The sequence below is a fragment of the Cibotium barometz genome, chromosome 43, assembly GCF_041138505.1.
Source record: "Cibotium barometz isolate CiBa-2024 chromosome 43, ASM4113850v1, whole genome shotgun sequence".
Lineage (NCBI taxonomy): Eukaryota > Viridiplantae > Streptophyta > Polypodiopsida > Cyatheales > Cibotiaceae > Cibotium > Cibotium barometz.
The window spans coordinates 25,053,481-25,125,569 of record NC_141088.1 but is presented as its reverse complement, the minus strand read 5'-3'; the positions used below and the strand labels follow the sequence as shown (position 1 = coordinate 25,125,569).

Here is a 72,089-nt window from a genome sequence, read left to right as displayed (position 1 = left end):
GTGAGTGGAACCAACCTTGATCTATTTTTTCATGAGTACACTCTCGATTATCACCTTCGATGCATCAATGAGCACATGAAACGGTCGGAGAATTGGAGCCAGAGAGAACATGAGCTACAAATAATGGAAAGCCTTATGGAACCTTTCTGACCAATCATACTAGGCATACTTCCATGTGAAAAAATACATGGGATAAGCAATATCAGCCAAGAATCTAATGAATTACTTATGCCACCCTTTACAACCACAAATCATTGGTTATTGAAATCTTCTACATAACATCCATGAGGATTAAACCTCACTTTCAAACCTTGCTCAATCAATAAAAATCATGTTCTTTGTTGTGTTTGGAATATGAAACAAGTACGTCTCCTGCATAGGTAATGGCACCCTACCAGTGTGTGACGTGATAGGATACACAGTATTATAACCTATTTCCACACATACCCTATTTTTTTTTCATTTTTGCATATCTCTAAACCACTCTCCATGATTGTTCATGCGGTTAGAAGCACCATCTTCAGGATTTTATGCATTTGCAGTCATACAACTAAACATATGTTGCATCACAAAAAGCTTCTTACTTTTATCTGCAGCTTGCTTACTTAAAGATGCATAGTTCCCTTGTTGTAACTTCCGACTTTTAATTTACTCCTTTTCTATATGACCTGGTTTGCCACAATAATCACACTATATAATATTTCCACTCTAATTTCTTTTCCATCAACCTCGGTCTCTCTGGCTCTCCCTTCCTCTTAAGGAGCATATTTCACTTGTTGTGCATTATATTCATGTTGTTGCTGCTAATCACGATAATGGCATGCACCTTGGCTTCTAGATGATGATCTACCTCTACCTCTACCTATATTCATGTAGCATGCATGCTCCTTCATAATTTGTGAAGATGATTTACTCTGGACATTCATCACCTTAATGATAAGAAGGACTAAAAGGTCATCAAAGCTTAAGAATTTTTCTTGAGTTTAGATAGATGTCCAAAAGTGATCATGCTCTCTTTGCCAAGCCTACTCAAAGTGATTGACACCAAGTCATCGTCATCAACATGAGCTTCAACAATGGAGCTAAGGGCATTTGCAACCCTTTAATTTCAATAGTAATCAATAATACTCATCTTATTCCTCTCTACATTATGCATATCTTACTATAACTGCATATTTTTTACCTTAGTACTTGTAGTATAGAGCTTAACCAAGGTATCCCATGCATCCTTAGGTGTCACTAAATCCTGTACATGACTAATCATAGCATCTTGCATGTTAACAGAAAACCAATACATCACTTTGCTGGCTCTCTCACGCCATAACTTAAAAGCTTGCGCCTATTGAGGAGTGGCATTTCTTTGGCTCCTTCTCATCACCTAAAATAAACTCCCAGTATCCTTTTCCCATGAGAAAGTTTCTCATCCTAAACTTCCAGGCTTGGGAGTTGTTCTAATCCAGCTTCTTGATCACAATAATCTGGGATAGACTATTAGACATGAGTAGCTGCACAACTTACCAAGCATTGCTTGTAGGAACTTCTACACTCACAACAATATATAATCTCCATCACAATCACCTCCTATGGTACTAATGTAAACCTGTGAATACTGTAACTATAAATGGGACACTCACATAAACATACATCGACTAACAACATGTAAATCTTATATTCTCTCCACAAACTAACATGTTGCCCATGCAGCTTTGCACCAAACGCGAAATTGGGCATACACTATCAAAATCAGCACTTTTACAAAGTGTTTATAGAAAACTTACAAATCGAAATGGCCACGAATCCAAATTTTGAAATCATTTCGAAAGGTGACTCAAGATGTGACATTGCACCTTACTATTATGCATGCCTAGCACATACTTTACAGAGATTTACATCCAAATCAAAGGAAAAGAGATGGAGTCACCCTTACCCATGAACCACTAGAAACCTTTGCTTGCCTCTTGAGCTCTTCACATAAACTAGTGCTCTAATTCCATTAGAAGAATGTGGGGGAGAGGGTGAGCGTGAGCTCCTTGCAAGCAAACACTCACATACAAGAGTAGACAAGCACACAAGAGAGATGGATGGCTGAATATTTTTCCACAAACCCTCGTTTTTCCATTTTAAGTATATCTCTAAACCACTCTCCATGACTTGTCATGTGGTTAGAAGAACTTAAATCGACATACCATACATCTCCATGATTTTTATGCATCTACAGTCATATAACTAATAATAATTGTGCCATCACCCTCAGGCTATAACAAGGAGAGCACGATGAATGTTGGAAGGGCAAAAGGCTGCCATTTTCCTTTTCAAGTCAACAACTTATCAATTTCTTTTGGTAAAATTATCTCAAAATAGTTTGTGAGATTTTAGTCCTTGGTAAAATATTTACTTTTGAAGGAATTAGCATGGTTTGGTAACCCTTCCTTTTTGAAAGAATTAATATGGTTTGGTAAAGGTAGCCTAAAAATGAAGAGGACCCTTCTTTGGCCAAATTTCTCACCCTTTACTACCCTTCGTGGGACTGAGCTCTTAGCAAATTCCAAAACAACCCTTTCGTGATGATGAGGGAAAAAAAACAATAATTGATGCAAGAGTCTTTGAAAAATCCAAAAATAATAATTTATGAAATATATTTTCTATTGAACAAACTAGCTACCCTAAAATAGTGACGCTTTGGTGGAAGCTTCACTTGAGTTGCTGCACACAAATTAGACCTACCCCTAAGATACCTCAACAATTTCCACATACCTTGGTTTTTCCATTTTTTGTATATCTCTAAACCACTCTTCGTGAGACTACTCATGTGATTAGAAGCACTTGAATCAACATACCATACATCTCCAAGATTTTATGCATCTATAGTCATATAACTAAACATATGTTGCATCACAAAAAGCTACTTACTTTTATATACAGCTTGCTTTGTCTCGCGCAGCTTTCCATGCTATTTCCACTCTAATTTCTCTGCTATCCACCTCAACCTCTTTGGCTCCCCCTGCCCCTAGAGTAGCCTCTTCCACTTTTTTGTGCATTAGATTCTTGTTGTTACTACTGTGACCACGATTTATGTTTCCAAATTGGCCTACACCTCGGTCTCTAGATGGTGATCTGCCTCTACCTCTACCTATTTTCGTGTAAAAGGTCTGCTCCTACATAATTTGTAAAAGTTTTGCTCCTACATAATTTATGAAATCGATTTGCTCGCAACATCCACTTTAAGGACTAAAAGGTCCTCAAAGTTCAAGAAGTTTTCTTGAGTTTAGACCAAAAGTGATCATACTCTCTTTGCCAAGGCCATTCAAAGTGATCATACTCTCTTTGCCAAGGCCATTCAAAAGTGATTGACGCCAAGTCATCAACATGAGCTCCAATGGATCCAGGGGCATCTTCAAGCCCTTTAACTTTGAATGAGTAATCACTGATACTCATCTTATTTTGAATGTGGGTGAGCGGTGTTGAGATATTGAGCTCGCGGTGGACACTGATGACCCGCCTGGGGGATAGGCCCCACACTTACACCACTGGCATGGTTGGTGAGATCATGGGTGATATGCGACCAGTGGGATGACAGGCTGTGTGACAGCCATTCTAGAGACTGGCATAGTTATAGCGCCAGCTCATTTAGTTGGGTTCACACTATAGAGAACCCTAATATGTATTTGGTTGAGTACCTTTTCATTTGTGTGTACTCTTATCTTTGCATATGGTGTGTTGAGTGTTGAGTGAAGAAGAAGATTTTCAACCTCTCACCTTGTGTGTTCTCTATTAGGGTTTTGTGAGTGTGTGTGTGTGCTTGCAAGAGCTCAAGCTCTCTTCTCCCCTGCATCTTTTCATGGTATCAGAGCAGCCTGGTTCATGCTAAGGGCTGAGCTGGAAGCAAGAGAAGCACAGGAAGCGGTACAAGGGTAAGAGCTTCAACTACTCTTCCCTATTTGTGTTGGTGTGACTACACCCTTGTTGCAGGAGCCCTTGTCGGGAGCTCTACGAGAGGCACCGGCAAACGATCTCTGATTGAGGAGCTTTCTTCGCGGGAGTAAAGCTGTAGGGCAACTATATTGTCCTATCAGACTACATTTTTTGGGCCGAAAATGCGTTTCACGCGCGTCTCATCCTCCGTTTTTCAGAAAGCAGGCGATTTCGAGCAGGGTAAGTCATCGATTCTTTGCAGAACTCTGTTTTAAGAACCGCAGGAAGACAGATTGGCTGTGCAGACACTGTGTGTGCTGCAAGGAGGTCAACAGTTGCCATTGGGTGTATGTATACACATTGAGGTCACTGTGGTTGTGACATTTGAGCAGAAAAGACAGCAGTTTGTGCAGGACAAACCAGAGTGCTATTTTTGGTAAATTTGTGTGTTTGGCAAGATGTCAAATGATGGCATAACCCAGATTGTTGCTGAGAAGCTTGATAAAGAACAACTTCCATGCTTGGAGATTCAGGCTGACAAATTTCCTGATGGGAAAGGGCTATTGGGACTATATAGAAGGTGAGCATGAAGAGGCACCGGAGATACCGGACATCAATTCGACTATTGCAGATGTGAAAGAGTTCAAGGACTGGAACCAAGGAGCCAGAAAAGTTATGTATTGGCTCTCTATCAGTATACAGGACACCATGATTGGGCACATACAGGATGCCCATGATTGGGCACACCATGATTGGGCACATACAGGATGCCAAGTCCCCCAAGGAGGCGTGGGACACCTTTTGGTAAAACTCTATGAAACGAATACCAAGGCACGCAAGATACAGTTGAAGAATGAACTTCATACTGTGGAGAAAAAGAGTATGTATGTGAATGACTATGCATTGAAGATAAAGGGTATTGTGAAATCCCTTGCATCTATTGGTGTTTCAGTAGATGATGATGACAAGGTGGAAGTCTGTCTACATGGTCTCGGGCCACAATACAAGGCATTCAAGACGTCTATTCAGACTCGGGAAAACATTCCCAATTTTACAGTTAATAGAAGAGAAGAGCTTGGGTGAAGACCAACAGTCTTCACAAAACAAAAACAGTTCAGAGCAACATGCCTTCTACACAAGTTTAGGAAGAGGATGAGGTAGAGGAGGCTGTGGACGCGGTCAAGGAGGTGGCCGAACAGGTAATCAGAATTATGGCCAGCAGTAGCAACAACAACAGTCCTAGAATTCACAACAGCAGCAACAACAACACGCAGCTGAAAGAGGCCAATTCAGAGGGGCAGGGGGAGTCAAAGAGGTCATGGAAATTGGCAAAGGTAGTATAATGATACACGTTGATGCTTTTATTGTAGTAAGCCTGGACATGTGCAGGCAGATTGTTATAAGAAGCAGGCTAACATGCAAAATGGAAAATTGTAGCAAAACAACTATGCATCCTTGAGCAGAAACAATGAGGATAATGAAAGGTTGTTTGTTATGCAGCATGTTGTTAATGCCATGTCTGAAAATGTAGAAGTAGCACATAAAGATGATGTATGGTACGTTGATTCAGGTGCTTCGAACCACATGACAAGTCATGGGGAGTGGTTCAAGGAGATGAAAAACCTTGAAAGACCAGGTTTTGTGGAAACAGGGGATGACACTGCTCATCCAATTGCCCATGTTGGAGATGTGCCATTGTCTATGCAGAATGGCAAAGTGAAGTACCTTGCAGATGTACTTCTTCCAAACATAACAAAGAATCTGGTTTCAGTTGGCCAGATGATTGAGCAAGGTTTGCAAGTTTGGTTTAATCCTGATGGTTGTTATGTTGAAGACTTTAAAGACAAGTGCAAGTTGGTTGCAAAAGGCAACAGAGTGGGCAGAATGTTTACGTTGAATGTAAACATGCCTGAAGTGAGTGTTGCAATGTTTGCAAATGGTTCAGGAATTGTTGCAGACACAGACATTTGGCATAAAAGAATTGGACATGTGAATGTGCAGAGAATGAAGTCTATGCAGACTAAAGGAATTGTGACAGGGCTGCCAAAGTTTAAAGTTGAAGGTATGCAGAGAATATGTGAAGTATGCCAATTTGGAAAGCAAACAAAGCATGTATTTCCATGTAACAAAAATGTAAGCAAAAATGCACTAGATGTTGTGCATTCAGATGTATGGGGTCCTACGAAGACCATGTCTATGGGAGGCTGTAGGTATTATGTGACATTTATTGATGACCACACAAGGAAAGTGTGGGTATACTTCATGAAGGAGAAGGGTGAGGTGTTCACTCACTTTCAAAATTTCAGAGTTATGGTTGAAAAGCAAACAGGGAAATATATAAAGTGTCTAAGGTCAGATGGAGGGGAAGAGTACTTCTCCAATGAGTTCTCTGAATTTTTGAAGAAAAATGGTATTCGGAGACAGTTTACATGCAGATACACTCTGCAGCAAAATGGAGTTGCTGAGCGGAAAAACAGGCACATTCCTGAGATTGCGCAAGCATTGATGGAAGAGAAGTATATACCGCATAGCTATTGGGCTGAGGCTGTTTCTACAGCAGTTTACATCATGAACAGGACTCCAACTGCAGCCATACATGATGTAACTCCAGAGGAGAGGTTTACTTGGCAGAAAACCTGATTTGTCTCATCTGAAAGTTTTTGGATCCATTGCATATGTGCATGTGCCAGATGAGCTGAGAACTAAGCTGGATCCAAAAGCTGAAAAATGTGTGTTTATTGTATATTCCCTTGAGCAAAAGGGATACAGGTGTTATAACCCTGCTACACGTGAGTTGAGGGTAAGCAGGGATGTTGTCTTTGATGAGATGAGCAGCTGGTATGCTACTGAAAAAGAAGCTGTTGGGACTGATGTGAGTGGAAATGTGGTAGCACAAAATGCAAGTCAGCAATCACAGTCTTTGAGTGGACTAGGAGAGTCCTCATCTAGTGGTTTAGACGATAGACCATGGAGTGGCAGGCTGCGTCATAATACCAGTCCTGCAAATGTGATTAGTACATCACGTAAAGGAAAAGAAAAAGTGGTTGAGCCCCTTAGTATGCCTGACATTTCTGTAGGGCATTCTCATGTTGATGGAGAGTCTAGTGGCTTAGAGATGAGCCTTGATGAGGAGCTTGGGATCCCAACTATGAGAACACCTGGTGTAAAGAAGGCAATGGAAGCCATGAATGAACAGCTGCGAAGATCTGGGAGAGTGAAGAACCCTGTGCAGAGATTTACCTATGATGGTTATGTGGCACATCACTATGCATACATGGCAAAGGTTGTGCAGATTGTAGAGCCCTCATGCATCGATGAGGCTGTTGGAAATGTGTGTTGGGAGAAAGCTATGGATGCACTATATGGAAATGAGACTTGGGATTTAGTGAAATTGCCTGAAGACAAGAAAGCCATTGGATGCAAGTGGGTGTACAAAGTAAAACATAACAGTGATGGAAGCATAAGCAGGTACAAGGCTAGATTGGTAGCCAAAGGATATGCGCAGACATATGGCATTGATTATGAGGAAACTTTCAGCCCAGTTGCTAAGATGGCAACAGTGAGAGTTGTGATAGCAGTGGCTGCGTCAAAGCAATGGTCTTTACATCAGATGGATGTAAAGAATGCATTCTTGCATGGGGATTTGCAAGAAGAGGTGTATATGTTGTAGCCACCTGGTTATGAGGATGTGAGTCACCTCGAGCATGTTTACAGGTTGAAGAAAGCCTTGTATGGCTTAAAACAAGCACCAAGAGCACGGTCTGACAAGATTTCTGAATATCTTGTCACTATTGGCTTTCATGTAGCCAATGCAGATTTCTCGCTGTATGTGAGACACAGTCATAGAGGGGTTGTGCTTGTTGTCATCTATGTAGATGACTTGATCATTACGGGGGACCATGATGCAGAGATCTTTGATGTAAAGATCTTGCTTAGACAGAAGTTTGAGATTAAGGATCTGGGGGAGCTCAGATATTTCTTGGGCATTGAGGTGATTAGGTCACCACATGGTATTGGATTACTGCAGAGACAGTATGGCTTGGACATGTTGTCCAAGTATGGTATGACAGGCTGTAAGCCTATTTCAGTGCCATTGGATCAGAATGGCAAGTTGAGTGCAGATTCAGGAGAGATTTTGGAGGATCCTACTATGTATAAGCGCATAGTAGGAAGCTTGATCTACATGACGATCACCAGGCCAGATTTGAGCTATGCTGTTGGGTTGGTGAGTCAGTTTATGCCGGTTCCTCGAAAGCTGCACTTGGATGCATTGAGACGCATACTGAGGTATGTGAGGTCTACTTTGCATTGTGGATTATTTTATGAAACTGGGACAGAGATATGTGTACATGGGTACACAGATGCTGATTGGGCTAGTAGTATCTCAGATAGAAGATCTACTAGTTGTTTCATGTTTTCTTTGGGGAGTGCTGCTGTGACTTGGAGCAGCAAGAAGCAGCCTACGGTTGCTCTATCTAGTACACAGAGGCCGAGTACAGAGGTGCTGCTATGGCACCATGTGAGGTAGCTTGGTTGAAAAAGCTACTTGCAGATTTGGGTCTATCAGTGGATAGACAAGTGGTCATTTTCTGTGACAACATTAGCAGTATACAGTTGGCCAGGAACCCAGTTTTTCATGCTCGTACGAAGCATATAGAGGTCCACTACCATTTTGTCAGAGAGAAGCTCTTGGCAGGAGACCTTGACCTTGTTTATGTCAGCACACAAGATCAAAAGTAGCTGACATCTTCACCAAAGCATTGGGTACAGAAAAGCTCCGCAGATTCAGGGCTTCGCTTAGTGTACATGATATGGAGTTGAGCTCGAGGGGGAGTGTTAAATATCGAGCTCATCTAGTGAGGCGGTGGACACTGATGACCCGCCTGGGGGATAGGTCCCACACTTACACCACTGGCATGGTTGGTGAGATCATGGGTGATATGCGGCCAGTGGGATGACAGGCTATGTGAGCCATTCTAGAGACTGGCATAGTTATAGCGCCAACTCATTTAGTTGGTTCACACTATAGAGAACCCTAATATGTAGTTGGTTGAGTACCTTTTCATTTGTGTGTACTCTTATCTTTGTATATGGTGTGTTGAGTGTTGAGTGAAGAAGAAGAAGATTTTCAGCCTCTCACCTTGTGTGTTCTCTATTAGGGTTTTGTGAGTGTGTGTGTGCTTGCAAGAGCTCAAGCTCTCTTCTCCCCTGCATCTTTTCAAGCGGGTGAGCTTGAGCTCCTTACAAGCAAACACACACACACAAGAGTAGACAAGCACACAAGAGAGATGGATGGCTGAATTTTTTTTAATATTCTCTAGTATAAAGATAAGAGTACATACTATAAGGAAAAGTACTTTCCTACTGATATACACAAAGTTCAATCCATAGTGTGAACCTGACTACATGAGCTAGCTCTATAACTATGTCATAACTCTAGTAAACTAAAATGGTTATCATATAGGCTATAAATCACTGGGGTGACATATCACCCATAATCTCACCAACCATGCCAGGGGCATAAGTGTGGAGCTGTCATTTTGGCATGTCACCCATATTTGCACTAATTGGGCTTGATATCTCAACAAAGTGCACATACCTTCTCTATGATCTTCTTTCATTATCACAAAGTGAATAATCATGCTAAGGAAAAGTTAGAGAAGATGCAAGCAATATTATAGTAGTGCAAGGAGAGTGTCTTTAAGGCTTAGTTCAAGATGAAAGAAATGGTGACAAGTCCATAAGACATGTGGAATTCAAAGAGGTGATTATGTGTTTTAAAAATACCTAACTCTAGGTATGATTCACTCAAGGAAAACACCAACACTGAATTGGCACATAGTTATAGACCCTACAAAGTGATAAGAATGGTGGTTGGTGAAGGTCTATCAATTCCAACTACCTACATTTTTTATGAGGAGATGGATGTTGTTATGTATGAGTCTCACACTCTTAGTGTTAGCTAAGAATATGGACTAGGGTGGGCATACTCCAAGGGTAAATTTGTGACATGTACTAAGGTTCCCTTGTGAAGTGTACTAAGGTTGTAAGCGAAATTGTTCATAAGGTGCCTCAGAAATTGTTTAGGAACCCTTAGAAGGTGAAATTAGAAGGTGGTAGAATGTAGGTGGTATTAAGGGTATTGAAGGAGGAGGTTGCCGACTATAATATCACACATGTAAATTTTTTTAAATCATTTTTTACTTACAACTCTTTTAATGAACTGGTCAATTTGGAACTATTCCCATGCCTATTATGTGGACATGTATGACCAAGAATGATTTGTGATTGTCACCATTCTTTGGCTTATTATTGCTCTGTGTGGTTCTCTAGCTTGTTGCATGAAAGGTCTTTGTTAGGGTTTCTTGCATGTTAAGCTTCTATAGACGGGATTCATCGTTGTGTCACCATGAATTATAAAACATAATTTCTAATAGTGGCATTTTTTGAAAAAGTTCTAATTTGTCAAATTTCTTTAAAAAATAATTGAAATAAATACAAAACAAAAAATCTTTTATATGTATTTTAATCATTGATATATACCTTCCATCAATTGAAAGACCTTTTTTTTTCGTACTTCTTGTAGAAGGCAAGGCTATTACAACATTTTTATACTTTTTTCGTATTATTAATTCCCCCCCCCCCCCAAAAAAAACTTTCACAAGTGTAGTTACATGCCAACTAGGGATAATCAAGTAGTTTTTTTAAAAAGGAATTTTGACCTTATTTATCTTTTCATTTTTTACTTCAGAACTTGCCTTTAGCCACTTTTCTAGTTAAAGCCTATTTTATAGCTCAGTTGGCAAGATTCGTAAAGACTAAAAGGTATCATTCATTCATTCACACTCTCTCTCTCTCTCTCTCTCTCTCTCTCTCTCTCTTTGTTTTACATGGACCACTTAGTGAGTTTTTTTTTGGTTGGCTTGGCTAGAAATTTGAATACACTACTCATACACACTAGATTCCATTGCTTGCACAGGGAGAGATTTGAACCCGTCACCCAAGGACTATCATACAACTTCCTTTCCACTTCTTGTGAGAGTTTCAAGGGATGGATTTATCATACATATACATGTGTCACATGCCATGGGTATTGTGTAGTATCAAGTACCAACAAAGGCCTTCATGCATATGGCCCTTCAAATCCACCAAGCTAAAAAAAGGTTGATAAGTTGATATCTATTTTCTATTGAACAAACTGGCTGCCCTAAAATCTTTGGTGGGAGCTTCACTCGAATTGCTGCACTCAAATTTGACCTACCCCTAAGACACCTCAAACATTTCTATTCTTTTTTTTAAATGGGCAAGATGGGCACTGATGTAAGCCTTTCTACTGGGAATGTAGAAGTTGATTGAAGATGAACAATGACAGATGGTGCATGTTAATATGAGAGATACTGCTATATCTACCGAGAATGTAGAAGCTGAGAAGCTGATTGAAGATAAACCAAGAGAGATGGTAGTACATGGTAATATGAAAGATACTGAACTGATGCATTACATTCTAGGTTTTGTCTCATGTTTAAAGTTAAGCTTCTTGACAAAAAGCTTTATGTAATTCCCACTTACTTTTCAACAAATTTGTTCTGTTATTGGACCGTTACTTGCACAAATATCAAGCAAAGTGAAGGTAATCTTAGGGGTTGGCGAGTATTGCTTTTGGGGGCAATGGTCCCTCTTGCTTGGGGGATAATTAAGAAACTTTTGAAGGTCGTCCATACCCCAATGAAAGAATTTGAGACTACTACATAACGACAATTTCCCCCCTCAAGAGGAACCATAATGAAGAAGATGTGTGTAACACCAGACGAAGGTTGTATAATGCCTTGATAGTGGAGGGCATTTTGCATCTTTACACCTACTTCCCAAGCATACATTATAGTGAGGATTTCCTGAATCTTGTCCCTTAAATTGAAAGTGACCACAAGATATGATGATGATGAGCTCTACATATCTTAACCAATCAAGTTCATCCCTCCTCCATACTTTGGGAGCATTGACATTCTCCCAAGCAACATTTCCCCCAAAAAGCACAAGTGCTAGCAAGTCTTGACTAGGGTAGTTTTATGACCTAGGGAAACATCAACAAGAAGAAAAGCAATGACTACAAGGAACACCCAACTCCCGGCCACAACCTTGGAAGCCAACAAACATATCAAACTCTTGAAATCCTTTATAAACACGAGCATAAGTCCAATGTTCTGCATCTCTTGGCATCCCAAACATTCTGGAGGTATTTGATCTAAGAACAAGCTACTGAACTCCTTTGCACACCCACAACTTATCCTAACTAGTTTCCCATGACCTTTGCCATCATGATGATGAGATACTTAACCTCTTATTTTCCTCTCTCTCTCTCTCTCTCTCTCTCTCTCTCTCTCTCTCTCCACATGAGGCTAAAGGAGGCCCTAGCTTCTGCACCACTCACCCTCCAAAAGAAGACACGTTATTTTCCTTAATGTGTTACACTTGTGAATTAATGTCCCCTATATTGGCAGCTACACAGCAGCCTTGAAAAGGTTTGTTTTGTGGTGCCATTTCTCCTCCTCCTTGCATCTACGCTTTGCTGTGCACTATCCTTTGATCCTCTCTAAAGACCTTGGGGCACCCTTCGAACAGTCACAAAGAAAAACCATTCACAAGTCCATACAAAAAGAAATGAAGTGACTTTATAAACAAAAACAAATTCTAAATGAAAAGACAAATTTATCACCATCACTGAACAGCCCCCAATGTATATACAGTTTGGGCATTCCAGATATTATCATTTATGGTGCCATAATTTTTACTACAGCCTTAGCATCCACGAAAAGAGATGAAACACAAAAAAGTTATCAACCCCTCAAATCGATAGACAATCCCACCTACACAAATCCACACAGTCCACAACACATCAAGGATCTGAGGATTCTCCCATCTCATCACTCAACTCATACTCGTCCTCACTAAGTTCACCATCACTGCTCTCTTCTGGTCTGCTGCCAACATCCTCCACTTTTGCATATCGTTCACAATGTTCTATAATAACATCCAATAAATAAATAAAAATGTATCACTAAAGACAATCCTAGTACAAGGCTCAATCTAATGAATGTAATAAAGAAACAGCAACTTATTTAGGATAAAAGATGCAATGGAAACCAAAAGAAATAGAAGTTAAATTTACAAAAACAGACCAATCAAAATTTCCTTTTTACAAAGCCCTAGGGAAGTTCTACCCAGTTTTGACCTGCTCGAGCATGTACACGCGATCCTTCCTTGAGCCCCTATTCTTCTTTTAGTATTTCCACTTTCAGGTCTAGACTGAATCCCTTCTTGCCCAATGGCTGCAATCTTAAACCATAATGGGCATTTCACCTTTAAGGCTTGTCCCTTAGCATTCCTGAATCCTCTCACTGAGGATCCTAACCATTCCTCTAGATTTCCTAATTCATGCGTTCTCTCCTAGGGATCAAATCACACCATAACATAACAGGTTGGGGCGTTTAGACCTCTCTCAGAAGATAGGACTGGAACTTGGAAGGAGATCCTCTTCACCATCTGGACAAATTTTGACAAGCCCTCTCTTCTCTTGCTTAGACCTTGCCAAACACCATGGAGGGATGGTCCACATACTAGCAAGCTTGTCATGTGCACCTTGCACTGGGGTGCACAGTGACACACTAGCATGATCATCAGTGCAGCATTTATACAGAAGTAGACCCTTTTTTAGGATTATTTGTCATACGCCGTGACCCCATTGTGAGCCCCCAGTCTAGGGACAGTCAAGCACGAGCTACGTAGGTAAGTCTCTAAGCTTTAGAGGTTAGTCAGATGTCAGTCCTCTTAACCCACTTGGAAATAGCATCATACAAAAGCATTTAGGTGTTTGCCCTACCATTAGATGCATGTGTAGGCATGTCGAGGACCACTGCATTAGAAGGGGGGAAGCCCTAAGGCCAGCCCCAAGGCAGCCCACTTGGGCTAGCCTTGCAAAGGGCATCTATGCCTTTGCCATGCAGTCGGCCAGTCCATGTGGCTTAGGGGGCCAGTCGGCCAGTACCCAACCAGCCCCACAGCAGCCAACTGGGCATTATGCCAATCGTGGGCTTTTATAACAGCTGACAGGGAATTTACAGCAGCCGACATGTTCTCTAGCAGCCGACTGAGCATTTATGCAGTCGTGGGAATAATACAACAGGCCAACAGCCTTCTCAGGCAGCTGACCTGAAACCGGCTTTTAGAATTCTGACGGGCGGTGGAACAAACACTCGCACACAAAACACTTCATCACCTATGGGAACTTGGAAAAGGAAAACAAAAAGGGAAGCTAGAGTGCTCCTACAAATAGTACAAGGACACCGATTGGCCCCAAAACGGAGTGGCACCCCTTGCGGTATTTCTTTACTTGAACAAAATTTGAGTACAAAGTACAACTTGTCGAATCCTCTACCAATAGGATCCCTTATAGCTTTTCACCCAGGACTTCCAAATAAAAACTCTCGTTATCACAGCAAAGCATTCCCGAGAGAAGGCACACCTGTACGACACCCCCGTGCTTGAAAAGGTCTTCTCCATCTCTATCATGGATCCCACAACCCTTTCCCAAACAACAGTAGGGCTGTACCAATCCACATGTCCTTCCTATAGTCCCAGCTTGCATGTAACCTCGAGAAAACTAGAACCTGTCCACATGAATCCAAAGACATGCTTTCTACATGAAACCAAAGACTTGTATCCGATAAACCAAAGACCTGTATCCATAAACCATAGGCATGTATCCACAATACCAAAGTCCTATTTCTTCTCGAAAAACCAATGTCCTGTTTCCATGAGAATCCCACACATACACCATCCAATCATGGTGCCAAAAACCTAGAGAGAGAAAGATAGAGGACGTGTCAAGCAATCCCTGAATACACATAGGTCCAAGACGAAGAGCAACACACATCTCTTCCAAGAACATCATCCTGTGCATATGTAGCTTGATCCTCTGCATCCTATTCTCGTAAACAAAACGTGCTTGCGAAGAGAGAGAGAGAGAGAGAGAGAGAGAGAGAGAGAGAGAGAGAGAGACCCCTTACAGAAGTTCCAAAAAGTTTTGCATCGCCCGCCTTCCACCATGCATGCAAGGTTTCTCTTCATGCAATTTTAGCGGAGCTACGGGCATCAGTCGTCTTGTACAGGGTTTGCAGGTGCTGAATTAGGGTTTGAGAGAACGGGTTTTCTTTGCTTTTGTACATGGATTTGGATGACCCGACTGCTGCTGTTGGTGGCATGGCTGCCAATAGCCTTAACATGGATCTTATTGAGGAGATGATCGAGAAGGATGTGGGTTATGCTTCAGATGCCTCGGAGCAACAAAAACGTCAAAGGCTTGATGTTGATGCAAGCTACACTCCGGTGAATGTTGGAGAGAATGCAGAGGAAAGTTCTCAGGTACCTTCTCCAGAGTTTGCACGTTTACTGAAGATCACTGGTGAGCTTCTGCAAGAATATGTGAAGGCAAATAGCGTGCAAATGGCTGCAGTAGATAATGGTGGTGTGGCTGATGTATGCATGGAGACTCCTTTGTTGCTACAACAACTAGCAGATTTTCATGATCGTGCTGCTATCGTCTTCTTTACTGGACGTATTCCGTTGTTGTCTCGTCTTAGAGCATGGTTGGGTCGCTTGGTGTCACCTGACCCACTTGAGGAGATTTATGATGGTCCGAAAGGCTTTTATGAAATACTTTTTCGCACTTCGGAAGCCCGTAGAGCAGTCTTGGAGCAGGTGCCACTCTTTTTGGATGGGCAGTTGGTTCATGTGCTTCCGTGGAAGCCTATGGCAGAGTACCAAGATATGTTGCGCCAGGCTTGCCCAGTTTGGGTTGAAGTGAAACAATTCCCACCAATGTTTTGGCGTGTTTTACCAGGTCTCATGCGAGGTATCAGTGATGTCTTGGTGATGCCTCGAATGACATCTAGAAACCGAAATCGTCTATGCATGTTGTGGGATACTTGGAGACCTAGGCCGACACATTTGCGTGTCAATATGGCTGGGCTGCAACCTTTAATGTATGAATTGAGGTGGGATACATTTGCTGGCCACTATTTCAAATGTGGTGAGATGGGCCACTTTGTCTCCGAATGTCCTAAGAAAGAACAAGTTGTTGCTACCAAGGATATCGTTGATGGACAATTGCCCGTGGAAGATGGGCATGATGCTCCTTTACATGATGCCCAGCACATGGATGTACATGTGGATGTTCAAAATGAGGTTGAGCAGCCATGGATGGAAGTACGTGGTAAAAAGACACGATTTGTTGCCCCGTGGGGGGATTTCTCAAATGCTGTTTGGCGGGGGCCTTTGCGTACTCATCAGGGACCCTTACATACATATGTTCGTCGCCCTTTGGGTTCAGGTGCCCAGCAACAGACCAGGATTGAGAGACCGGGAGGCCAACTTTCTCAGGGTACAGGGGCTCTTGGGGTGGATAGAGTAGAACGCTATCCTATTAGAAGTCACCTAAGAAAAGAAGCACAACAACAATTGCCTCTTGTGTTTGGTTCGAAGGGTGAGGTCATCTCGCCATGGGATGGTCATTACCCTTCGGCACGTGCTCGGGAACTCCAAGGGCAGTCTGAGATCACAAATACCATGTCTAAAAATGCAATGCTTCAAAAGGTTCGTGATTTGGCAGATTGTCCTGGGCCTAGTACACGGCCTTGTTGATTCCTTTTCTGGGAAGGCTTATGAAAATTGTACAATGGAATGTAAAGGGTATTTCTTCGTGCCAAAAGCAGTTCAGGCTTTGGCGTACAACTTTTTGTCATGGTTGGGATGTTTTGTGTGCAGTTGAACATAAGCAGCATAAGTTAGCTGGCAAAGCCTATGTATATAAGGGGTTTCATGTTTTCTACAGCGGACATCCTGCTTCGCAATCAGGTGTTATGTTTGCTGTTCATTTGTAGTTTCAGCCTTCTCTTGTGATTCAAGATGTTTATGGAAGATTTCTAGTGATACAGATTGTTTGGGATGATACGCCTTTATGGTTGTTAGGGGTGTATGCTCCAAATAATGCTCGTGCACGCCGTTTGCTGTGGAATGACTTGTGTGCTCTTTCAATCTCTCATCCTGGCTTTGTGATGGGAGACTTTAATATGTGTGTCTCCAGGGAGCAAACCACGTCGCCTCATTCTGTAAAATGGATGGCCCGGAGAGAATGGCGTGGGAAGCTTTTGCAACAAGGTCGCTAAAACAAGACATGTGGTCTTGGTTGCATCCAGATGAAAGGGGTTACACTTATGCCTCACAACAATTTCGAGGCACTTATGCTAGATTGGATAGGATGTATATTTACATCAAGATCTCTTTTTGCCAGAGGTTCTTACTATGATGGTTGATCAGCAACAGGTTTTCTCGGATCATTGGCTGCTTGTGTTTGAAATGGTCTATCATCCTGTGGATGCATATAAAGGATTGTTGGGACACTTGCCTTTGCGCTTAAATCACACTTTTTTGGAGCATGAAGTTTTTGATGTTTATATGCATCAGTTGATACGACATTTCTCCACAAGAGTGTCCATGGCTGATTATCATGCTTGGCCAGTGTTCGTTACCAACACTCGGAAATCAGCGCAGCATTATGGTCTTGCTAATGCCTCTATACAAAAACAGCATGTGGCTCTTCTTGAGTCGCTTTTAAAGGGCTTGCAGGCGTTCATGTTTACTGACTCTATGGATGCTGAAGTTGTGGATGCCATAGAATGGCTGAAAAAGGAGCTATCTAGGGTGCAGGAAGCACAATATGTTCGCTTTAAACTACTTGCACGTCTTGATGCTTTGCAGGATGCTAACTGTCAATCTCATCGCTTCTATGATAAGTTGCATTAAAAACATATGCGTGAGAATATTGTTAGGCTGATGGATGCCCAAGGGGCAACCTTGTTACTCAACCTTCTGAGGTTATTCAGCATTGCATCAGGTTTTATGAAGATTTGCTTGCCCCTCGAGAGGATGTCTCGCTGGCTGTCCTAGCTGCAAGGGAGTCATTGTTTGCTGAAGTACGATATCAAGTTGACCCTGATGTGGCGGTTCAGCTTGATGCTCCTATTACTCAAGGAGAAGTGGAAGCTGTTCTCTCCAAACTTCCCATGGGAAAGAGCCCTGGTTGGGATGGTTTGACAAATGAGTTTTTCCGAAAATATGCTGATCAGCTTGCAGAGCCTTTGACGCTTATTTGTCAAAGGGTTTACGATGAGGGATATATGCCTACCGATTGGAAGTTGGGCATACTTCGTTTGTTGCCCAAAGTCCCTTCGCCTACTTCTTTGGCTCAATGGCACCCGATCTCACTTATGGGTATTATGTATAAAATCTTTACAAAGATTTTTTTCCAATCGCGAAGGTGCTTCCTACTCTTATTTATCCATATCAATATGGATTTGTGCATGGCAAGAATATTTTGCATAATATTCTTAATGTTCAAATTGGAGTGGATTATGCCAAGGCAAAGAAGCAAGAGATTGTGATGGTGCAACTGGATCTTGAAAAAGCTTTTGATCATGTCAGCTGGTCTTTCCTTTCTCAGTTAATGACAGCCATGGGCTTTGGTCCCAAAATGGCTAATTTGGTGCATTTACTTGGCTCTGGCTCTATCACGCGGATTATGCTCGATGGAGGACTTTCGGATGGTATTTCTCTCACCCGTTCTCTCCCGCAAGGCTGTCCTCTTAGCCCTCTTTTCTTTGCCATTACCACTCATCCTATGTTATCTCGCCTAGATGCTATGGCATCGCATGGTGAAGTGGTTGGTTTGCATCTCCCTCATGGCAAGCAATTGGTTGCTCAAGCCCTTGCGGATGACACTTTTATGTTTCTCAGGGCCGAAAAAGCCAATATAGATTGAGCAATGGAAACTTGGAATAATTTTGCATTGGCTTCTGGGCTGAAAATAAATTCAACAAAATCAACCCTCATTGTATACACGGAATTTGATCTTGAGGCATTAGGGTGGCAAGGCCGTGTGGTGCATACAAGAGACATTGTTCGTCATCTTGGGTATCCGGTGGGTGTGGATGTGGACCCCCAAGCGCTTCTTGCTTGGATTTCTGCTCGGATCTCAGATAAATTTGTGTATTGGAACGCTCAAGGGTGACCTATGCACGTGAGGTTAAGGTAGCTCAGGTTATTATGCTTAGCATGATTTCCTATTTTTTGCCTTTGTTACCTTGGACGCACAATCTCTTCTCCGTTTGGTGCTCCCATTCGGTTTATGCTGTGGAAGAGGCAAGGAAATATTATGGGTCAAACATGGATAGCTTGGAATCACATTACGACGCCCAAAAGAATGGGTGGGGTTGCTTTACTGGATGTCCGCTTGCATATGGTGGCACGTAGGTGGGCGCTTTTCAGGATATGTGTTTGCAGGAGCAGCCTTGGGTATTCATGGCTCGTGACTCGATTGAGTTGGAGGGATTGTCACATGGACGGACACGTGCGTAGGCTTCATGGTGGGACATTGTGAATGCGGGCTCATCCTGTCCGTATTCGCTCATCTCACATTTTATCGCATATTCTCCTTTCTTGGCATGAAGTTCTACTATTGGCTCGGTGGATCCTGATCATGAAAGACTACTTTTGAACCCTTTGCAGTTCGAAATATTTGTGGAGTCGCGTGTCATTGTTTGACCAGACAGAGATGCTTCACGCATACGACTCAACCGCATGGTCAGGTTAGGCTTGGTTAGAATCCGAGATGCTGTGATACCTGGTCGTGATAGGCCATATTCGTTTCGTCGTATTCGGCAGCACTTTAGGGTTCCTCGGACATTTCAGCCACTATGGGTTGACATCATGCATGCAGTTGAGCCTTTTACTCCATTGCCTCGGCCATCTGCAAATCAGCCTTGGCTTGATTGGGCACTATGTAAATCTGGTGACTTGATATCACTTTCAGCTAACCAGGTCTATCATAAGCTCGTATCAGAGAAAGATTGGGTTTCAGCCAAGGCCAATAAGGTGTGGGGATTGCACAAGTCTAAATCATGGTGGCAGAAAACTCTTATGCGTGGTTGGCAGTCTAAACTCCCTTACCAAGGTAAGGTTTTCATTTGGAGGATGTTGGTGGGAGGGTTACCTACACGGGATCAGCTCAGCCGTCGTAAAATTACATTAGCCTCTTGCTTCTTCTGCACGACATGCACTGAAACAGTTATGCATCTGTTCATGAGTTGTCCAGTGGCCCATCAGATTTGGTCTTTTGTCTCTCGCGTTTGGGAGGCAGTAGAGAGGTTACTGTTTCGGCTCATCAGTGGATATTTGGGATTTGTCCTCAAGTCATTACTTCGGACAGTCACCTTGTGATATTCCATTTCCTTAGATGGACAAGACTTTGGCATATTTGGACTACACGGAATGGGTTCATCTTTGATTCCTTGTCTGGAATACATGGGCACATTCTACGTATCCGCGGTTTGCTGCTTTGGCAGTTTTCTTCTCTTCTCTCAGCTCAGCTACTGGATGCAGATGTTATTTCGTTATGGTCTACGGCGGCTCGGCTGGCTCATCTTTGATGCTTTTATTTGGGATGCTTATTTGGCTAGGAGGCTTTCTTATTAGTGTACAGGTTTGCATGGTCATGATCCTTTAGAGGATCTTTTGTGGGGGGGTTTTTTTGGGGCCATAGGTTCTGTGTGAGCCATGTGGCTGATGTACATTTTTACATATAATATAAAACACCATTTCACGAAAAAAAGAGAGAGAGACCCCTTGGCTGTTAGCCCCTCGGCGCCTCCTTCAGTTCACCACCTTCCAAGAGAGAGATAGAGTCAAGCGTGCTATTCAGCCCTTGCGCCTCTGTGGCCACCTGCGGTCCCTCTGGCTGCCCGACTGGCTGTAGAGTCTCCCGCCTTGCGGCCGTTGCTGGCTGAAGCCCTTACGTGTCATATGTGCAACTACCTGGCGAGGAGAGCCTCCACCTGATACCCGCCTGGCTGCCCTGACTGGCTGTAGCCCACCTAGCGCCTGCCGTTAGCTGACTATAGCCCGCCCGCCTGCCTGTAGCCCATGTGCGCAGCAGCACCCTGAAGTCATGTGCGCAGCAGCGCCCTGTAGCCATGTGTGCAGCTGCCCTGCCTGAAGCCCATGCGCAGCACTTTGCCTGGCCTCCCTGTGTGCAACAGTCTGCAGCCCATGCGCAGCAGCAGCACTCTGTAGTTCTATGGGCAGCAGCCTCCGCTGCGGGCCCATGTGCGCAGCAGAGCCCTGGTCACCCGCCTAGTAGCCGCCTGGTAGCCGTACGCTCAACAGCAACTGCCATGGCCCAGCAGCAGCAGCAGCACACGCCGCCTGGGAGCTGCCTGGTAGCCCATCTGGTAGCTGCCTATTCCACGCGTAGCGGCGCTATCCCACATGGCGACGACCTCCACGATTCCGCCAACCTTCGCCTTTTATAAACATGCGATTCAAATCGCTTTTCTCAAAAAGCCAAAAGCAAGGATTAAAAACGCATGCCTCTAAAAATAATATTTTTAATCATCCAAGGTTAATAAACCTTATAAATTTAAAGTCCCTTTTGTCCCCTTTCACCTTGGGCTGGCCACCATATATGGGTTTCCTTTTCATATCCAACTTGATGCCGTTCACACTGTCCCCATCCCGTGCCCATGCCCACCTGCTTGTTGTCCAAAGGGAAAAACACAGGGTCGTAACACAACCAGCCCCAGGAGGCAATATAAAAGCATGTGCCTCAGTCCCACTTCAATATTCAGGTATTCAGCAAAGTACACAAAGTTTGCAGCATCCAGTTGACTCCAGGCTAAGGAAGGAAGCTCCTCTTCACATTCAGCCAGCATATGTGCAGTCCTACAGCTATCTAGACTTGCATCAGAAGAGTCTTCAACTGAGCCTCGGACTAGGTGGATACTCAACTGACGTACAATCTTCCTCGTCCTTGCGTTGGCCATTCATATCACTTGTACTCAGCATTGTGCTCCAATACCCCCCCCCCCCCCCCCCCCCCCCCCCCTTGCAAGCAGGAGTATTTGCTTATATTATTCTTTGGAGAAATGCTACCCAACACTGTGTCGTCTTGTATATTCTCATTTTCATTCTCTCTCTACTCTCTACTCTCTAAAGTTGATGCTTAAGATTCTCACCACATAAAGGTATAAAGAAGGCCCTGTTGTGCGTTATCAAGATCAAGCGTAGTGCATGTAACATTGGTATCAAAGCATCAAATTGGTAACCCAACTTGGCTACCTAAAGAAGTGAGAGCATCCGGTGGATGGTTAAACTGTGGTCCGGAAAAGAAACCTAGGCCTCCACCATGTTGGGAGAGACATCACATCAAGAAGAAAGCCAACAAGAAGGGATGGAGGCACAGCGCTTCCAAACAGAAAAAACCCTTCCACTAAGCATAGAAGAGCTCCTGAGACATGATGGAGCAAATAAATTCTTTGAAGATGCAGCTTGCCGCGAAAAAAGAGAAGCCCAAAGAAGGCATCTCAGAAAAAGAATTGAGACGTGCAGAGAAACAAAGGAATAGGGAAGCCACATGAATATACGAGGAAGACCAACGCTGCGGAGAGAAAGCCGACCGAGAGTTCCAACAAAGACTCGACTGGCAGGCTGTGCAAATCCAGAATCAGAAAACGATGGCACAAGATCTGGCGGCTCTCCTTTAGTAAGCTCCGAATTCCTTGTCCTCCACCGTTCCTACCACCACCGTCATACGAACCTCTCCAAATTTTAGTAAGTATGATGGTAAGCGTGATCATGCTACAGTTACTCAATCTTCATCAATTTGAAGCACATTTTTCTTTAGCTAAAATCACAGATCCACAAGATAAAGTCCATGTGGCAGCACCCGACCTCACTGGGGAAGTTGTTACTTGGTGGCAGCATTGGTCACAACCTCACACAGACCCCATCATAGGCCAAGTCCGTTTTCATTGGAACACCTTCGTGGCTGAACTCAAAGCCCGTTTTCTTCCACCACAGTACATGACCAATCTTAAGGACGAGTTTTTACAAACTCACTCAAGGTGGTTCCCTTGTTTTGACCTATTCAAACAAGGTCATTACAATGGCACAACAGTTGGGCATATCGGAAGAAGATAAGCTCAAGCAATTTATTCGAGAGGTTTAGATACTACCATTAGGTACCCAGTGAGGAATTTTGAGCCTCAGACTTATACATGGGCACTGAACCTCGCTCAAAATTAGGAGCTGATGCTGAACGGAGGTAAGCCCAAGTAGGTGCCGTCTACCCCAAAGCTCCAACAACAATCATCCACCCAGTAGTCATCTACCTAGGGTAAGGGGGCTCAAAACAACAAAGACCAAAAGGACCAAAAGAAAAATTCTTTAGGTCAATCGGTTACCATGCAAAGGGCATCTATGCCTTTGCCATGCAGTCGGCCAGCCCATGTGGCTTAGGGGGCCAGTCGGCCAGTACCCGACCAGCCCCACAGCAGCCGACTGGGCATTATGCCAGTCGTGGGATTTTACAACAGCCAACAGGGAATTTACAGCAACCGACATGTTCTCTAGCAGCCGACTAAGCATTTATGCAGTCGTGGGAATAATACAACAGGCCGACAGCCTTCTGAGGCAGCCGACCATCCCCAAGAGGCAATATAAAAGCATGTACCTCAGTCCCTCTTCAATATTCAGGTATTCAGCAAAGTACACAGTTTGCAGCATCCAGTTGACTCCAAGCTAAAGAAGGCAGCTCCTCTTCACATTCAGCCAGCATATGTGCAGTCCTACAGCTATCTAGACTTGCATCAGTGGCCAGAAGAGTCTTTAGCAAAGCCTCGGACTAGGTGGATACTCAGCCGACATATAGTCTTTCTCGTCCTTGCGTTGGGCATTCATGTCACTTGTAGTCAGCATTGTACAGCATTTCTCCAATGAATAATATAAGCAAATACTCCTTCTTGCACAGGGGGGAGGGGGGGTTGGGGGTATTGGGACCCAATACTATGTCGTCTTCTATATTCTCATATTCTCTTCTCTCTCTCTACCCTCTAAAATTGATGCTAAAGATTCTCACCACATAAAGGTATAAAGAAGGCCCTGTTGTGCGTTATCACGATCAAGATCAGTGCATGTAACAAAGGTCCACCTTTTCCAACTATGAATGCTTGTCCGCACACTAGATGATCCCTAGCATCATGGCTTCCAGCAATCCTTCAAGGTTTCCAAGTGAATGTTTTAGCTGTTAGGATGGACACTCACTGGCAAATAGAAGAGATCTGGTGGGAGGCACAACTAAACAAGGGTCTTTAATAGGGTTCAATAGAGAAAGGATGAGGGTCTTTACAGAGGAGGTAGCCTGCACAAGAGCCTTTCCTCTCTCCGGAAACTCTCAGAGAAGACCCAAGATAGTGAAGTCCCAAATGGAGATTGACTGCACCCCTAGAGTCCATCAAGTCTTTGTGGACAGTGTAACAGGTATCATGCCGATGCTTCCTTTTCGTTTGAAGCAGGAGATAGAGTCATTCATAATTTCTTCAACTCTTCAAGCCCCCACTCAAACAGGAAAGCCTACCTTGTCTCAAAGGACAGATGGGATTATAAAGTCAGATGCCCATGCTTCAGAGCAAGTGTTGGACGATTCCAAGGACAAAGTCGCAAAACTTTCTGGAGGATGCTTTGCAATATAATATAAATGGTAGGTTCTTTTTGTCACGATGTGGTGCATCACCTCTTGCTGGTCTCTCTTGCTCCTACATTGGCCTTATGCGTTGGCTGATTTGAAATTTCCACTCATCAAGAGAGGATGATAACCACAATGCCCATACCAATGTCTCCTCATAGACACTACTTTCAGAAGGGAGGTCTTGGCATCATTGACATGGCAATTTAGAGGAGATATTTACTCTGTGAGGTCTTCATCTGTGGCCTCCAGCAAGCAGGTAAACCATAGAAGGACATCCTGGGCATAGTAAGCATTTTGTGCATGCCAAACACACAAAATGTTTCTAGCCCTAACATTCTTTAAAGCTCTCCATTGAAGAAGTTTCACACATTCAGGGACATTCCTTTTTGGAGGGTTTCTTTTCATCATTTTTTCCTGTTCCACCTCCATCTTCCCCCAAATTATCCTTCTCGTTCCTGTTCCACCTCCATCTTCCCCCAATTTATCATCCCACCTCCATCTTCCTCCATTTTTTCCTGTTCCACCTCCATCTTACCCCAATTTATCCTCCCCATTGTGCCCTGTTGCAGCCCATTGCTAACCCAAATTGCAAGCCTCTGCTCTTCTTCTACCTTCCTCTCCTCCCCTCCTCCCTTTTGCTTCTCCTCCTCTCTCTTTTCTCCCTTTTTTTTTTGTCTTGCCCCTCTTCTTTGGATATTCAACTTGGCTTCTTAGTTCTAACTTCTTGTATTGTTTACGTTTCTGCATAATTAAAAGATTTTTTAAAAATCATAATGCTATGTTTTCTAAAAGCTTCACACACGCACGCACACACACACACAAAAGATTGAAGATGTCTTGCCACAACCTCTGGGGACTTCAAAGAGGCCAAGAATCATCACAAGGCCTTTTTTAGGATCTCCTGCACTTCTCCCCGGGAGCCAGAAAGTGGGTCACCAAAGCTCTACCCATAGAGGGGTTCATATGATGCATGTCAGGGCGAATGTACATGCATAAAAGGCAAGGACATCAGTTGTGTATAACATGCCGACTTTACAAACAGTTGTGTAACATGAAAGAAGCTGTCAAGACCAACCCTTCCCAACTTACATTACACTCTAGCCACAGAGCTCGACTACATAGTAAACAATTCTCAGGACCCTTTCAGTCAAAATCTTAGCAAAGAAGCCTTTTTAAGAACCAAAACAGATGTTAGAGGCTAGGCATCAAATGCAGGCACCTTCTTTAAACTACTACCTTTAACCATGTGTTCATATTTTGCCTTGTCTTGTAACATCAGTGCTGCTGCTTCACCATTTAATGGATCTGTTGGGTTTGGATACAGTAAAAGCTGGGGAAGAAACACTTCAAACACGTTGATGAGATCTGCAAAGCCATCAACAACCACATTGTTTCTAGGGTTAACACTAAAAAATATGAGCATATTACAGCCCCCCCCCCCCTCCCCCCACCTTTGCTACTCTAGTGTAGAATCAGCTTACCAAACATAGGGCTCCAAGTTTGATTGATCACATCCAAACACACGGAGCCGGACCTGTTTTACAAGCTCACCACGACCCCAATCCCATTAGCATTCCCAATTAGAGCATCCTGAAAGCATCTCCCCTCTTGTTTAGAATTTTTTTTTAAAGCAATTAGAAAAGCCACATTTTATAACTTGAGTTCAAACAGCAATCAGGTGCCCTTGGAGGTACATTTTGCAGTTGATCGGCCAAATACGTTAGCTTTGGATCATCTTCCCTTTTATTCGAGTAGAAAAAACATATACCGATAGAGATGAGATCGTAAATAATGCAAAAGCCATATACTCACCCTTCATCAATATTTGGGTGAAAGATCTTGTTGACAAATCCTATCGATGGCGATTTGTAAGGGTACGCATCCGGCAACTCCACTCTGACAGTCCAAACACCATTCTGATAAGGGCCTGCAGTAGATGTGAATATGGAATGCAGTTAAAAGGGATGAAATGCATCTCTCAAGGTATACATTAAAATGCTATAAGTAATAAGGTTCAAGAAAACAGTTGCCAAGGCCTGTGCGTGCACGCGCAATGTATTTACACACGTCTGCATACACTAGGCTGACATGCATACAAAGATATGTATTATGTGATGTGTATGCAGATGTGTAAACATATGCAATGTATGCATGCATGTCTGCATGCAGAACAAATATCTAAACACAGGTACTAAGACATGTGTTATGCAAATGCACCTGTATACATATGCATCTTATATAGCACACTAGACAGATACCTGAATATAGGTACTAAGATATGTAATGTATGCATGCACATGTACATGGGTATTGAGAAAAGCAATGTATTTATGCAAATGGGACACGCATCCTCCTACACATACACGAATATTGTATGCATGTATTTATATGTCTGCACACATGTGCGATTGAAAAATGCATGTGCTTGAATACATGACAAACATAAATCTACACATACATGAATATGGGTAAATATTTTATACATGTATGTATATGTGAAATTGGGCAATTGCTAGAGTAAAGGTAGTTGATGGTGAAGAGAGCTCTTACTATCACGAGGCCCATGGAACTCCACGTTAAACTCGCTCATATCATCATTCACCATCTCCACTTTGTAATCGCTCATCATTCTGAACACACACACAAAAAACAAACAAACAAACAAACACACAGACCCCTCAGATCATTGAAAAAACTGATCAAAACAAGATCTGCACATCAGATCAATGGAAACCATTAAAGGTGGCTTGGACGTACAGCTTCATCACGTCCATCTCCCTTCGCTTGCTTGGAGAAGACATGGCGATGGTGGGGGGGATCAGCAGCTAGAGTTTGGAAGAAATGAATCTGCTTTGCTGATGCCTTTTCTTCTATATCTCTTTGGTTGACATGAGAGAGCCAAAATGGGCGATGAAAAAAGTGAAAAGAAACTTCATTCGCAACTGCGTGTGTGTGCCACCCACTACGTATATATACACACACAAAAAAATATGTTTGTTTATATACTCACTTATGCGAGTTGTATATACAATGTATACATGTACATACATACACATGTATATATTTACACATATATGTGTATGTATGTACTTTATGACAAGTGAGAGGAGAGAGAGAGAGAGAGAGAGAGAGAGAGAGAAAGAATTGTTTTTATGTTGGGATAGTGAAAGAGAGACTAAGAAAAAGAAAAAGAATTGTTTTTATGTTGGTTGGAAACTATCCCAAATCCACCAACGAATGAATCGTTGGCGTTGACGAAAGGTGGAAGAGAGAGAGATCCACAAATATGTGTTTGTTCATACATATGTAAAAATGCATGTATGATAATTGTGTGGGTATGCACATAAACATATTTAGTTGTGTGTATATGCACGTGTGTGTGTATGTATACACATGTGTATACATAAATACTTGTGTATACATATGCGTGCGTGCGCACGTGTGTGTGTGTGTGTGTGTGTGTGTGTGTGTGAGAGAGAGAGAGAGAGAGAGAGACCCTTGTAAATGTGTGTATGTATGTACATAAATACTTGTGTATACACATGCGCGTGCACGTGTGCGTGTGTGTGTGTGTGTGAGAGAGAGAGAGAGAGAGAGAGAGAGAGATCCCTGTAAATGTGTTTGTATATACATTTGAATGTGTGTATGTATGTATATTTAGAAATATGTATGTACCAAAAAATAATGATATTAATCTTGATGTACTTTTAAAATTATGACTCATGGCATGCATTCTTGTCAATGGGTGTTGATATGTATGTACCAAAAAATAATGATATTAATCTTGATGTACTTTTAAAATTATGACTCATGGCATGCATTCTTGTCAATGGTTAGTGTTGATATATAATGTCTGAGAGAGAGAGAGAGAGAGAGAGAGAGAGAGAGAGAGAGTTTTAAAAGGAGAAGTGACCTTTCCATAGATAGGCTGGTGTACCATCACAAGCCACTCTCTTGGGTTCAGTAGTGACTTGGAAAGTGTGGTTGTCACACATAAGATTAGTATGCAATCTTTAATGGGAAGAAACTCTTAAATTTCTCATTCTTCTTTTAAAAGTTCATAATAATCTATGTAACCCATCAAATCATTGTTTATGGTAAGCTAATCAAGTTAACCATTGGGCTTACACAAGAAGGCTTTAATTATTGGAGACCATGCTTATCTTTTACAAAGAAAGTTAGCTTCCTAATTGTTTAATGCTTGGTTCTTTCGAATATATTGATAGAGGATACCATGAATGTTTCCAACTTTAAGTCTTTTTCATTGAACTTATTGCCATATAAAATTCAGGCATCTAATTTAAAGTTTAGATCAAATTATGAGAACATTTTTACATGAGTATAAAGCAAATGGGCAAATGAATTCCATCTTTCTTGTGCCCACTTCCATGTGGCTCTTTGCATCATCCTTCTATCCTACAAGAAGAATCTCTTTTGTAAGTGAAGTGGTGGAGTTTTTACTAAAGAAACTCCTTATGGTGGGTAACTAAAGTAAATAAACGCATTTTTGTAAAGGAACTTGGCGGTCTTGCATTAAATTTTTGTGTAGCTTTGGCCTCAAGTCACTTGGTGACATAGTTGGTGTGCAACTATAATAAAGCATGCCTAGGTTCCCTTAATGGTTGGGCTAATGGGAAACACAAAGTATATGCCCCACGTTTCAACAAATGTTGTTTTAAAATTATAGGGGTCAAGGGGCTTGCAAGATGAAAGCGTAGAGTTTCCTCCACTTCCATAGCTAGAAGACTTTGAGAACTAGTGGATGCATATCCTTGCAACCATTGGACATTCTTCCTACAAGAACATGCACATGTTACGTTGCTTCATATGGCAATGAGATTGCTTATGTCTACATGTGTTGAGCGTGGCATGCACCCAAATTGAAAGAAAATATCTATGATCAAGAGTTGGCGACATGAGGGCAGAGGTGTTCTAAAAATAAAGATCTGTATCTCTTCAAGGGAGGGAATGAACAACATTAGCTTTGTTCTATTAAAGTGATTAACTTCCATGGAGACTTCATTGAAAACAACACATATTGCTTAAATATATGCTATTTATAGGTTAGAGAAACCCTGGCTAAGTGGTGCACACCACATCTTTCTTACACCTATTTGCCAAAAAAGAATGGAATGATTAATAAGCCATGCTAACAACCTTATGGAGTCCTCCACCTATTTAAAATTATCCAAGCACTTGAATAGAGGTCATCTATGATTGCATGTCTATTGATTACCCCCAAGTTAGATCACACACACACACACGTGCACACACACACACACACACACACACACACACACACACACACACATACATACATACATATAGATAGATGTGTATGTGTGTGCATGTGTGTCCATGTGTGTGTGTGTGTGTGTGTGTGTGTGTGTACGTGCACATGTGTGCATGTGTGTATATATATATATGTGTGTGTGTATGGTGTATATATATATATATGTATGTATGTGTGTGTGTGTGTGTGTGTGTGTGTGTGTGTGTGTGTGTATGGCTAGACCCACTTATATTGATCTCTAACCAAAAAGCACCATAACTAGAGACTTTGTTGATGACATCGATAACAATTGTTCTTCTTTCTTTATGCTTTCAATACCTGTAAATATATATATTCTAATTTTTGGATGGATGTAGGTAACATGAAGTAGGAACTTCACTAAAGTGTTTCGTTTGCAAACTTTGCTTATATATATGTCCCATGAAATATTGCATGCCTTTGTAATTTGTTAGTGATGGTAATTCCAAGATCGATCTGACCTTGATATCATCCAAATGGAAATACCACAATGTGTCCCAAGATCACTCCATGCTTAACCTAAATTAACGTTTCAATGGATTAAGTGAGGTTAAATATAAATTCCACCATTTCATGACTTTTGTGAACATGCCAACTGTTCCTTTCAAAGGGAATTTACACAAGATCATCAATGAATAATAATTTCCCAAGATAATCCTTTATAGGCTATATTTATAAGTTGTTGAAAAATTGTAAGGGCATTAATCATACTAAATGGAATGACTGTATAGGCATACATGGCCCATTTCATACAAAATCTGTTTTATGTTGATTCATTTAATCAATTAATATTTGATTTACCCTAAAAAGCTATAGTTGTAGGCTTCTTTTCTCATAACTCTTTCTAACACATGTTTTTTCTAACTATTTGATTATACCCTGGAAAAGCTATCAAAGAAGTATTTTTGGTAACCCTTTCTAACACATGCTCTATGTACACAATAAAGGAGGATAGTGATCTTAAATTATTATTAATCAAGTCTACACAAACTCGGATATTACTATATGATCACTTTAGGTGATACCCATTACTATATTCAATCTCGTAAATGCTTTACGTACAATAAAGGATGGTGAAATGATCAACCCTACACAAACTCGAATATTAGTATTCTTTTTATATATGATCACTTTGGGTGATAGCCATTTAGTGTAAATCTCATAAATAAACCCATAACATCAATAGTTTTATCAAGCTCTTTTTAACCAACTACAAACATTTTAGGTTCGTAGGATAAGGTCCTTACTTCACTAGTCATGCACACTTCATAATAGGAATTGTATGCATCATTATCTCTAGTGGAACTTCCTTTATGTCAGTGTACTTCCAAAGCAACCTTAAAATTCTTAAACTCTAAGAGGTCCTTTTCCTATCTTGGCTTTAAATATTTTGCAAAATATATATTGGTTTTAGCTCTTCTTTAGGCATTGCCAGATTTATTAGGTTTAAATATATATCTTAGCTTTAAATATTTAGCAATATTATAGGTTTTAGCTCTTCTCTAGGCCCCACCAGATTTATTAGCTAGATCATCATAAGAAACACCAGGTTCCCCTTCAACACTCCTCTTAGTCTTTTCTAGAAAGACAAATGATCATTAACAATGTTAGATTTGAATCATTTGTCTTTTCTAGAAAGACAAATGATCATTAACAATGTTAGATTTGAATCATTTTGGTACTTGTGGCAAATCTTCATCATCCCTGAGTTTAGCCTCACATTTTACTTTTAATTTGTCTTTATTGCATTTGCATCTGAATGAGCATAATAATTTAGAGCAATTGCTCAAGTGGTTACTTGTTAATTGTTATAGGTTCGGTTGTTTGGCGGTTGAGGTAGGGAACATTGAATAATAGCATAAGAAAATATAAGCAATGCAAAGAAGAACCATGAATGGAACCCTGCAGAGCAAGAAGATTTTGAAAAAGATAGCCAAAAATGGACAAGTGGTTTTGAATATAAGACATGAGTGCAAACTGTGGGTGGCTATCCCATTAATAGGGTATGGCAACACATGAGTGCAAACTGTGGGTGGCTATGCCATTAATAGGGTATAGCAACCCATGAGTGCAAACTGTGGGTGGCTATGCCATTAATAGGGTCTGGCAACACATGTCAGTCTGTTTGCGGGAGCCATATTTTCTTGCATACAGAGCTTCTTCATATCCTCTAAAATCCTTTTGTTACCTCGCATCATTATTTTAATGTACTTTTTTGGGCTTGAAAAACTCAAGTTACTCATGGCCATGAGTATCTCTCCTGGGTTTTCAAGTCAAAAAATCTTTTGATTTTTGTCAATCTGAGTTGAGTTTATGACTTCTCATGTTACTCAGATTGACAAAAAACTTCTAATTTTTGTCAATCTGATGACTTCTCATGTTACCCTAACACTTTATGCATGATTTTTGTTCCTTGTAAACCCACTTTTGTTGGCATGAAAAACTCAAGTTACTCATGGTTGTGAGTATCTCCTAGTTTTTCACGTCATGATCATGAGATACTCACGATCATGAGTATCTCCTGGTTTTTTCACATCTAAAAATATTATGATTTTTATCAATCTAAGCTCAGATCTTGAATCCCCATGTCATATTGAAACATCATGTATGATTCTTATTACCTTGAGCCAATTTCTTTAGGCATGAAAACTTAAGTTATTTACGGTCATGAATATCTCTTGGTTTTTCACGTCAAAAAATCTTATGGTTTCTTCTCCCTTGAAGTGATTTCTTGTATCATGGAACCCTGTGACCTATTGGGTATTTCTCTCTTGCTTATTGGATATAGTTTTTAGGCATGAAAAACCCAAGTTACTCATGGCCATATCTCATGGTTTTTCATGTCAACAATGGTTCATGGTTTCATACCCCTGACTTCATAGATTGCTCATCCTAACCTTGAGGCATGTTTAGCATGAGTCTGCTTCATCTCGGACCACTTTATGGATGGCACAATTTGACTTAAACAATCTTCCCTATTTTTTCATGGATTTCTCTAAGCCCTAAGTTTCTTCGCCTCTAGCTTGTGGTGAACTTTCCTTATCTCCTTATGGATGGATATTGATGCTGGAGTTCTTTCTATTCTCATGTTAAGGTGTGCATTTTCCTCAGATAAAATGGTCATTGGATTAATGTGATAAGGAATATGATGGTTTCCTCCTCAACTTTGCACTTTCCCTTGTCACCGATGTTACTTTCCTTTTGTAGTTCTGGTTCAACCATTTCCTTTTGTTTTTTGGCTTGCTCATCAATGGGACAAGGCCGTACTTATAGTTTTTACTTTTGCACCATTGCATGGTATCCCTTAGGGGTCTCTCTCCCTTTATTGGATTCCTTTATTATTTGTCCTTTGATGTTTCAGTCGTGGCTGTTCGGTGCCTTAACTTGTTGTACCCTTTTTGGTATCTAAATTTATGTAACACCTTGACAGTGCCCTTGCACTGTTAGTGTTGCTATTGTAACCCAACAATTATAACTTGGTTTAGCTTGCTTATGTTCTTTGTGAAGACATTTTGGTGGCATCTCTCCTTTTGGTTTTGTGGTAGAGGCTTATCATCCTTCTTCTTCGATAGCCAAACCTCTTCATTTCCTTTATAGTAAACCTTTAACTTGAGAAGGTTGAGAAGGTTGACCGAAACTCATTTCTACCTTGTTTGTTTCCGATATGATAATCTACTACTTTTGGGAAATGTTAGAGCTCTTGCATTTACTTGCCTTTCCTTGCCTTTACCTAGTGTTGATCTCTTCGCTTCTTAGCTCATCCTTGGAGCTTGAACTCCCTGGGGTCATTGTCGTGATTAGATCTTGCTCTGGACTTTTGAGACCAAAAGGGTACCTTCTTCCGGCCATCTTTTGTTTGCACTTGGATGGTCTATTCCTTACATTATATGGAACAATCTATTGTAGCAATCCACAGTCTTTCTAGCAATACCTGCTCTTCTATCACATTTGTAGGCATGACATATACCTTTTCGGCCACCACAGGGTTATTGCCAACAAGAATTTGTACATTGAAAAAACCTTAGATATGCTACCATAGAAACATAGGACTTAACGTTGGTTGATATTAACTCCAAACTTTCCCAAGGATTTCCATGTTTCATATGACATCAGTGGGTTGTAACTGGCCCCAATGTCTAGAAATAGGGCTATGGTTGTCTTGGTATTTTCAACCACAATGACTTGAATACTAACCCTTGTAGGCTCTATATCTAGGTCATCAATCTTCAAGGGATGATAGTGTAGCCATGTTTAAGGATAAGGTTTTACCCATTCTCTGTTTTGCTTTGTTGATCTTGGTTACAGTCTCCTTTTATGTAAGTCTTTTCATCCTATCTTGTTGATTCTTTTCCTCTTTCTTTTCTCTAGGCTAGCATATCCTACGTCAAATTATAATTTTTCAATTTGCTCCCATTTATGTACCATATATTTTAATACCATCGAGGGTCTCAATTTTGATTTAAAAAGGTCCCAATCTCTTGAGTTTTAACCTTTTTCATTTATTACTATTGGTTTCGTACAATAGTACTAAGTTACCCTCCTTAAGCTTCTTATCTTTGATGTTTTGGTCAAATCATTTTTTTTGTGTCAAAGATTTTATCCATACATGGCAATAAGTTCCTCCAACTTTTCTAGATCAACAAGCCTTTTAGCCATTGCATTCCTAGTCAACCTCTCACTAACAAAAACTGGGAACTCTATGGGCATCACTGTGCTAACCCCATAAGTTAACCGAAATGGCTTGAACCTGTTGCTTCCGTGTATGATGTTCCGTAATCCCATAGAGTTGTAAGCTTATGCTCCCAATCCATTCTACTTGCCTGAATAACTTTTGTTAGAATACCATATAATATCTTGTTCATGTTCTTTGCGTGGCCATAATAGGGCAAAGAATTCATATGCACTATAAGATGATGAATCACCTTGTTGATGAAGTGTGACCCTTGGTCGCTTATAATCTCCAAAGGATATCCAAACAACTTTCTCATATAAAAATTTAGTAGTGGTATGAGTATCAACCTTCCTAGTAGCTCGAGCGTGTGCCCACTTCGTGCTATGCCTACTATGATATAGCGGGCTTCGGCAGTTCTTTGTGCGGCAGGACTTATGAGTCATACAAAATCAATTTTGCATTTTTCAAAGGGTTGCTAGACTATTACTAGGATAAGGGGCACCCAGCCCCTATTTACTGTGGTACAACATTGTTGACACTTATCTCGCAACCTTTGAAAAATGCTGCATCGCCAAACAATATTGGTCACCACCATAAGCCTACTTGAAGAACCTTCCACGCTATCACTTCCCTAGCAAAGTGTCCTCCAAAAATTTTGGAGAAATTCTCAAGTGTGCTTCTTTTAGAACTTGCACAAATTCATCTTCACGTACACACCTCCATAGAACATCATCTTTACCCTACTTGTATAGTTGTTCGGCTATTAGTAGTTGATATGGTGAAGTTGGCTTGATAAGCTACCACATCTTATCTTTATTCAATGTGGTCAATCGAAAAACAATAAGTAAGGTATTGTGAGATTTCATCACTTCACTCAAGCATAATCATGTCAATCTTAAATAAACACGCATTAAGGAGATCATCATCGATTCTTGTGGGGAAGGCTTGCCATTAGGAATCCGTGACAAATGATCAATTGGCACACTTGGCTCTCTGACAATTCTAAATGAGGTTTGTTTGGAAGCTTGTGAATCCTCACAGTCTTGTTCTATGGAGTTCTTTATGTCTTGGTGTATAACTCATGTTGAGCCCTTAAAGTGCAAGTGCTGATGTTATGCTAGCTTCACCAATGAGAGAAGAGCATTTCTCCAAATGAGGTTTTGAGAGACTGCTTTAATTTGTAAGGGAATAATCAAATTCCTCATGTGCTTTCTCAATCATATAATTCATGTAATCTGTCTCAAATGACTCTTCTGTATAGAGAGTATGTCTTCCTCTTGAAAGGGGAAGCAGTACTCCTATGGGCTTTGTATTTTGGTTGCTTTTTTAGGATTGGCATTATGAGGCTCAATCACAACTGGTGATCCTATAAGACATTTAACCAAGCTAAGCATACTCTCCTGAGCTTGCTTTTTGTGTTCCACATATGTCGTGATTATTATTATCAATTTGGTTGGGTTGGGTGGGTTCTAGTTTCTTGATTGGTCTATTAAGTGCACTAAGTGATGAATCAGAACTTGTTTCATCCTCACTTAGTGACGTATTAGAACTTGTTCCATTTTCTGACTTTCTTTGGATTGTCAATTTTTCATTATGGTTGCCCATGTGATGAGATTGAATTTTCTTTTAGGCTTTTGTACCATGTGTTGCACATATGGGTTTTGAGGTTTGTGTGGTGGGCTTTAAGGTGGATGCTTCTACATCATGTAAAATGGGATCAAAATCCTTGTAAGGGATAGCTAAGTAGCACATGGACCACGGAATGTAGCCAGCTTGACGGCATTCTTGTCATCATCAAAGGTGAAAATGCTAATTAGACCCTTGCTTAGTGGAAATTATACACTATAAGAGATATAAACGAATGGGTTTAAGGAAATTTGGAACCACAAGAAAAACCAAGACAAGAACACAGTTAAAAATCCAAAGCATCTGAGTGAAGAAATTAATGCACCCAAGTTTAAACAAATCCCAGTGAACCAGTTAGGGCATTACTATGAGAATAATGACACAAATGCAGCCATCCCTATCTATCCTAGATGGTGCAGCACAAGTGAGAACTATTACCAAGAGATGTTGGAAAAATGGGGTAAACTGGGGTAAACCAACTCTAGAACAAATGTACCTTATCGTGAAAATGGCCGACGCAACCTCTACAAGATCCATGGGAGTTTTGCTGAAAACCAAATTGAAAATCTTTTCATTCCGCTATCATCACACATTTGTAGTGATGAACGTCTTGTGCCAACCAAACTCTTATGGGCAGACCTTGTATGTGGGGGGCAGGCCAGATTGGTGCATGATTGGTGGGCTTTAGATCAAATCTATTTATGAAAAAATTCCCATGTTCTAAAGGTGGATTTATAGTCTTGGAAGACTCACCCCATGGAGGTCAACCTCTTTGGAAACATGTCAGTCACACTACATCAGTGCAAGTGTGTAAAGTAGCGATTGTACCCAACAAGATTGAGGAAGAGGACTTGATAAATGCATCACGTCCTTCTCTATATTTTAGTGAAAATTGGATGCATATATTGTCAAATGATCGATGTATTCCCTATAGAACATGTATTTGGATGTAATGCCACACATAACCTTGACTTCTATCATTATGATGAGAGTTGGGACTAGTGCTGAAATGACAAACAAAATTGACAACAACCTCTAAAGTGAAGTATCACTAAGAGGGAAGCACGTAAGAAGATGGTTAAGGAAAAAGCACTACCATGCAATGTAACAACATGTGAAGCCAATGGATAGATGCACAATGGTTAAGATACATTGAGGCCACAAAACTACATGAAGAATTCTCAAAAAATTGGGGTGAAGAGCTTGAAAACATTACTACCTTTAGTAAGGTATGAGAGAAACCCTAAGCCCTAGAAAAAGCTGAACCAAGAATTTCTAAGTCAAAAATCTGTAAGCAAAACAATGCCTTTGGTAAGGTACGAGAGAAACCCCAAGCCCCAGAAAAAGCTAAACCAGGACTTTCTAAGTCAAAAAGCTATAAGCAAAACAATGCCTTATGGCTGAGGTAGAACAGGAAGCCAAGTAGACATTAGCCCAAAAGGATGTGGAGGAAGATGATGTATTGAACCAAAAACCAATCCCTAATCATTAACATATACAGTGGGGGAACGGGCAATTATCTGCCTAGATGCCAACGCTCTAAGGGGGGCAAACAGGGAATCTCTTATGATGACGGACCCACTGAGGTCAAAAAGGTGGACTTAGCTCAACTTGGGGAGGAGACCAAACCAATGTTCATTGACCTAGCCCTTGAAGAAGAAAAGGTGGACCTAACTCAACCTGGAAGGAGCCCAAACCAATGTTCATTGCCAAAGGACCTAGCCCAAACCAACATTCATTGCCAAAGGTCCTAGCCTAGAAAAAAGGGAATTGGTGGAGTTGTTAAAGAATTTGAGGATTTCTTTGCCTAGAAATACACAAATATGAAGGGAGTACCACCAAGAGTGGTACAACACATGATTCCTATCATTGAGGGATCAAGGCCCACCTGCAAAGGCCTTATCAGATGAACCCCAAGTATTCAGCTATTGTGCACTCTATTATTGTTATGCTATTGTATAGGAGGAAAAATTGACAAACTTATTATAATAGGGTTCATCTATGAAATTGAGAAAACTAATTGGGTATCACCCATTATCATTATGCCAAAGAAAAGTGTAAAGATGCAAGTGTGTATAGACCTAAAAAAGGTCAATGTAGCCACTCGAAAAGATCACCACCCATTGGCATATACCAAACATGTGTTAGAAAGAGTAGCTAGCAAATAAGCTTATATCTTCTTAGATGGCTTCGCTGGCTATAACCAAGTGTTTATCGCACATGAGGATTATCACAAGACCTCATTCACAATGATGGGAAGCACAAATTTTCCCTATAGAGTTATGTAATTTAGACTAAGCAATGCCCCTACTACATTCCAATGGCTAATGTGCATAGCTTTCAAGGACTGTCTACGTAAGTGGTTGGAAGTTTTCATTGATGACTTGTGTACTCAATCCAAGTGGAAGGACCACATAGCTTGTGTAAGATAAGTATTTCAAAGGTGTCAGTTGTATTGAATATCTTTGAACCCATTAAATGCTAATTTTAGGTCAAGAATGGTATTATATTGGAACACATTGTCTCTAAAAATGGCATCTCCATAGATGAGATAAAAGTAAAGTTGATTTTAGAACTTCCACCACCCACAAATTTTCAGGGAGTATAAAGGTTTATGGGACGTGTTTGGTACCACAAAAGGTTTATAGTATTCTATGCAAAGATTGCACGGCCATTGTATCGACTACTTACAGTATTTTAATGGACTGAGGAATGTCAACGAGCATATGATGAACTTCAAAGTCCGTGGGCAAGTGCATCAATCTTGAGACTCCCTAATTGGGACATAATCTTCTATGTGTATATTGATCCATAAAATTTTGCCATTGGGTGTGTGCTAGTGCAAAATACAAACTGGTGGGCTACCTTGTTTGTTTTGCCCAGCTCAATGAGGCAGAAATAAACTGAACTACCATAGAAAGAGAAGGGACGACACTTGGTTTATGCCATGAAAAGTGCATGTACTATCTTTTAGCCAACAAATTTGTATTCTTCATGGATCACCAAGCCTTGTTATATCTTTTTAATAAGCCCTACACTACAGGAAGGATTACAAGATGGTTGTTCCTACACTAGCAGTTTGGCTTTATGGTGACTGTAATAAAGAGAACACAACACGTACTCGGCACATCCTAAAAGAATTCTCTTTACACAAGACTTAAACATGCCATGTTTGGGGTACTTTAAACATACAATGTATACTGAAACTAACCCCCTTACTTGTTGCAAGTTTTTTGTGGTTGAGTATGTGTTCGGAGTAGATTTGATCTTGGGACATAAATGGACTATTGCCGCCCAAGAACCACTGTGATTTACTAACGATAGAGTCATCATGATGGTCAACAACAAAAAGTTGACAATACCATATTGCAAGGAAGAAGATCCAACTTTAATGGATTTCTATGATGCTGAATGCAAAAGGTTACAAGCCTCTTCCATAGAAGCCCCTCATAATCGTCTCAACAATGCCCATGAGTGTCAAACTTGTGGCCTCAGCGCCAACCAAAGTCAAGGAGGGTCCCAAACCTTCCACATCAACCCAAAAGAAAACTCCACCAAGATAACCACAGTCAAGGTATCTTAATAGTATCAAGATGTTGGTGGAAAAGCAACTACTTGTAGCTCAAGACTACTATACAGGTGCCAATCAAATTTTGGGTGCCTCGACTTAAAACGACGCAGCACTCAGAGGCCAAAGAAAAAGACAAATACACCACAACACCGTCTCCACAAAAGCCTATGGGAGTTCCTCCACCAAGTTAACAAGTGTGGCTCTGCAACAAGCACAAGGGTACTACCAAAGTAATACCAAAGCTTGGATTCCCAAGTGCATCACAAAGTTCCCTAAGCTTTTTCAAAGAAGGAAGCCTTAGTACCAAGCACATCAGCCAGTTTATAATGTTCATCAAAGATGGGTGCCTGGGCATGTGCTTCAATAACAAGGATACTATGATGGTAATCCCATCATATGGTTGCCAAAATCGAACAACGTGAAGAAAACCTCACCACAGACTTCAAACCCAATAGCTTCACCTAAAGTTTGACAAGAATGGAGGCCCAAGCAACACCAAGCAAGTCACTAAACCACTCTCATGCATTCAGCACCTACACAAGAGCTTGTGTGTTCAAGCAACCAACCAGTAGTCTTACCTAGTGCCTCGACAACATGTGACTAAAAATTCAAGAATCAATTCCCGCATCAGAGACAAACTCACAATGCTCTTGTCACCCCTGTGGATGTGAAGCATAAGTGCACAAGAACGTGTTGCTCGCATATCATACCCTAGCTGACCCATAGAATCATTTCAATAAAAAATCATCGAAATCAAAACCTGCAACTTCACGGGGTCAAAACCTGCACTTTCACAGAATTCTATCTCACGGAATTACCCTTCACATGGAATTCCATCTCACGAAATTACCCTTCATGGAATTCCATCTCATGGAATTTCATTTCACGAAATTACTCCATTTCATGGAAACACCATTTCACGGGATTAACTTTCACAGGTTTAGGTCATTTCACGGAATATCCCTTCACGGCCAACAAACCTGCAATCTCATAAGTTCAGGTCTCTCACAAATTAATAGTCTCATGGCTTAAGAACCTGCACTTTCATGATTTGAGCCATATCACGTATTGAGCCATCTCACGCATTAACACTTTCCCAACGATCTTCAATAGCCATTATATATTTGTTAAACTTATTGCTTACTATTATTTTAGCTAAATTAATGTAGCAGTTGCTTCATGAGTACATATCCATACTCATGCACTAGAGAACATTTGTACCAAAACCTCATCATCGACAACTTCCAGGTACATCTCTGGATGGAGGGGCCATGGTGGGCGAAAGCCTAGTCAATGGTACAACCCATCGCCTGGAATTTTCCTTCAAATTTCAAACCTCTCCAAACGACAAAACCATCTTCACAAATCAATGATCTTCAATCCTTAGTGAAGATATTGAGGCAGTTCGGGGTGGGCAACAAGAAGAGAGGCCTCTAGGCACTCCTCAAGGCTCCCGTGTTGCTCAATGGGCTTGAGGCACAATGCAACACAAACATAAGAACCCCAAAACCACACACTCAACAAGAACCAGGCACCACCTAGTTATGTGTGTGAACTAGGACACCAAAGATCTTTCCTTGTAGCCAATCAATACAAGCTAAACAAAAGACACATACACCCTCAATAAACACTCATAACGTATGGTATTATGTGTGGAGGAGACTAGCATAACACACATATATGCACACCAAACTTGGAGAGAGCTTAGAGAGACAATATAGACTTGATTTTGTTGTCGATATACACATGGTCTTAAGATTACGGGAGCCCTCTCACCATACAACCCTCTTACCATGGAATGAAAGGCAACAAATCAAAAATAGGCCCTCAAGCTGCCAAGCATAAGGTCACACCACAAAATACAAGGATCGAATTTACCTTAAATTAAACATCGGACCGCTTTGCTAGATCAACTTTGGAGATGTAGGAGTCTAAGATTTCGTACACAATTGCACCCAAACTACTAATCTTATATTCAATCAAAGGTATTGATGTATAGAGAGAGCTCACAAGTTCACTATCTTCTTACACACTAGAGTTGGGAGTGGTGTAGAATGTGTGTAATCTCTCCTTTACAAGGAATGGAGGGGGCTCTATTTATAGGTTTGAGAAGCCCCAATTAGGATTAAGCCTAATCAATCTTATTATGAAAAATCATAGATTATGGATTTTTTATTTTAAAATGAGTGGGCCTCTTCTTATCCCTTGAGTCACATGGATGTGTGCTCAAGGTGAGAGAATTATTGAAGATGAGAGGAGAGTGTGATGTAGAGGTTTGAGCAAATAACTTGTAGTAATGCCTACTCCAAAAGTAGTAGAGTGGGTGCTTATTTACAAATGTTAGTGGTTAGTAGTTAGTAATCACTATAAAAGGTTAGTAATACAATGTACAAAATGAGTGTGAGGAGTAAAGATTTGGAAAGATCCTTTGTGTGGTTGAAAGCTCGAAGAAGCTTGGATTCTCCCGTGTAGATCTTTAAGTTAACCGTCGGTCTCCTTCTTGCATTTGATGCCACAAAAGTTGATTGAGGTGAAGAACATGGGGGTTTTTGTAGATGGAAACCCCATATTTGCCGAGGTTAATATGGTACATTCATGCTGAATTTTTATGTATTTTTTGAGATTGGGAAAATAATTTAGTAATATGGGAGTAATAGGAAGAGAAATGGAGATGAGGTATGGGTGTAGAGTAGATATGAGAGCAAATGGAGATGGAAGGAGAGGGAAAAGGTGGAGAGGGTGAGAGAGGACATGAAGTTTGCAGGTTTGATGTAGTGAGAAAGGAATGAGTAAGTGTGTAGGTGATGAATGTGTAAGGAAGGTGAGAAGAGACTAGGTGTACCTTGCCAAAAGGTGGGCAGACTGGGTCCAATAAAAAATTCATATCTCACCGCCATTAGCTCCAAAAATTCTCAAAAAAATTAAGCACATTCCTGAGCTCTCGAGCTAACTTTTATCTTTTGATGTTATGACCAATCCAAATTCGGAGTGGAGGCGGGCGTAAAAAATTCAGCAGAATCATGTATTTTCTGAATTTTAAAAATCTTTGTGTGGGTCCCCATTGGTGGAATTTCTTGATAGCTCCAAGAGTGAGCCCCCCAATACATCATACCCTGACCTTAGAGACTCAAGTGTATGTGGACACTTGCATGGAGGAAATTTTTTTCATTTTTATAAAGGATTTACATAATAAGAAAAAACAAGCTAGTATTTAACTAGTCAACATATCATGACAATATGGTTATTATAATAGGAAAATAAAATAAACAAAGAGATCTAATTGTGAATAAAATATACAAAAATAATTGATATATGAAAAAGTATTTAATGAAAATATAAAATATTTAATAGTAAAAAATATATACAAAAATACTAAACTATGGAAGTCAAAAGGGAGGGAGACCCTCATTATTTTAGGGTAGATGAGAGAATAAAAGATGAAATAGTCTAAGGGAAAAAGTGATTTGGGTAGTAGGCTTTCTACATGGTGTGGGTAGAAATGTGAGGGCATAGGATTTACTTATGCATGGTGAAGTTGAAGCATATGTATAATGATGGTCCAAAAGTATTATGAAGAAATAATAATAATAATAATAAATAAATAAAATATACTTAGGTTTTGTAATACACACGCCTAATGAAGTATTTAAATATTTAAGAAAATAGAGACTCCCATATTTAGGCCCTTATATAAAATGAAATATTTACACAAAATGGGACGTAATAATTTTATCTATTTTTTATGAGTAGCTAGCAAAAACTTTTTTTTAAATAATATAAAATATATATAGAAGATATGGGTAAAGTCCCTAACGCACATACGCCTATTTACAGTGAAAAGGTATTTATGACAAAGAGTTTATGTGATTTTCCTTGGCCGAGGTAGCTCCTTGTGATAATGTGGATAGCCGAAAAAATGGCTATCATTTAGCTCTCCCCCTAGATGATGGTATATTCATGTACCATCATAATGTAGGCCTTCTAAAGAAAGTGGTGTAATGTGATTCTCTTGTCCATCTTTCTTCTGTTCCTTGTGTTTTGCACCACATCCATCACTCAAACCACATAACTTACATGCCCTTTTATCTCCTTTTTGTGGTTGCTTCTGTAAGTCTGTCGATAGAATGCGACTCAAGTATGGCTTGAGTCTTAGCCATTAACCTTCTTAGAATATTCTTTGCCATCCAAATCCATGAGCTGATAATAGCTAGAGTTGAAAACCTTCTTGACAATGTATGGTCCCTGCCATCTAGTTTCAAACTTGGCATCAAACCGATTATAATCAAGTTGATTGTCATACCTTAGCACAAGATCTCCTTCTTTGATGCCCTTGTCTTTCAAAGTTGCATCGAACTTCTCTGCTGCTTACATGGCTTTTCTTCTATAACACTCGTATGCAGCTTCTCTTTTCCACTCTAGCTCAACTAAAGTGAGAAGTTGATCTACCCATGCATCTTGATCTCCTAGTCCACCTTTTCCATGTAGCTGCATTGTTGGAATGTTAAGCTCAATAGGCTGCAATGCTTCTTGACCATAAACCAAGTGAAAGGGCGTAAACCCCGTTGCTTCTCGGTAGCTAGTCCAGTATGCCCATAGTGCTCCATCAAGGAACTCATCCCAAAGCTTCGTCTTGTTCTCCACCATCTTCCTTATGATTCCTGCAATAACACCATTAGCCTTCTCTACTAACCCATTTGATTGGGGATAGTAGGGTGTGCTATGACGATGTGAAATATGAAGCTCTTCACAAACTTCGGTGAGCAAACCTTTTCTAAAACCTGGACCATGGTCAGAAACAATCTCCAAGGGGGTGCCAAATCTGCAACATATATGAGTGTAAACAAATTTGCTTACAGTCTTTCCATTCACCCTTGCCACACTTTGAGCCTCCACCTACCTAGTCATGTAGTCTATGGCCACTAAGATGTACAATTTTCCATTTTTAGTTCTAGGTAGTGGACCCATAGCATCAATGCCCCATTTTTCAAATGGACCACTTGCAATGACTAATTGGTGTGGACCATGTAGCAACCTCTTATTACCATTGACTTGGCAGTTATGACAGCTCCTACACCAATGTTGGACATCCACATGTAAGCTTGGCCAAACATACCCAGCAAGCAAAATCTTTTTCACAGTTAGTTCTTGAGCAAAATGGCCACCACATGCTTCTTCATGCAAACCCTCTAAAATGGCTGGAATCTCCTTGGTTGTTGGTACTCTTCTGCACACTTGATCTTTTCCTTTTTGGTAGAGGGTACCTTCTAAGAACAAGAAAGAACTTGCCCTCTTCATGAGCCTCCTCTTTTGTGCCCTTGTGAAGTCTTGTGGGAATTCACCTTCCAAGATGTAGCTCACTATGGGAACCAGTGTCTCCATTCCTTGGTACCGTGGTTGCTTAATAGCCGCTGCAGCCAAGACTACTACTTGCATTTCCTTCTTAACACATGCAACAGCTTGTTGTGCAAGTAGATCAGCATCCTCATTTTGTTTCCTAGGAATATGATACAATTGCACCTCCTCAAATTGATTAAACAGCCTACGGATAGCATGAACCTTTTGCCTTAATCTTTCATTCTTGCATGCCCAAATGCCTAAAATTTGCCTTACAATAAGAAGTGCATCCCCTTTTACCAGGAGACGTTGTATCCCTTGATTGATGCACACCTTCAAACCATGAAGTAGTATGTCGTACTCTGCTTCATTGTTGCTAGTAGAACTTGGCAATTTGACCTTCTCCTTCATAACCACCTCTCCATTTGGGTTGAGCAGCACCAGCCCTCCCCCTGCTTTACCTGTGGCTTTTCTAAAAGCTCCATCAAAGAACAAGGTGAATGCATTAGGTATAGTTTTGGGTGGTGGTGGCAATGGTAGGGTCTTTACTTCAGGCACCTTAATCTCGTTTTCATGCACTCTATAAGTGAGAATCCCTGCCAATTGTGCACGCACACTATCTTCTACCTTGAAAGAGTATTGGAATTCTTGCAATTCCATAACCCACTTTGTGATTCTAGCACTGATATTAATTTGAGAAGACACCCAAGGAAACATATTTTCTGTAGTGAGAATTACAAAAGGTTTTGGTAACAAGTAGGATCTAAATTTTCTCACTGCAAAGATGAGAGCAAGGAGAGAGCAAGCATCATGAGTTCTGCTTCCGTGTAGCCTTTCTCCATGACATTCATGACCCTACTAACAAAGTAGATGGGCCGCATCCTAGTACTGTGGAGATCTTGCTATAACAAAACTGCACCCACTGTTTCCTTTCCAACACTAGAGCTAACAAAGAAAGTGTAGTCTCAACAAGGAGGCATGAGTGTTGGTAGCTCTGACAAAATGACTTTAATGTTACAAAAGTACTCCTCAAGCTCATCAGACCATGCAAACTCTACTTGTTGAGTCAATTTTTGCAAGGGGTGAAGTAACTCTGAGGCTAAGTGAATGAAGCGTGACATGTACTTCACCTTTTGAATGAATGAGATGGCCTCCTTGAGACTCTTTGGAGATGGTAGGTTGATAAGAGCCTTTGCCTTTGTAGGATCCACCTCAATGCCTTTGGAAGAAACCTTATGACCCAGCAAGATTACTTCATCCTCACCAATATGACATTTGTCGGGATTGAGTTGGCCCCCCATGTCGTAGAGTTTCTTCAAGCCTTCTTCCACCCTTTGCAGATGCAATGACTTAGAGCTATAGATGCAAAAATCATCTATGAACACTCTAATGGATTTCCCAAAGGATGCTTGAAACACTATGTTCATGAAACGTTGAAATGTCACTGGAGCATTGGTTAAACCAAACGGCATGACTCTGAAAGCATAACAACCCCAAGGAGTGATGAAGGTTGTTTTCAATTGATCCTCCAATGCAATCCCAATTTGAAAGTAACCCGAGTAGCCATCACATATTGTATACTTCTCATGACCTGCTACCTCATTTAGGATCTCATCTTGAAATGGGAGAGGAAAGTGGTCCCTTTTTGTCGCCTCGTTGAGTGGACGATAGTCCACACAAACCCTCCATTTGCCGTTCTTCTTGGGAGTGACCACGACGTGAGAGACCCACTTTGAATTTTCTACAGGATATATGAATCCCGCTGCTAGAAGCTTCCTCACCTCTTTGAGTAGTGCTTGCTCCTTGATGACTCCTAGTCTTCATAGTTTTTGTGCCTTAGGTTTGGCTTCTGGCTTTAGCTCGATCTTGTGTTGAATGGCCTCTACGCCACGCACATCTGTGTAATTTTTAGCAAAAAACCTGGGAAATTTCCTTAGTACACATTTAAACTCCTCTCCTTCCTCCGATGTAAGCGTTTTTGAGAGCATAGCATCAAACATTTCTTCATCATGCACAATTTGGTCTTCTTGAGAGCCTACCTCCTCCAAACCTTGACAGGGTGTCTCTTTGTCTTTTACTCTGAATCTTACCCCCATGACTTCAATGGAAGACTCCTCGTCCATACTGCTACTACTGCTTTCTTCCTCTGAGGCGTCATCGGTCCAATCCTCCTCTGTTTCGCCTTAAGAAGATTCTTCATTTATCTCCTCTTGTCGTTGCTCCTTCATGTCAAAGATAATCTTCTTACGATTTTCATTCCTGCAAATTAACTTTCCATTTTCCCAATCCTGCAAAGCTCGCATTCTCATTAGCCATGGTCTACCTAGGATAAATGGATAACCACTTCCCTTGGTAGACATAACATAAAAATCAACAACCTTCTTAATGCCAAAAACTTCCACAGAAACATTCTTACAAATCCCAAGACACTTTGCTTTGCTATTGTTTGCCATTTTCACCTTAATTTCAGGTGTTTCATGAATATGCATGCCTAGTTTTTGCATAAGGTCCTCTGTCATGATGTAAATTTGTGCACCCCCATCTACTAGACCCTTCTTAACTAGCCTTCCCTTGATGTAGCAATCTAATATAGGTTTAATGTCCTCATCCATCTCGGCTTGTGAAATTTTTACAACAGGCACATTCTCTTTTGTTTTTCTCCTAGTGCTCACGGCCTTTGTTAATTCCCTCCTAACTTGTGGACATAAGGCTAGAAATTGAGGCCACGAGATATCAGGACCCTTACCTCTCATGTCTTCCAAAAGGTTGTATGGAGCCATACCATGTCCAAGGGGAAAATCTTGGAGGTTTATACGACGTCGTCTCCTCTTGACTTCCTTGTTTTCCTTCACTTTCTTTCCTTGTCCATGGTCACTTTGTGATGCCACACCCTCCTTTTCCTTCTCTTTTCCACGCCCTCGTTTGACACCATTTGCTTCAATGTCTACCTCCTTGGCCTTTGTTACCTCTACCACATGTACATTTGGGTCCGGCAAGGGTGGCATTCCTTCCACTCCTCGTGGAGGTGGTCTTATTGCATTGGGCCTCTGCAAAATCATCGGTTGTTGTTGACTAGTGCCTTCACCTGCATTCATCACTGGATAGTTCATGTTAGGCTTCCCTGGCTCCCCACGAGGCCAAGGACAATTATACATCCCATGCCCTTACTCTCCGCAATTCCAACATTGTAAGAGTCGCCTAGGTCGTTACTCTTTGCAAGAGTCGCCTAGGTCGTTACTCTTGTTCTTCAACCCTTTTAGCTTGGCCCTTCTGTTCCACAACTTGTGCAAAGTGGATAGACAAGTTATTTAAAGACTCATTTAACTTTTCTATCACCTCGACTGTGACCTCAGGTAATTCTCTACGAGTGCAAGACTGTACCTCTTCCCTAGGCTTTGAGTCATCAAAGATAAAGCCCCCCCAAGCATACACCTCATCTTTCGGAGTTTCTTGGTAGCCCTAGCCTCAGCAGCATCAAATGTTGTGGGCTCTCCTGACTCTACTTGCAATTTTAGTGATGGGTACATCCCTGCAATAAATCTCTCCTTCTTCAAGAATTCAGCACCATCTCCAGGGTTAGGAAGACTACGCAACCAAAGAGTCCAAAGACGTAAGAATTCTTGCTTATAACTCAAGTAGTCCTCTAGATCCTTTTGCTTATGAGCAACTATTTCTTGCCATAGCTTTTGTGTGTTCAAAGGAGTGAAGTAATTGTCTCTAAAAAGTTGCATGACTCCCTTGTAATCTACTCGTGCGGCGGGTGCAGGTAGAGATTGAAACCAAGTGGAAGCATCTCTTCGTAGGACCAACTCAAACATGTCTAAGCATTCTTGGTCTCCTACCACTCTCTTTATGTGGAGTGCCATTCTAAAGTTTGATAAGAATAACTCGGCATCCTCACCGGGCTCTCCAAAGAATAAGGGATAGCCACTCATTTGCCTAGTGGTATCCATGCTTGAGAAGAAGGAAGCACAACTATGATTGCACAAAGGTCTTCCTTCACTCTCTTTCTCTCTCACTCCTTTTTTTCTTTTTTCTTTTTTTCTTTTTTTTTCTTTTTCAAAGTAGAATGAAAATGTAGACATCAAAGCTTATGTCATAACGAATCAAAGGCAAAATAAATGGATTAACTAAGGCATTAATGGCTGCTACTTGCCTAGGTCCAAACATACGACGAATGACACGCTGAAATTGTAACTTACTACCAACAACTATGTGTATTTCTTGCCTAGCATAAGAGATTGGCCTACGGTATAAGTCTTCTTGATTCATAAAACTAAGCTAAAACAAGATGAAAATATGCACATCAAAGGAAATGGTGTAATCTACAATGGGAAGTATGACAGGATTAGGTGATGCTAAAATCTCACTTAGTCTTTCTGGACCAAAAAGAAGAACCATGCGTTGTTGGTGGAAAATCTTTCTATCAATGCAAACATTCACTCTAATGGAGTGCACCCAATGAAACTGGTTGAATTGAATCCCAAGAGGATTAGGAGGAGGTGGATTGTTCATGAAAGATCACACAAAAGTACCACTTTCCTTCTTAAAATATGATACCCAACAAGCAAACAAGGCAATTTATGTGTTAGAGAGATCGATGTACCTTAAATACCCATTTAAAAACTGCTCGATCCTCAGTGGGGGCACCAAAATTGAGGCAGTTTTTAAATACCCATTTAAAAACTGCTCGATCCTCAGTGGGGGCACCAAAATTGAGGTAGTTCGGGGCGGGCAACAAGAAGAGCGGCCTCTAGGCACTCCTCAAGGCTCCCGTGTTGCTCAATGGGCTTGGGGCACAACGCAACACAAACATAAGAACCCCAAAACCACACACTCAATAAGAACGGGGCACCACCTAGTTATGTGTGTGAACTAGGACACCAAAGATCTTTCCTTGTAGCCAATCAATATAAGCTAACCATATACATCAATCAAAAGACACATACACCCTCAACAAACACTCATAACGTGTGGTATTATGTGTGGAGGAGACTAGCATAGCACACATATATGCACACCAAACTTGGAGAGAGCTTAGAGAGACAATATAGACTTGATTTTGTTGTCGATATACACATGGTCTTAAGATTACGGGAGCCCTCTCACCATACAACCCTCTTACCATGGAATGAAAGGCAACAAATAAAAAATAGGCCCTCAAGCTGCCAAGCATAAGATCACACCACAAAATACAAGGATCGAATTTACCTTAAATCAAACATTGGACCGCTTTGCTAGATCAACTTTGGAGATGTAGGAGTCCAAGATTTCGTACACAATTGCACCCAAACTACTAATCTTATTTATGCACAAAGGCATGATACAATTATGATAGGGAGTGTGGCATCACTCAAGCCCTCACAACAATGACATGACTAGCTTCAAGCTTCTCTATGCAATCAAAGGTATTGATGTATAGAGAGAGCTCACAAGTTCACTATCTCCTTACACACACTAGAGTTGGGAGTGGTGTACAATGTGTGTAATCTTTCCTAATGGAGGGGGCTCTATTTATAGGTTTGAGAAGCCCCAATTAGGATTAAGCCTAATCAATCTTATTATGGAAAATCATAGATTATGGATTTTTTATTTTGAAATGAGAGTGGGCCTCTTCTTATCCCTTGAGTCACATGGATGTGGGCTCAAGGTGAGAGAATTATTGAAGATGAGAGGAGAGTGTGATGTAGAGGTTTGAGCAAATAACTTGTAGTAATGCCTACTCCAAAAGTAGTAGAGTGGGTGCTTATTTACAAATGTTAGTGGTTAGTAGTTAGTAATCACTATAAAAGGTTAGTAATACAATGTACAAAATGAGTGTGAGGAGTAAAGATTTGGAAAGATCCTTTGTGTGGTTGAAAGCTCGAAGAAGCTTGGATTCTCCCGTGTAGATCTTTAAGTTAACCGCCGGTCTCCTTCTTGCATTTGATGCCACAAAAGTTGATTGAGGTGAAGAACATGGGGGTTTTTGTAGATGGAAACCCCATATTTGCAGAGGTTAATATGGTACATTCATGCTGAATTTTTATGTATTTTTTGAGATTGGGAAAATAATTTAGTAATATGGGAGTAATAGGAAGAGAAATGGAGATGAGGTATGGGTGTAGAGTAGATATGAGAGCAAATGGAGATGGAAGGAGAGGGAAAAGGTGGAGAGGGTGAGAGAGGACATGAAGTTTGCAGGTTTGATGGAGTGAGAAAGGAATGAGTAAGTGTGTAGGTGATGAATGTGTAAGGAAGGTGAGAAGAGACTAGGTGTACCTTGCCAAAAGGTGGGCAGACTGGGTCCAATAAAAAATTCATATCTCACCGCCATTAGCTCCAAAAATTCTCAAAAAAATTGAGCATATTCCTGAGCTCCCGAGCTAACTTGTGTCTTTTGATGTTATGACCAATCCAAATTCGGAGTGGAGGCGGGCGCAAAAAATTCAGCAGAATCATGTATTTTCTGAATTTTAAAAATCTTTGTGTGGGTCCCCATTGGTGGAATTTCTTGATAGCTCCAAGAGTGAGCCCCCCAATACATCATACCCTGACCTTAGAGTCTCAAGTGTATGTGGACACTTGCATGGAGGAAATTTTTTCCATTTTATAAAGGATAAACATAATAAGAAAAAACAAGCTAGTATTTAACTAGTCAACATATCATGACAATATGGTTATTATAATAGGAAAATAAAATAAACAAAGAGATCTAATTGTGAATAAAATATACAAAAATAATTGATATATGAAAAAGTATTTAATGAAAATATAAAATATTTAATAGTAAAAAATATATACAAAAATACTAAACTATGGAAGTCAAAAGGGAGGGAGACCCTCATTATTTTAGGGTAGATGAGAGAATAAAAGATGAAATAGTCTAAGGGAAAAAGTGATTTGGGTAGTAGGCTTTCTACATGGTGTGGGTAGAAATGTGAGGGCATAGGATTTACTTATGCATGGTGAAGTTGAAGCATATGTATAATGATGGTCCAAAAGTATTATGAAGAAAATAATAATAATAATAATAAATAAATAAAATATACTTAGGTTTTGTAATACACACGCCTAATGAAGTATTTAAATATTTGAGAAAATAGAGACCCCCATATTTAGGCCCTTATATAAAATGAAATATTTACACAAAATGGGCCGTAATAATTTTATTTATTTTTGATGAGTAGCTAGCAAAAACTTTTTTTTAATAATATAAAATATATATAGAAGATATGGGTAAAGTCCCTAACACACGCCTATTTACAGTGAAAAGGTATTTATGACAAAGAGTTTATGTGATTTTCCTTGGCCGAGGTAGCTCCTTGTGGTAATGTGGATAGCCGAAAAAATGGCTATCAATATCTATATTAGCCTCATAAGTCAACATAATTCTTTCAATCCTCACCAACAAGTGGCTACTTCAACACAAAGCAGTTCAATAAGAGTCTATATGACTCAATTCTTGTACTTCATGTATATTTGCTTCATAAGAGCATTTAAATATACATAAAAACATAAAAAGCACATGGGTAGAAGAAAGAAGGAACAGGTCCTACTCAACAACATTTGACAAGAATCCTACCACACAAAGGGACATTATCGAAGGCCAATTTCTTTAAATGATGAATGTCGCTTCAAAACGAATCAAATGGAAAACTGAGAATTACCATCTCAGTCTGATGATTAAGTCTATGTTCCTCCGGATCCTTCCCTCTCTTCTCTCCCATTATTAACATCTCTTAGCATCCCAACTAACATAAATCACTAAAACATTGCTTATGATTGCCAAAAACAAAGTGAGAAAAAAGCAAAAAAAAACATGCTAACACAAATATAAAAATGCAATCATTTGCAAAAACTCCACCCCCACCCCATTAGGAATTCTCAATAAATCACTAACCTTTTCATTCACTAACTATCTTTTATTATTCCTTCCGGAGGGACAAAGACCATTGAGCATCAATCAACATCAAAGCCATTGACAAAACTTGTCCATTCTCCCCACACAAAGGTCTTCAACGTGCTCACGTGGACACGATCGCCATCAGGAAAAGGGAGGGATGTTAACCCAATTCTAGGGTTAACAAGATCTACCGTCATTGTCTACCAGTTAAGATAGATATACCAAAGGGTCATACATTCAAGATATCAAGCAATAGTGTCCAAAGCTCTACAACTTGGACAGGCGCCCGTAATGGTGTGACAGAGTATTTATGGTGATTCCCACTTCAAGAGCGTGTGGTAGCAAGATAGGATGAAGTCCTAAGTGATATGCTTCATGGATATATTATGAGAGGAGTCATTGTAATAGCATTAGGCCTCTTATGAGCTTAAAGTGCCCGGTCGACCACAATTTAAGTGAGTGTGAACACTTATGGCCATGTATATAAGTGAATCTCTCTCATAATATAACATACTCTTCCATTGTGCAATTGAGTCTTGCTCTTGCTAATCTCTCTCCCTAGTGCAAGCTAGTGAGTATGTGTGAGTAAAGTGAGGTGAGAGGAGGGACGAGTACCCGTAGGGCAATGCGATGGTGTGACAACGCTCGGCAGGAGGCACGGTGGAATTGCTTCTCAAGGAGTTGTAGAGCTTGGAGACCTCAAGGGTTACGAGCTCGGCCATTGGAAAGATCCTCCACACCACCGTCCGTTGTGGTTCACCAGGTAATCTCTTGTTAGATGTGTTTCAAGGAGGGTTAGGGTGAGCCATAACAAGTAGAAGGCCTGTTCTGATGTGTTCTTGCTTTGTGAAGAAGAGACCTCACCAAGAGACTTTTCTTCTATCATCAACATAGACACTAAGTCCCGAAAGTTGGAAACATTCTCCTTGATTACAATGGAGGTCTTAAATGGCTTGTACTCTTTGCCAAGTCCATTTAGACAAATGGCTCACTAAATCATCATCTTCCACTTAAGAAATTTAACAATTCCCTTGATCTTTAAAGCATACTCATTAATAGATATGATTTTCTTCTCCATAGTATGCAACTCTTGTTTTAGCTATAGTTTCCTTGCCTTTGTGTTGGTTTGGAACGTCTATGTACACTAGGTTCTGCCATGTAACTGCTGGAGTGTTGGCATCTTGTATGTGTCCAATTATTGTATATGTGACTGATTGAAAGCCAATACATGACTTTCCTTACACCCTATTTCCAATCCTTGGATACCTTTATATCTGTTAGAATGGCATTCTCTTCAGACAACTCTGGAGGCTCCTCATTGTCTCCTTCGACATAGTCCCAAAATCCTTTATCCATGAGCCACTCAACGTGACGATCCATGTAGCAGGCAAACGCCCAGTCAAGCACTATCTCCAATGGCTCAAAACTCGTGGTCTGTGCGTCCCAAGTCACATCAATGGTAGGCATTCTCTCCTATCATCGTGAATAGGGCGGCAACTTTGATGGGACTTCTCAATCAATCCTTACAGAGGATTGAAAGAAGGTTGTGGGCAATCTTCTCCTTCCCTTAAACCACAATGTGGATTATAGCCTTGGTGATTTGTAGCAAGTTTACTTGGGGGGTCTACTATGTAAACACTATATATAGCACATGCATTTAAGGAATATTTAAAAATACTCTTATTAATAAATTTTTGTATATTAAATATACCCCGTATGTATGGATTTTGGTAATAAAGCTAACCCTTAAGTATATAATTTTTCACTTTTTCAATTAAAAAACCTCTTATGTTTGTAAATATTTATGTAAGTCCATTGGAGAAAAATCCCCTTTTGTTGAACGCACGTGCTATCTTACATATTCTTTAGTGGACCCAGGCAAGTTTATATTCCTTCTTCTTCTTTAGTTGGTTGCTCCAAGCTTCTTGGCTTACTTATACACCATGTTGTCTCTATTCTGTGTCCAATAGCTCTGTTAACCCATGGCGGACATTGCGACATACTATATTTTACGTCATTAATTTAAATATTCTGAGTCATGGGCCGGGCTTGTCGGCACCATATGTTAAGGATGAAGGGATTGGGTGATCGCCGATGAGAGGCGCACCTTGGATATCAGTAGGATAAGGGTTAGGGTCGGCCGGCCATGTATGGGCGCCCAAGTGTGAACGGCCAAGTCACCTATATGAGTCAAATGTAACCCTAAAATCCTCATTCTCATGTGTTGTGAATAGAAGAGTGCTCTTGCCTTATCTCCTTGGTTTCCTTCTCCAGCGTGTGTGTGTGAGAGAGAGAGAGAGAGAGAGAGCGATCGAGCGCACTGTGTAGCGGCACGGCGAGACGGCGGAGAGGCGGTAGAGCGGCGAGGCGGCTCCTCCTTCACGGCTGCGACGCGGGAATCCTTCAAGGCAGCAGTTAAGCGGTGAGTGACACACCCTTTGGCATTCTGTTTGAGCTTCCTTCCCTGGTTGTATGCTTGTAGCCATTCGTGGCTCGCATACGGTGTCTGGCAAGTCCCCAGCTACGACCTGTGCGGCAAAAGCGCACATTTTTGGCGCCACTGCCGGGGAGTTGCCCTGCACCAAGCTCCAGTTTGCAGCTCGGCTGCTGCTGCGTGAAGTTTAATTTACACTACTGTAGGAAAGGCGTCTGTGTTGCTGTTGTGGTGTTTCTGTGGTTTTCAATCTCTGTTTCTGCAAGTTTTCTTCTGCATTCCTGTTTCTTTTGTTATATTTTCGCTCCGCGTGTGGGCGTACGTTCTGTTATCTGGTTTCTGCGTGTGAGAGGGATTTCTGAATCCCCAGATCTGTGCTGTGTGTGCGAACTGCACCGCGGCCAAGGCTGAACCCTGAGGAAACCCCAGGAAACTTATCTCACAAAAAAAAAATAGAAAATAAAAAATAAAAAAATTTTAAAAAAATAAAAATAAAAAAAAATTTTAAATTTTATTTTCAAAGAAAGAACCAAACATGTGGAGAGGAAAGATTTTCTAATTGGAGAAAAAAATTTTGAAAAGAAAGAACCCCGATTGACCCACGACCCACGACCCACGACCCCGGCCCTGGCCCCGGCCTCGGTCTTTTGATATATATATATAGGAGAGTGAGCCTCCATAGCTTTCTCTCAAGTGAGAGCTTATGGGAAGTCGTGCCCTATATGTAGCCCACTCCCCAAGGAGTAAAGTGAGCATGTGGGATAAAGCCCTCACCCTTTCCTCCACAAACAAATAAGCTTTTGCCCTTTCCCCCCAAAGGAAACGGACTATTTTGAGGATTACAGGAGCTCTAGATAGGCGAACACGGTGCTGTAAAGCACACTAGGACCCTTTAAACGATACGCTCGTTTCGAGCTATCACACGCCCTAGTCCAAGTTCGACCGTAAGTAAGGGGGTCAAAAACGGGTTAAAAACAACACAAAAACAAGTAAAAACGGGGTGCGAAACACCTAAGAAACCACTTGTGTGAGTTTCAAGGGTAGTTACCAACGCACGTAGGGTACCCACGTCACATGTATCTACGTTCTGGTCGGGTGCTAGAGCCTGAACCACTAGAAAGCGTTTCAGTCTACGCAGGCTCACACCATCCCTCCACGTTGGCATCTTGGCCTTCGGCTGGAACCCAAGGGAGTGCAACCCAAGATCCACGAATAGTGGATAGTGACTCATCCTCCGACTCAGAAGCCATGGAAGGGCACCCTACCAAGAACCCTGAGGAGACAAGCCAAAACATGCCAGTGTGGGCCCCACAGCCCGGATCTAGCATGTTTAGTCGTTTAATAGAGACCTTTAGTAGAGCTACACGCTCTGAGCATGCGACAAGCGAAGTAAATGAGGAAGGAGGGGTAGTAGATTCGCCATTCACATCTTATGTGGACCCTACCCTCCCAAAGAGTGTCCATGTGGATATTCTACCCACTTCGTTCAATGAGGGCCCTACTGAGCTACCACATTCCGATGCTCCTCCTAAAGTAGAGGTTCCTAGGAGCCAATCCATAAGAAGTGACATTGCGTCCACTTCAAGAGAACCGTTTGGCACACCAAGTCTGGATGGGATATTTCTCAATGAAAATTGGGAATATGATCTACACACAGAGACTCTAACGGACCTATACACGGGTTACACATATCATGTAGGTTGGTTAGAAGTCCTACGATCTACATCTAGCGCCACTAATCTAGAGGAGCAACAACACATGATATGTGAGGTGATTCATAGAATTATCCAAATTGAGAGGCAAAACAGGGGAGTGAACTTAGTTTCCACTGGCCCTATGAGATTTTTGGATACGGGCAAGGCAAAACAACCAACCCTATCACAATTGGAGACTCCCTCGGTGAGTCCCATAGACCCTTCATATGTTGTTTCGCCTAGAGTCTCAATGCAGGTTGAGCCCACGAGCAGTAACTTTAGCTTTCCAACCTTGGCTCAACTTTCCATTAGGGAATCTGCAATGCCTACCCCACTGATGAGCATAGCTGAAAGTGCACCTGTTGCCGCTGTAGTTAGTACGACACCGCTACCTAGTGGAACAGTACCTACAACAGTGCGTGCCAGTGCCTATCGGCCTTATGTACCTATTGTTACTCATGCTCATGTAGCTCCTACGCCTCCTAGTATGCCAATGGCGTATGCCCCAAGACCGCCTTATCATAACCATTATCCAAGGGGAGCTAGGCCTAGTCACATATCATATCCTACGTCATTTGCCAACCTACTCAGACCAACGCCAACTCCTATCAGCCAGGCTATCCCAGAAGTGCCTCCACCAACTATGCCTGCTCACCTAGGTGATCTCGCAGCGTTTGCTCAGACGATCGGACGATCTATTGCGGAAAACATGCGGGGTATGCCTGAGAGAGAACCTAGAAGCAAGGCAGTACAAGTGGCTAAGCTCACTCAAAACTTCAGTGGTAACGAGGATGTTAGGAAGCACATTGAAGTCTTTGAGCACGTGTGTGATTCCTTGGAAGAACACAATGAGCTGCATAAGTGTAAAGCCTTAGGCTTAACCTTGAGTGGGAAGGCCGGAGATTGGTATCGAACCTTAAGGGTTGAAGAGCGCACTCACTACCTCACTCTCAAGAGATTGTTCTTGAAAGAATACATACGTGAGGGTGTGCTTTGGGGAGTAGCATCTCAACTCCAAAAAGCTGAACGCGAGGAAGGGGAGTCAGTGAGAGACTTTATAAGTCGATTGAAGCATCTAAATTCTCGCTGCACTCCCGATGAACGCTTCAATAACAACCAACTCCTCGATAGATTCATCCGAGGATTGCGCCACGAGGACATTTACAATGGCCTAGTCATTAGAGGTCTTACAACGTGGGAAGCAGTCACTGCCAATGCAATCCAGTTAGAAGACAACTTGATGATTGCAGGTAAAAAGGTGTCTTCAGAAACAAAATCCGTTAGTTCGCAAGTATCTGGGCACGAGCCAATGACGATAAAACCTATTGCCAAGGAGCCCAAGATATCTGAAATGTCTGTGACCGACCTTACTAAGGCTCTCCAAGAATACTTTAGGGGTAATCGAGCTCCTCAGAATAGCCATATGTACCCAAGGAGAGAGCAACAATGGTGTTCGGTGTGCTTAGGACCACATAGCACGAGTGAATGTCCCACATTCAGAGTCAAATTCAATGGGAATTGCAATGCATGTGGTAAGTATGGCCATCAATCTAAAGATTGCCTAACACTTAAGCGAATGTTGGCAAACCAGGCACCACTAGCTTGGTCAAACACACCTCAAGTACCCGCGCTAATGCCTGCACAACCTATCGAGCAACCGTCACAGCACATAGTTCCAAGGAATCCGAATGTAGTCCAGTCTGTGCCATTACCACCGCCAGTGCTAGGACCACAACCTCCACATCCAAGGATTACCCCTGTAAACCAGATGGGTTGTGAGTCACATAGTGCATGTGGGGATTATGAAGAGGAGATAGACCCCACTGCTCCATACGGGATTGATACGTTTGAAATGATTCCCCAGTACTACATGGAGGATCATTTCGGGCAAGTCAAGCCTGTATATCAAGCGGCTGCTCTTGCCACAAGAGGGCAAAACCTTAATACCATGGCGAGGAGACCACCTCTTCAATGTTATGAGTGTGGTGGACCGCATCGTGTAGCGGAGTGCCCTAATAGGTTACAAAAGATCGCTACTCAGATGCAACCAAATCAAGGGAGCACATCGGGAATGCCGGTACTTACATGTAATCGTTGTGGCATAGATCATTTGATCGCTCAATGTCCACATAATCCTAATGCACCCAAGATTACGCCATTGAATTTGGTTGAGGTCACCAACCAAGCACGAAGAACCACACCCGTTGTACCCGCGAATGTAGTTACACGGTCAATGCTTCAAAATCAAAACTACATTCTTGAAGAGAGGGATACTGCATCAATCGCTCAGGCAAAGAAAAAGAAAACACGGCGAAAGAGATCGCTTAATGCCACAAGCTCCAAGCCCAGTTCAAAGACTAACATAGGGACAGGAGACGACCCCGTGTATATGAATGATCCTGAAGACGATTCTGATTCAATAGAAACCATGGGGACCAAAGCCACTACCTTAAGGGAGGAACCCACACGGGAGCTCAATGAAGGAGAATCAAGCGAGTACATAAATAAGGGGAAACAGAAGGAAACTTCCTCGGCCCCACAACCAAGTCAGTTAATGCCCTCTCGACCACCCAAACTGACTGAGACTCCCCAAGACAAGCCACGTGGGCCAAAAACCCTCAAGAAAAAGATTGGAACTTACCCAAACCCAGTTGAGGAGATTGAACAAGTACAACACTTAAGGGGTTTGGTGGAAGAAACACAAAGAGAACTGGAGCCAAACCCGAGAAAAATCAAAATTCCAGACACAGTGTTTCCTACGCAAGTTCAGCCTCACCGGAACCATAAACCGTTAGCTATACCTAGTATCATTCGGGAAGAAAGTGAGGATAGGACATCTGGAAGTGGGCAAACACCCTTCTTGCTGGAAAGAATGTTTAGTGAGGGAATGCCTGACCCCATCGAAGAGGAAGTGATTCCATCTTCACCAGTCCCTAGTCAAGGGGCGATGTCTCGAAAAGTACCGTTGAATGTGTCTAAGCTAATGGATTTCATGTCCTCTGAGATCAGAACCACGATCATATCCAAATTATACGGAGATCCTGAGCTATTCTTAGCTCTTCGGGCATTTCTCAATGGAGAACTAAAGGCGGGGCTACCACAATTTGCAAATATGGATAGACCCAACACACTTCAAGATGAAGGGGAGCATTGGGATCTACAACCCAACTTTGATGAAGATTCGGTCGTGGAAATACCTGTGAACAAGTTGGGACAGTACTTTGAAGGTGACGAATCTAATGCCACCCTCCCCATTACTACCAAGGGATTAACTCTAAAGGGAATCCTTGATGGTGGTGCTGGAGTGAGCATTGTGACTAAAAACTGTTGGGAATCTATGGGAAGGCCTCACCTCGAAGTCACAAACATAGTGGTTAAGATGGCAAACGGAACCATAGCTAAACCTATTGGAATGTTAAGGGACCTTAAGATCAAGGTCCTGGGATACAAGGTAAAACATACCTTCATTGTAATGGATTTCTCCAAGCATCCTATGTCATATCAAATGATCTTAGGACGTCCTTTCATGAGGGAAGCACAAATGGTGCATGACTGGTCGAAAAACCATGTCTACCTACAATTCCAGGACTCTGTCATTCGAGTTGATCTTGACAATGGTCGTGCACATCCTTTAGGAAGCAAGGTTATCATTGATAATCGATCGGATACCACTATTCACTCCGCCCCATTAAGGTATTGCTATACATGCAAAAAAGAGACTGATGATGGGAAAGATTCTCCTTATATGGATGTCCTACCGGGTATGACTGAGTTGGATAACGTGGATTGGGTACACCTAGCGGCAACCATAGACACATGGGGAAATAGAGGCACAAGTTGGGTAACACCTGAGGGGCAAGATATGCCACCGTTAGTGCCAATAAACATGATAGGTGTTATGCACATGACTCCTGATGGCGAGAACGTGGCAAACTCCACCGACACTGAAAGTAGCGAAGACTCTGACCAATGCAACTCTGAGTATGAATCTCAAGAAGAAATTGACCCTGAGCCTGATGGAGAAAATGAATCAGATATTCACCCAAATGTGGAAGCAAGGTGCTCAAGGCCTAGGACAGTGGCCTCCTGCAGTTCATCCGAAAGTGAAGATCGACCAAGTGAGTCCGAATCGGATAGAAACAAAAATCAAAAACTTGGTAAGAAGAAAACGAGACATAAGCGCCAACGCTATCGAGCTAATGTACGAACTGCAATAAACAAGGAAAGATCCACTGCAGAATGGCTTAGTTATGTAGGAGCCATTGATGCTCATCGGAAGATAGCGGATAATTGGGGACAATACCTCCAAAGTGTCATGTGGTGTATTCCGCAACCTCATGACGTCGCCCAATTAGAAATCGAAGAGAGGCCGAAACTAAGTCGTACTGCAAGAAGGCGGCAAAACCAAGAGTTGGCTCAACAACAAAAGGAAGCGGAATTGAAAGAAAAAAGTCTGGCACAACAAGAACCAGTAGACTTACACCCCGCACCCGAGCATTTCAAATCATTCACCACAGGGGAACGTAAAGTAGTCTACACAAAAGCCCAACGAACGCCTACCAATGGGAGTAGCGGTGTCTACGATGGCCCTGCGGTAGTTAAGGAGATAGACTTAGCAGATCCGGGTGATGAGTCTAAACCAGTTTATATTGCTCAAGACCTCACCAAGGCGGAAGAAGCTGCACTTACGAAGCTTCTTAAAGAATTCAAGGACATATTTGCTTGGACATATCATGATATGAAGGGTGTTCCACCCTCGGTGGTGCAACACACGATTCCAATGATTAGCACTGCTAAACCAGTCCAGCAACGTCCCTACCCAATGAATCCTAAGTACGCAAAGATTGTACAAGAGGAAATTGAAAAGCTGGTAAAATGTGGATTCATATACTCAATTGAGCACTCAGAATGGGTTTCTCCGATAGTCATCGTGCCAAAGAAGAATGGTAAACTCAGAGTGTGCGTTGATCTCAAAAAGGTTAATGCAGCCACCAGAAGGGATCATTACCCCTTGCCATATTCTGAGCATGTGCTTGAAAGAGTGGCAGGCAAGGAGGCATATAGCTTTTTAGATGGGTACTCGGGTTACAATCAGATCACAATTGCAGACGAGGACCAAGCTAAAACAGCATTTATCACGGAGTTTGGAGTGTTTGCCTTTCGCGTCATGGCTTTTGGCCTGACCAATGCACCTGCAACATTCCAACGATTGATAAACACGGCCTTTAAGGAATATCTAAGGGACTTCTGTGAAGCTTTCTTAGATGATCTTTGTGTTCATTCCTCTTGGGACGAGCACTTGATGTGTTTACGAAAAATATTTGAAAGGTGTAGATTATATCGCATCTCCTTGAATCCTTTCAAATGCCAATTCTGGGTTAAACACGGAGTTATCTTAGGGCATATAGTGTCCAAAAATGGGATTTCCACTGATGAGAGTAAAATCAAGGTCATTCTGGAATTACCCCCACCCACCAACTACAAGGGAGTCCAACGCTTTATGGGCCACGTTGGTTATTATCGAAGGTTTATTCTCTTCTTCGCCGAGATAGCTCGACCATTGTATAAGCTTCTCATCGAGTTTATTTGGACCGAAGAATGTGACCGTGCCTATGAGCTATTAAAGAAGGCCTTGGCGAGTGCTCCAATCTTGAGAATGCCTAACTGGGATTTACTCTTCCATGTGCATATTGATGCATCAAACTTTGCTATTGGGTGTGTGTTAACTCAACCTGGAGAACACAAGCTAGACTACCCCATTAGCTTTGCCAGTCGCCAGTTGAACGATGCTGAGTTGAACTACACCACTACGGAGCGAGAAGGGTTGGCAATGATATATGCAGTAAGGAAATTTCGTTATTACCTCCTTGCCACCAAGTTTGTTTTCTATGTGGATCATCAAGCATTGTTGTATCTGGTAAACAAACCATGCTCCACAGGAAGAATCACACGATGGCTATTGATTCTTCTTGAGTTTGATTTCACGGTTGTTGTGAGACCTGGCAAGAAACATGTTATGGCTGATCATTTGTCTCGCATACCTAATGGTGAGGCTCCTACGGGGGTTGATGATGACTTACCTGACACTTCCCTGTTCATGGTGGAGACAATGCCTGAATGGAGTGAGAAAATTGTTAACTTTTTGGTTAATGGCTTTCCACCCAAGGAGCTTCGTAAAGATCTAGCTCGGAAGCTGATCAAAGAATGCGAACCCTATTGCCTGATAGCCGGGACTCTTTATAAAAGAGGAAAGGATGACGTTCTTAGGCGTTGTGCCCGAGAGGATGAGTATCTATACATTTTGCAAGAGGCACATATGGGAGTAGCCGGTGGTCACTTCTCTGGAGACTTAACTGCGCGAAAGATCTTACAATCAGGGTATTGGTGGCCCACTATGTTCCAAGATGCATCACTCTTTGTGAAGGGTTGCGATGAATGCCAACGATACAAGAAACCCCAGAGGAAAGACCAGATGCCCCTACATCCGATCAAAGTAAACCAACCATTTGAAAAGTGGGGTTTAGACTTTGTAGGTCCAATTAGCCCAGCGGCCCGAAACACACAATCTCGCTATATTATTGTGGCCACTGACTATATGACCAAATGGGCTGAAGCGAAAGCGACACGTAAGGCAGATGCAAGGACAACAGCCAAGTTCCTCTTTGAAAATATAATCACACGATTCGGTTGTCCTTTTGAACTTGTGAGCGACAATGGTACGCATTTTATAAATGAAGTGATTAAGGAGCTCACAACAAATTTCATGATATCCCATCATAAATCTACTCCTTACTATCCGCAAGCGAATGGCCAAGCCGAGAGTACCAACAAGACTTTAATCTCTGTTTTGACAAAGACAGTTGAAGCTCATCGCACGGATTGGGATCTAAAGCTTACGACAGCTTTATGGGCCTATCGTACTGCGTACAAAGTGGCTATTAATTGTACACCATTCAAAATGGTATATGGCCAAGAAGCAGTCATGCCGTGGGAATTTGTCATTCCAAGTCTTCGTGTTGCTACTCAAGAGGGTTGGGATGGTAATCCCTTAGCAGAACGTCTGTATATCCTTGAGCGGCTAAATGAAGAAAGACAATTGGCTGTATACAATGCCCTTGTGGAGAAGGATAGGAGGAAAAAATGGTTTGATCGCCATCTAAAGGACAAGGACATCAAGGTTGGGGATAAAGTCCTGATGTATGGAGTGCGAAACGAAAAGAAGAAGCTCAAATATGCTGGTAAGGGACCATATAGAGTATGTGAAATTACCCCGCAAGGTACCATCAGAGTGGAGACTCTCGACGGAGTTGAAACCATTGGATTCCTTAATGGGAGTAAATTCAAAAGATACTATGACCCCCTAAGCCAGGAGGAGTTACATGCAATCCATCAAAAGAAGGCAGCTAAAGAACAAGCTGAGCTTAAAAAGATACAAGCGAAAGTTGAAGCCAAAGAACGTCAACAGCGTGCTAGGCGACAACGAGAAGCCAACTTGGGAATTACGCAAGTATTTTTCGAGGAAGCAGAGGAGGATGCACTGGAATCTGACCCACCTCTAAGATACCCAATTGAGTTACAGAGTCCTTACGGGGAGGTGCTGTATAATGCATTATTGGATACAGGAGCTCAACATAATTTGCTATCATATGGCGTGTGGTGTCAACTGGGAAAACCACCTTTAACCAAGAGTTCTATCCAAGTTCAAGGAATCAACAAGAAGAAAACCCCTGTATCAGGAATTCTGCACATTCCGGTTGCCTATGACAAGGGAACCATAATTCAAAGCTTTTTGGTTATGCCTACTGGTACCATGGGAGGGACTGTAATCTTAGGGCGCAAATGGATGATGGCCACCAAGTGCAATATCGATTGGGCAACCAGACAAGTCACAACGCAAGAACCAACACTAGGTCTGACCGCTCAAAATCCCGCACCTAAGTCATCCACTCAAATATTAGATAACGAAAAATCACAAAGTCCAGTGGCAAAACCATCTTTGATTGTTGGCCACCCCTCTAACGCTTCAATGCCAAGAGTGGAAACAGGCAAGGTGGTCCCTAAAGCTTCACTTACTATGCCAAAGAGTACATACAAATGGGTCCCCAAAGCTTCGTTAACAGCTACTTCCCCTGCTCAATCTCGTTCAGCCACCAAGAAGCCTCGTAAAAGGAAAGTAGCTACCCACCCGAGAAAGGGCAATGTAACATCGCGATGGATCCCTAAAAAATTATTAGTAGCCCAAGGGTACTACGAGGGGAATGACCAGATTTGGGTCCCTAAACATAAGGTGAATCCCTCTACATCACCTGTAAAACCTTGCAAACCAATTGTTGCCACCCCAATGACAATTCAAGACCGTGGTAAGGGAAAGGTAACAGAGTGCTCCGCACCACTTCCAGAGTTAGTTTGGATTCCCAAACGATATCGATCATTACCACCTAGCTCAGGAAGGGGGGAGCCACATGAAGCTTCTAGCTCCTCATGCCAGGCACACACTCATATAGAAGTTTCTACATGCTCTACACCTACTCTTGTCAACACCCAACAAAAAACCGATGAGCCTACATCTCCCCTTGTAATAGTATCGATGGAAACCATTTCCTCCATTCGTCAATGGGAGCGTACACTACCATCTTTGCAATTGGATGTGGCCACAAGGGTCATAAAAAGCTATCTGCCCACATCACAACCTATGACCCGCTGGACAAATTGGTTCCAAGAGGCTGCAACATCATTGCAAATAATATGATCTACCCAAGGAAAGGGGGAGCATGTACTCACGCTCGACATTCTAATGCTTCCTCCTTAACCTTCTCCCCTGACCATGTAATTGCCAAATTCAAGGGGATGTATATATATAGCTTCATACATTATAAAAAACAAAAAAAAAACAAAACAAAGAAAAGAAAAACAAAAAATAGTAAAAAGAGCAAGAGCACAAAAAGAGGATAAATATCCGTGTACAATCAAGAACTAGATTGACCTGTCTCACAAACCTACTGATGCTATATCTGTGTTTGCAGATATGGCAGATGCACGATCAGCATACACTTCATCCACTCCCGCCTTTGATGAGAGGTATCATCTGTACCTTTCTCAGATATTTCACATGTGCTATCCTGTAATTGAAACTGAATGGGATCATATAGATGTATTAGCCAGAGAGGAAAATGTTGAGGAATTAGAATGGCTAATTCGCCTATTAACCATGACTGACCCCTACTCCGTAGAGGACATATCCCCGATAGCCCAATGCTTTCCTTTTCCACAAGATGACTATCCTCGCATGGTTACATTCTTGATGAGTCTATGTGGATGGGAAAATGAAAAGGAAATATCTGACAATGATGAATGGACGGATGAAACTCATGGCACTACTGAGGTTGATTTTATTTATTTGGATGATGCGGATAGAGGCTTAGCCTTAGGGCTAGAGCCAGGACTCTACAACATCCTCTTACCGTATCCTCAGTAGTAGTGTGGTGACTGGTAGGTAGGTTAGTGTTTTCAAGTTTTTTCTAGTTTAGATTCTTTAAACGAGTCTTGAATTTTCACACTGATGTGCCTCTCGAGGTATAGTGCTTGTTAGTTGATTGTACAGGTTAAAAAGTTTGAGGTGGGTTCGCTTCCAAGTCCAGAGACTGCCGCAACGTTCATCAAAATATATCTACATCAAATTGCAAGCTGTCTCGTCAAATCAAGGAGATCTCCAATTACAGGTGTAATTCTTCCATACACACTCTCTTTCGTTTTTACTGTTCAATCAATTGCATAAACTATAATGCATGACCACATGGAAATTATCAATGTACTACTTAGTTTTTGAAGTTGCTTGCATGCTAGTGTAAATCATTAATGAGCTTAACTTTATTGGAAATATTCCTAGGCAGCATGACGTCTTTAGTTAACCTTGGAATACGATTGTCTTAGGTCTAGGGTCAAACCATCTTAATGTTTGAACACCTGGCTGTGTGTGTGTTGACCTCTAGGACATAGATTTTACCCCTTGTCGAAAAGATGTAAGAACACATTTTAGTTCAGGAGCGAAGATCAAAACAAACTTAAAAAAAAAAAAAAGCCTACAATAAATGGCAATACAAGTCTATGATGTGCTTTAATGTTGGCCTATCGCCTTATTGATACTTGGTAGGCGAGGAGTATTCTACTCCAGACCGATGCCTTGGTTGGTAGGGGGTAGCCTTGCCTAAAGTGAGCTAATAGATTCCTGGATAATGCCTTGTGTTAAACATGGTACCAGGATCGATGTTAGTTTTGCCTTAGGAAGGTCGCCATTGTGTATAAAAATTGTCATGTGCAAAAAAAAAAAAAAAAAAAAGGCAAAAGGCTCCTGTAACTCTGATGTTTCTTGTGTCCCTAGGCTCGTGGTAACTACTTGTTCTTAGAGTAGACATAGTATGGTCATCTGTTTATTTATTAAGCTTGGTTATTTTCCTTGACTTAGGCCAGTTATAAACCTTGATTAACCTTTGACACCTTGCTAACTCTTGAATTCCTTTCAATAATTTTAAACTCCTATTAATTTGCTACACTAGCTCACTCATGTACCCTTAAACTAAGTTCTAATAGCATCATCCATTGTCGTCTCACACGCTTGAATTTATACACTTTATATCTTTTGAATTCCAGCATACCTTCACTCTACTTCCCTGTTTTGCAGACGGTCTACCACAACAACCCTCTCGAGCTTACCATACCATAGCTTCCGAGGACGGAATCTACATCAGGAAGGGGGGCATGTTAACCCATGGCGGACATTGCGACATACTATATTTTACGTCATTAATTTAAATATTCTGAGTCATGGGCCGGGCTTGTCGGCACCATATGTTAAGGATGAAGGGATTGGGTGATCGCCGATGAGAGGCGCACCTTGGATATCAGTAGGATAAGGGTTAGGGTCGGCCGGCCATGTATGGGCGCCCAAGTGTGAACGGCCAAGTCACCTATATGAGTCAAATGTAACCCTAAAATCCTCATTCTCATGTGTTGTGAATAGAAGAGTGCTCTTGCCTTATCTCCTTGGTTTCCTTCTCCAGCGTGTGTGTGAGAGAGAGAGAGAGAGAGAGAGAGCGATCGAGCGCACTGTGTAGCGGCACGGCGAGACGGCGGAGAGGCGGTAGAGCGACGAGGCGGCTCCTCCTTCACGGCTGCGACGCGGGAATCCTTCAAGGCAGCAGTTAAGCGGTGAGTGACACACCCTTTGGCATTCTGTTTGAGCTTCCTTCCCTGGTTGTATGCTTGTAGCCATTCGTGGCTCGCATACGGTGTCTGGCAAGTCCCCAGCTACGACCTGTGCGGCAAAAGCGCACAAGCTCGATCTTTGACAATTCATTGACGTCCTTGCTCGCGCTCTCTACGCCTTTGCCAACCTTGCCAGTGCGACGGTGGGTGGAATTCGAAGATCTACAAACTCTGGAGGCTATGCTAGTCCTTTCGTAGGATGTCTTGCTTCACCAAGTCGGCTTGTACGAGTTTGTGCACCTGCCTTGGGCGTAGTGGCGCAAAAACCCAAAGGCTGCCAACTAGCTGCAGCTGTTGTTGCAAAACAACATGGCGTGATTCCGTGGCCTTATGGAGGGCAAGAGGAGATCACATCGGCTTTGGTGGCCTCGCTCCTCTCTACAACGGTGAAATGTAAACGCTCCAACCACACTAGGCGGGCTTTGTCTTCCTCCACGTTGATGACCAGAGGAACCACTCCGCCGTTGCCTTCACTCAGACAAGAGCTTTTTTACACTAATGACAAAACTAATTTAAGGTGGATAAAAATGAAAAAACTCATAATGAGCGTGTGCTAATTAAGATGCACTCAAGTACAATTAGACACCAAAATAAATTAGCTTCAATACATAAAGAGACTTGAGATAAGTGCAAGTGATATGTTTCATTGCTCGAAATGGCCCCCTTTTATATGAGGAGGTACACCCTTAGGCTTGTACATCAATGTAGGATAATTCCTTTGCTCTTGCTTGGCTTACTCAATCTCACTCCCTAAATCTTCCTTGTGCTCTTTGACACAACATTTCTCAACACCCCCCCCCCCCCCTTGGTGCCAAATCTTTGGGCTACTCAAGGTGGTTAGATGTTAGTTTTTATAACATATTTGTACCTCCCCTCATTTCTAAGCTGGTTGGGTAACTCAGAGGGTTTTTGGCTTGGTTAATCCATAGCTCAGAGGTTACTTTAGAGGTGGTCGGGTTGATTTTCACTCCCCCAGGGTGCTACCTTGGCTACTCTCTGGTGGTTGAGTGATTTACATCAATTTGCCTACTCATTTTGTGGCTTTTACAACATATGATTTTAAGTTAGGGTAGTGGTTGGTTGCTATGATCTTGACTCCACTTCTTGTTCTTCTTGTCGATGATGATGACGACTGCTTCTTCTTGTTGACTCTTTGGTCTTTGCTTCTTTGATGCGGACTAGACGCACTTTTTCTTTTATGATTTGCACACATACACTCGCATACTCATGTGGTTGCAGTGTTTTTACAAAGATTCTTCAATTCTTTTCCTTACAAACATATGTTAGCGTGCTCATTTGGCCACTTACAAGAGTCACATAGAGAATGTAAATGAAAATGACGATCATGCTAGTGAAAAACCTACAATAGTGCGACCCATGTCGATGTGGAAGACATTGGCCAGCTTATGAATGCTCAAAATATAAAGCCCATGTGAATCCCTCTTAAGGATATAAGGTTTTTATTATTTTTTATAGTGATTATCTAACAAGATCTTATTTGCCTCCTTATCGATGCTTGCTGCGAAGACATTGTTGGGACTTTTTTTTGGTGATCTCATGAGGAGCCAGTCAAGACACCAAGACTGGCATTAAGATGATGATGAGTTCTAGATGTACATGCCTTTTTATCGAGGTGTGATAATGTTGAGTCTTGTGTGCCCAATGGATGAAGAAGCTTTTGTTTATATTCAATTAGCGTTTGTAGGTGTCTTTGAAGGGTGTAAGCATTGCATCTTGTACATTTTTGTAAAAAAATAGCATGGCTGTTTGTTAAGTTGTGTGTGCACATGCCATTATTTTTTTGTGTCCATACTAGTGGGAATTCAAGCTAGTGAGATGAAGAGGCATGCGCCTTATGCAAATCCCTAGTGTGACAGTAGTGGAAGTGACCCGTATCTAAGAGGTGATAGGTGTGAACATGTGTTAACCTTTTGATCTAAGAACAAGTGGCCAACTTGTGAGCAAATGCAATGTGTGAGGTTGCTGCCACGTGGGATGGAGAAAATGTTGTGAGAAGCCATCAACAACAGCATCAAAGACACGTGGCATAAGTTCATGGAAGCCACATCACAAGCACTTTTATAATACGGTTGATTCAGAGCACATGTATTTGATGTATGGTATGGGTTTACCATGGCTTCGCTGCATGCACGGAATCATTGAGAGCGCACTAGAGAGAGAGAGAGAGAGAGAGAGAGAGAGAGAGAGAAGGATGATGATGCCAGACCACCCAGGGTCACAAACAGAGCTCACATGTTATCATCATGCTGGAGTACAGAGTTTTTTTGAAGATCTCAAAGTTGAAGGAGGAGGCGTTAGCGATACTGTGCAATTCTGTTGATAATGTGGGCATGCTGCCAACGTGTCCAGTTTGAGGTATTTTCTTTCTGATTGTGTTAGTCTTGAGGTTTTTAGTTTCTTACTGGAGATGGGAGACAATTGATAATGTATCCGTGATGATGGTGCTGTTGGAGATGAGGCCATGTTCTTGCCTCAATGGAAGACAATTGATAATGTATCCGTGATGATTTTGAGGGCTTGGTGTTGAGGCTCTCCTTCTGAGGTTGAGCTCATGTGGGCGTATTGGACGGGATATTTGGTCAGTATAGTGGGCTACTGAGGTTGAGTTTTGTCTGATTGTGGAATGCAGGGGTTGGCTGCCAATGGGCCTTTGTCAGGACTGTACTACTGACTTTGTGGGTTGTGGACCTTGATGCATTCCATGGCCATGATGATGATTATGATGTTGATGGTAATATGCATGTGTTCTTGGCTGATCAATCAAACACTAGTGTTTGAATTCTCCACTTCATAATGGAGTGTTTCACAAGGCAAAGCTCCCCTTTCAAAGGAAAATCTGGTTAAGAGGAGATTCCCACAGAGAGATGCTTAAGAATACCCTGGTATAAGAATAGGAAACGATCATGCACGTGATATTTGATAATCATGCAAAGGGCTTACTATTTTTTTAGCTTCCATGCACCCTAAAGGCTATAAAAGTTGTTGTTATTAGTATGGACAACCAATTGGTTTTAGTGTGAGCTTATTTCTTTTGTAAAGTTAAGGATGCTTCAAGATGCAAATAGTAGGCTGAAAGAGTGCCCAGGTGGAACCAGAAGGCTGCCAAATTTCTGGATGAGCTAGCATGTGTTTGTGTGAGTATTGCCGAGAAGCCTGTGTACTAGGCTTTTCTTTTTGGTGTTCTTTTTGTCTATGAATCCTTGTACCAGCCCCATGGGGTTTTCTTCCACTTGTCTTTACATCATCAATGAGGTAGTAGGGAAATGATTGATGTGCTTCTTGTTTCTCCAATCTAGGTGGTGTATTGTGCAGTGTCTCTATGTTATTTGGGTTTTCAAATTGAATGTGTGAAAGCTGTTCCCTTTGTGGATAAAGTGAAATCAAACCCGGTGGTGGTTGTGCCAATGTTGTATGATGAAGACTTGTGAGTTGTGATAGTTTTTGGTGCTTTTGGAAGCAAGTTTGGTTGAGTGTACCTCATCTCTCTCCCCTTAGCACAGGCGTGGGTGGTGTGGTGTACATTGGTGTCTGTTAGCTTTTTAAAAAAAATTCTAGTATAGTGCTGGTGGTGCCCTTGAGTTTCTGTGTGGCTGGGTGGGTAACTATAGAGGCTTTCTTGTTTTCCCAGCCTGCCAACAATCTTTTGGTGCCCCCACTGAGGAACCTTCTCTGGACCTCTAGTTTATAAGGAAGATGGCATTTTCCTATCCGGAGTTCCATGGCAGTCCAGGTGAA

The 72,089-nt window shown here is 41.7% G+C and overlaps 1 protein-coding gene across 2 annotated transcripts; it reads right to left on the bottom strand.

The window, feature by feature from the left end:
• Positions 1 to 11,987: 11,987 nt before the first annotated feature.
• LOC147613718 (ubiquitin-conjugating enzyme E2 5-like) lies at positions 11,988 to 27,507 on the bottom strand. Of its 2 annotated transcripts, none has more exons than XM_086781686.1 (6): positions 27,302 to 27,507; positions 27,095 to 27,174; positions 26,357 to 26,471; positions 26,026 to 26,078; positions 25,781 to 25,909; positions 11,988 to 12,521 (listed from the first exon to the last, which is right to left on the bottom strand). In XM_086781686.1, the coding sequence occupies exons 1-6, from the start codon at positions 27,343 to 27,345 to the stop codon at positions 12,469 to 12,471; spliced, it is 474 nt and encodes a 157-aa protein (XP_086637812.1). In that variant the 5' UTR covers positions 27,346 to 27,507; the 3' UTR covers positions 11,988 to 12,468. The 2 variants fall into 2 exon arrangements, with proteins under 2 accessions (XP_086637812.1, XP_086637811.1); XM_086781685.1 differs by lacking the exon at positions 11,988 to 12,521 and adding an exon at positions 12,652 to 12,930 and having other exon boundaries at positions 27,302 to 27,504.
• Positions 27,508 to 72,089: the final 44,582 nt, after the last annotated feature.

What these genes read in the sequence shown, in the direction of transcription:
- LOC147613718 (XM_086781685.1), bottom strand. Translation starts at nt 27,345, where the DNA reads ATGTCTTCTCCAAGCAAGCGAAGGGAGATGGACGTGATGAAGCT. An exon ending in GTTCCATGGGCCTCGTGATA is followed by an intron (nt 26,472 to 27,094) that starts GTAAGAGCTCTC and finishes CATCTACTGCAG; the next exon opens with GCCCTTATCAGAATGGTGTT. An exon ending in CACCCAAATATTGATGAAGG is followed by an intron (nt 26,079 to 26,356) that starts GTGAGTATATGG and finishes CTTGTAAAACAG; the next exon opens with GTCCGGCTCCGTGTGTTTGG.